The 72,089-nt window shown below is 32.9% G+C and overlaps 1 pseudogene across 1 annotated transcript; it reads right to left on the reverse strand.

Moving 5' to 3' along the window:
• Positions 1 to 15,272: 15,272 nt before the first annotated feature.
• Positions 15,273 to 46,108, reverse strand: LOC306670463 (proteinase-activated receptor 2-like; annotated as a pseudogene). Its single transcript has 2 exons — positions 46,071 to 46,108; positions 15,273 to 16,111 (listed from the first exon to the last, which is right to left on the reverse strand). The product of its transcript is annotated as a proteinase-activated receptor 2-like (transcript).
• Between the last annotated feature and the right edge of the window lie 25,981 nt (positions 46,109 to 72,089).

The following is a 72,089-nucleotide window of genomic DNA, read 5'->3' on the forward strand; positions in this document are numbered from 1 at the left end:
CTATACAATCATACAAAGTTACATTTAAAGTCCTTCATCTGGGGCTAAGGTTTTACACATCTATGAACACATAACAGATAAGTAAGAGAATAACAAAAACTTTTAAAAAGGTATAATCATGAATCTTCTACATCTCAGAAGAAAATCTGGAAATAAGTGAGTCAGGGCAACAAAGCATAACAATTTATCAGTTATTTCTGCCAGGTGCTCTCTTTATCTAAACATTAATTAATTTGAAATAACTATTATATTAACAAAAATAGCTTATTTAAAAGATTACACTTTTCAAAGCAAAAATATTTAGTGGAAAAAAGCAACTTTATATTTTTGTACATTGCTTTAATGTCTGATTTGTAAGAAAATGGATTCTCATTATCTGTTTTTATATATTATACCTCCTGGAAGGATTTACCTTACACTTCTGAGATATTAAGGATGAAAAAGGTAGATACAATCACAGTATTAGTATGAATATATTTTACCTTCTGAACTCCTGAACTGTAGCCAAGTTTCATACTTCAAAAAAATTGCTGCCCTAGACAAATTCCCAGAAGAAAGTTCAATGCCAAAATAATGTTTTTGAATGAATTAATGTGCATCTCAATTGTGACTTTCCGTAAAAGTTTGTCCTGATATTGTAGTAAGTGTCATCTTGGGAATAAACAATTAGACAAACTCCTATATTCAGACATTCACATTCATCAGAAGTCTTCAGCTGACAGTCATTGAGAGAACTGAGTAAACTGGGCCAAGATGGTTTTGATCTTAGACTAAGAGAAAGTAACTGTAACAATAAGTGAGAAGAAACTTCCACAGAAATATGCAGGAAAGAACTGTCACCCAGGTAAAAAGCTCTTTGAACTCTTAATAAGCTCTATAGTAATGTTTGAGATAATCTATACATATATATATATATATATATACACAAATTTAACTCATAAATCCTGTATATATTAGGTGGTTTAAATTAGATTTAATTTAACATTATGATTAAATACTATTCAAGATGAGACTTAAAAGGTCCGTTTTCTAATATAGAATCCTCCTGAAATAGTCATTTAAAAATACTGACTTTTTGTTGTGCCATTTTCCTTTCTTAGTGTAATCTCTGCACTAACATAAAATATCAAAATTTTAATGTCTCATATATCCTGGGAAAGGTGCTTTACTGCTTCAACCTTTTCAGTATTCTGTATTTTGATCGCCCTGCCCTTCCACTTCGCTTAAAGTTTACAGCCTCAGTGAACTGTGGGGAAGAAAATTAGATTATCAAGAAAAAAATTAGAAAATGCTAAAGATAAAATGTACCTGCTCTAACTATTATATTGTTTTTCCCTCTTTTAAGGACTTTTAATGATATCAATGAATACACTTTAGCTAAGATTTTGAGCCGTATAAAGAAAATTCTAAAGTGACGTAAGGCGGTGAAATATGTACATGTATCCATCTGTGCAGATGTATATGTGTGAGGAAGGTGTAAAGAAATATCACTTTACAGAACAGTAACTATTTTCTATTTGGCTCTCAGGCTCATGCACTGTTTTCGATGCACATCTTCAGATTTAAAAGCCAGTAAAGTTGCTGTGTTGATGAATCCCTGCATCTAAATCTATCCATTCCTGGTCAGGGGGATGTAGGCTGTCTGCAAAGACAAGAATTAGCTGCATTTGGCTAAGTGAAATGGAGAAAGTGAATACGGGAGGCAACCGCTACACTTTAAAACACAAGGCAATTTCACGGAGTATAACACTGATGTTCATTGCTGAGAAAAGGCTGTTATAATTAGACCAGAAAAATCAGAAAAAGAGGGTTTAGTTTGAAAGCTTTATGCAAGCCTGAAAAGTAGGCAAGATAGGAAATGAGAATGGCAGGAAAAGCTGCCCTAGAAAACTAGCACCTCACTTACATTCAAACTCACGAGTCACAATCCTATCAGACTAAGAGCCTGCAGGTTCTGCTTGCTCCTAAATGCATCCACTTGCAGTCTGTGTTCAGCCTTCGCCTTCTCCCTTTTCCTCTCTGCATGTGCAGATGTATATATCTATCTTCATTAAAACTCAATCAAGGAGAACATTTGTATTTCTAGCTGAGCAGCAGTTTTCATGGCTTGGTAAGCAAACTGCTTTATTGTGTGCATATTATTGTAATGTAACTCAAGGAATGGCATTAGATGAGACATTTCTTTCCATGTTTTGTTTAACTCAAGAGATTTTAAGGTAAAATAAGGCACATAAGTTTAAGGACTTAAAGAGAGAATTATCACACGTATGGAAACTTTGATAATGAAAGCACAAGAAGAGAGTGTTTGCTGGTGCCCATGTAAATTACAAAGCAACTGTTATTTTTTTTTCCAGAAAAAGTAAACATTTCTAAAAAGTAAACATTTTCTAAAAGTTTTCTTTTACAAACCAACACTTTTTGTACTATTTATTTTCTTTGTTGATGCATATAACCTCCCCCAAAACAATAATATAAATGATATATGTGCATTTATTTGCAAAGGCCTGCATGGGGAAGGCAATATTTATTACAGTAAAAAATCATTCAGTGAGAGTTGATGTCAGGGTTCTGACTGAGTTTGCAAAGAAAGGAGGTGTCAGTTTCGTGTATTGTCAGCACAGGCTACGTCCATTGCTATATAATGAGACTCTACCAAACAAGAGTGCGTTATATTGTTGAAAGAAAAATTAAATGTATATAATTGTGTTTTCTATAAAATGTTTTGTTTTCAGTTCTTTCAATATTTTAAAACTTTGATATTGAAAATATCCATGATAACTTTAAAAAACATTACCAACATTTTTCTTTATGAGCTTAACAAACACTTTCCAAAATAATAAATTTTAATCACTTTAATGCTTATTAAACTATGAAGTCTTGTCTTGTATAAATGTTACATCAGTATTCAATTCCATATCTTTATTAAATGCATTCATATCAAATATTTATAATAAACAAAGACTCCATGCATAAATATCATTATAATGATTATTATTAGAACCTTAAAGATACTATCTGGGCCAGATCCTGAAGCAAAGATATCTATCTTCTTCTAAAATAAATTACCTACCTGTGCTTTGTAGAGATAACAAACAACAGATTCTAATCTGTTTAGATCAGAATATACATTATCAAAATGGCTGCATTTAGGTTATTTCATCTCAAGCTTGCCATCACTGGTGTCTCTTCCTATCATATTCACTTTCTTTAGCTTTATGACTGTAGCTTTATGGCTGTGGCTGGAATAACCATCTTCTTAGTTCTTTTAGTTAATATGTGAAGACAAATCTTGAGTAGGATGCATTACAATAATTGCCTAATAATTATTATCATCATCCCTTATTTACTTTTTGTCCTTTTTATTAAAATGATATACACTAGGTAATAAAAAGCATACCTTATATAATGAAATACATCAGAAATGAGTAAAATTATAGTAACAGCAAATAGGCATTAAAAATAAGTTTGCAGAATGCTTTCAACAAGAAAGTAGAATAGAGACGTTCTTTTCCCAGATGGTTGCAACAATTCAACAACAATGCATAAAATCATTCCCTTTGTGAGAAATCTAGAAATCAATTCAAAGACTGCTGCACCAAAGGTGGAGCACAAAGGCAAAGGCACCAAAGCTGATGAGAAAATTCAAAGCACCCATCACCATAACCCCACCTGCTTGCAGAGCATACTGTTATCAGAGGAAAGCCCCAGAAAAAAACTTCTCCCTGAAGAGCTAATGAAAAGACTGGTAGATATGTCAGACATTCTGACTTTCTGTAGGTGCCCCAAGTGATGTTTCTGTCTTATTGAACCTGAGAACTGAGAACAAAAGACTCCATGATGGAAAAGATGAGAACAAAGATGGTGCTTTTTACTTGCACATGAGAATTTGCCAGAACCTCATCTTCTGGCTTAGTACAGGGTTAGCCAGAAGCAAAGCTCATATCCTGGTTTCTCCCTGGAGAAAATTGAAACCATAAGTCTATGTGTTTCAGATTTTCAGGGGTGTCAGAGGGACTGAGTTCTTTCTTGTCTTTCTCAAGACACTGATACCATTAGGCATAGAATACAAGTCTAAGAATAACAGGAGATGGGAAGAACTTGAACTCATATTTATTCACTGGTCAGGACAAATCCCCACAGTAAAATGCCACGTGATTGGGAAGGTATCCTAAGCTCCTAGATAATTCTTGGGGGAGGGAAAGGTTTGAAATATTCATGTAATGTTCCAACTTTGGGGGAGGCCACCCAAGGGACAAGTCTTTGTCTGATGTGTTCTTGGCAATGGCAAGACTTGGCATACTCTGGATGTCTAGGGGCTGCTGAGAGCAGAGGTAAAATTATGGGATAGTACACACTCATCTATCAGAGATTTTCTCTCAGTTCAGCATGACAGAATCAGGAAAATTCCCAGTAACTTACTTATCTTTGGAGAGCACAAGAACACTCACATTTTTATCAAATGTTCAGTCTTTTTACTGTCTACCCCAGGAATTGATTTCATTTTTACCCATCTCAGTATGTGGTTGGATTCCCATTAACCCCTACTCTGGGTCAGGCACACATACATCAGATCTCCTGCATGTTGCTACTCCTTGCATACCAGAGAGACAATAGAGGGAACAAGAGATTACAAACTCTGAGAAAACAAAGCAGCAAATCACTCTAGGAATGTACATATACATATAAATTGAGAAGGTAGAAAGGTCCATAATCTCTGGCTCAGCTAATTGGTGTCTTCAGCAGCAAGGTCAAATTGTGAAGAAAAGAAGAGGAGGTGGTTGTTGTTTTGTTTTTGTTTCTGTTTTTTTTTTTCTTAATGAATAAATACGAATACAGAGAGTAAAGGAAAAGAAAAAAATTGAGAAATATTGTCAATGCATCACATAGGAACAAAGAAGTTATATAAGCTGAAACAGCAACACAACTGCATATAAATAAGCTGGTAAAGGTAAACATACAGATAGGTGCAACATATTGTGATAGTGGTATAAAATACCACTTAATTCTGGTATAAAATTAAAAGGTGAAACTAAAAAATAAAAAATAAAATTATATTCAGGAATAAGATATTAAAAAGATACAAAATGTTACATCAATGATATGAAGTATGTACAAGGGAAGAAAAGTGTAGAATTTTAATATCTTTGATATTATTATCTGATTAGTATAACTATACAATGTTTTATACAAGTCTATCATAATGACAGAAAATACTTAGATATGATACACGAAAAAAGCTGCTATAAATATTGATGTCCCTACATTGCTGTAGTATGCTAATTTTAAGTCCTTTGGGTATAAACAGAGGAGTTGGGTGGCTGGGTCAAAAGGTGGGTCCATTTCAAGTTTTCTGAGGAATCTCCATACTGCTTTCCAGAGTGGCTGCACCAATTTGCAACTCCACCAACAATGTACAAGTGTGCCCTTTTCCCACATTCATGCCAACATCTATTATTGCTTGTCTTCTTGATAATAAGCCATTCTAATTGGAGTTAGTTGTTTTAATTTGCATTTCTCTAATCACTAGAGATGTTGAACACTAGATGCCCTTCGACAGATGAATGGAAAAAAAACTGTGGTATATATACCACAATAGAATATTATTCAGTCATAAAAAAGAATAATATTATGGTATTTGAAGATAAGTGGATGGAATTAGAGAATATCAAGCTAAGTGAAATAAGCCAAGCCCAAAAAACCAAAGGCAGAGTGTGTTCTCTGAAAGGTGGATGATGATACATAATGGGGGTGGCGGGTGTGGGGTGAGAGAAGAATTTTGGAACTTTGGATTACATAGAGGGAAATGAGAGGGAGGAGGGGGAGGGGTACGAAAGATGGTGGAATGAGACACTAGCCTATGTACACACTTGATTACACGAATGGTATGAATCTACATCGTGCAAAACCATAGAAACAAAAAGTTGTACCCCATTTGTGTACAATGAATCAAAATGCAGTCTGTAAAAATAAAAAAACAAATGAAAAATATGAAAAAAGATACACAAAAAGAAATGAGGGGAATAAAGCCTGACACTACAAAAAAAGTCACTTAACACAAAAGAACATACACAAAAAATAAAAGGGATTGAAGAACTTGAGATAAAAAGAAAACAAGGGCTGGGGATGTAGCTCAGTTGGTAGAGTGCTGGCCTTAAAAGCACAAGGCCCTGAGTTCAATCCCCAGCACCGCAAAAAAAAAAAAAAATTCAACAGTAAAATAAGAACTTTCATACCAATAATTACTTCGCATGTATCAAATGAAAGGCACAGAATGATTAAAACCATTAAAAATATAAAATTATATGCTGCCTATCAATACTCATTGTAGATTTAAGGGCACACAGACTGAATGTGAAGGGATAGAAAAGAAATTCTGTACATATGGTAACCAAAATAAAATAGGGGCGGACATACTTAGACAACTAACAGGCTTTAAGTCAATAAATGTTACGAGGGTCAAAAGCTGGTATTACATAATGATAAAACAGTTTATCAGGAAGATATAACATTCATAAATATATATTTACTGCTCATCAGGGCATTAACTGATCTTAAATGAGTAATAGACAATTCACTAAACTGTGAAGAAAAAGTATAAGACAACAGTTGTAAAAACTAAAAAAATCATGAATGAAACCTAGCAAAACTGAATCATGAAGATGAAAAATATGAAGAGAAGGAGAAAGGGTGTCCCTCTCTTAGGACACCTTCCCTCTGGGGCTCTGATTTCTTTATTTCTATTACCCTAATGAATCCTGTTACTTTGTTCTAAGAAAGAGAGAAAGAAGGAAAGAAGGAAAGAAGGAAAGAGAGAGAGAGAGAGAGAGAGAGAGAGAGAGAGAGAGAGAGAGAGAGAGAGAGAGAAAGAGGAAGGAAGGAAGGAAGGAAGGAAGGAAGGAAGGAAGGAAGGAAGGAAGGAAGGAAGGAAGGAAGGGAGAAAAGAAAAGTATGTAGAGAGCTGAAATTATTAAGAAGATTGAGTACTCAAAAACCCCTCAACAAAGAAAATTAGCTTCAACACTGAATGACTTCAATGGTGAGTTCTACCAAATATTTAAACCAGTATTAATGACAAAGCTTCCCAATCACTTCCAAAATACTAACAAGGAAGGAATTCTTCTGAATCAGTTTTCTGAAACCAGCACTACTCTAATACTAAATCCAGGCAAAGACACTACCAGGAAAGAAACTTGTAAGCTGATGAACATAAATGCATAAATACCAAAATACTAGTTAACTAAATTACACAGCACATTGAGAGTAACATTATAATGAAATACCATTTATCCTTAAGATACAAGGATGGTCAAACATACAAATATTAATTAATGAGACACACTGCTCTAACAAAATAAAAGGAGAAAAATAACATGATCGTCTTAAGATGCAGAAAAAGCACTTGAAAAAGTTTGACACTCTTTCATGCTAAAATCTTTCAACGAAATTGATAAATTGTCTCAAAATAATAAGGGCCATATATGAAAAGTCTGTGGCTATTATCATACTCAAAGGAGAAAAACTAAAAATTATTTTTTTCTAAAACCAGAAACAAAACAAAGATGTCTAAACTTGCACTTCTATTCAACAAATTACTGGAAGTCCTAGACAGAACAAGTAAATAAAAAACAAAAAAAAAAAAAGAAAGAAAAAAAGAAATAAAATGCATACCAACTAGGAAGTAAGAAATAAAAGTGTCACTCTTCATAAATAGCATGTTCATACATATATTAACAAAACTAAGGATTTCGCCAAAACACTGATAATACCAATAAACTAATTCAGTAAATGCGCAGGATACCAGATCAACATACAAAATAAATTGTTTTATTTATTTTTTAATAAACAAGTGACAAACCAATTGAAAAAGAAATTATAAAAACCTATTTAAAATAGTGTAAGAAAAGGATAAAATACTTAGAAATGTATTTAAGAAGGAAGTCATCTACAACATACAACTATGAAATACTGAAGGAAGAAATTTTAGGAGTTATAAATTAATGAAAAAATATACTGTGTCCTTGGATTGGAAAAATTAATACTGTTAAAATGTCCATGCTACCTAAACTGATCTACAGATCTGAGGGTAAATTCTATCAAAATTCCAATGGCATTTAGCATTTATACTAATAGAAAAGACAATTCTAAAACCCATAAGGAAACACAGTATTAATAATCTAAATAAATTTGATTTAAAAAAAAAAGGTAAGCAGTCACACTTTTGGATTTCAAAACTTATAACAAAGTTACAACAATTAAAACAGTATGCTACTGTTATAAAGACAGAAATATTGATCAGTGGGAGAGAATGGGGTATTAGAAATAAATCCATATATATAGAGCCAATAGGTCATGCAAATAGTGCTAATAATACACACAACAGGAAAATGAGGGTGTCTTCAACAAATAATATTGAAAAAACTGGTTAGCCATGTGAAAAATAATGAAATTGAAACTTCATCATACACATTACACAAAAACTAAGTTAAATGGACTAAAGACTTAAATTTAAGACCTGAACTGGAAAACTCCTAGAAGGAAAAAAAAAAAAAAGTCTTGAAAATGATTTCTTGCCTATGATCAATGAAGCCACAAACAACAAAATCAAAACTGACAAATGGTACTATATTAAAATAAAATCCACCATCAGCAAAAAATATAACAAACAGAATGTAAGGGGTATCTACAAATGGGAGAAAGTATTTGTCCATCATTTATTTGTAAGGAGTTAATATTCAAGTCATGTAAGAAAGTTCTACAACCAAATATTAAAAACAACACAATAATTATCAAAACCCATCCAGTAATCCAAACCAATCCAAGAACCCAATTAAAGAACAGTCCAACAACTTGAAGTAATATTTGTCAAATAAGACACATGAATGTCCAATAGTCATATGAAAAATTTTTCAACATTACAAGTCACCAAGGAAATCCAGTTATAACCCCAATGTCATCAACTTATACATTTTAGGATGGTCACTATTGAATTAAACAAAAACTTCAGAAAATAAAAAGTGTTGGTGAGGCTATGGAAAAATAGGAAACTTTGTGAACTGTTGTAAGTGTAGTGAAGTTTCCTCAAATCATTAAAAATAGAATGACTGTGTGATCCAGCAATTTCACATATCAATATGTAGCCCAAATAATTAAAATAAGAACCTTTAGATATCTACAAGTCAACATCCATTGTAGCATGATTTATAATAACTAAGTTGTTCAAACAATTGAAATATCCCAAGAGATGACGAATAAATAAAACAGAGTATTTACAACAGAATCCTATGTGGCCTTAAAAACAAAAGAACATCCAATCATATGTGACAACATATATGTACCTGGAAGTGAATCAGTCAGGGAAAGACAAATACTGCATGCTACCATATGTGAGATGTTTTAAATAGTCAAACTCATAGAAGCAGAAAGAAGAATAGTGACTACAGAGAACACAGTGAGGAGGAATAGGAGTTATTCTTCCAGAGCTAAAGAGTTTTAGTTAACAAGGATGGAAACCCTCTGGAGATCTGTTCTATGACATTTTGTTTATAATGAACAATACTTAAAATTCATTGAGGGGACAGTTCATATTATGTGTTCTTACCATAATAAAAAGAGTAATAAATAAAATTAAAGCTGAAAAATTTGCACTAGATTTCTTTAAATATCATGATGAAGAAATAAGAATTATTTAGTCAATGTGTCTATTCTTTTTCTTATTTTATTTTCTAAAATAGTTCATTGTTCTACAAAGCAGTTGAAATTATGGACTCTCTCTTTCTTCTACGTATATCCTTTTTGGTGGTACCAGGTTTTAAAATCATCCATATAGCAAGAGATCATGAGTTGTTTCAAAGAACTCTCCACCTGAAGAACCACAGTGAACTGAGACCAATAACAATTCTTCCTTCTTCTGATACCTTGGCACTTTTAGCCTCAGTACACTAATACTGCAGATAGCTCTTCAGTCTCAGATGGCTACAGTCTTTTCACTGAGCTTGAGTAGATACAATAATAGCTGTAAAATCTCCCAAAAGGTGCAGCACTCTGCTTTGGGTTCATCTTTAATGCAGCTGACACAAAATACTCATCCCTCATTGCTTCTTTGAACAACATCCTAATGTTCACTTCCAAGACTATATCAAAAAGAAAAGTCGGAAGACAAGAGAGTCATATAGAATGTAAATGCCAGGGTCCCAGAGCACAGAAGAGAGGAGGGGAGAAGCAGAGAAAATTGAGATCCGTGGAGGGCAAATGAAAACTTGAGAACCAGCTAGGAATATATACACTCTAGCATGAAAATGTAATTTCCTTGTTAAGTAATAAAACTTTCCTGTATGACATTGCTTTGCTCCCACTTTCCTAGGTAAAGGGCATTAAGAGGAAGAAGCAATCTCATAGATTCTGGAACAGGGAGAGGGGAGAAAACTTGCTTCAGAATCCTTTGAGTGATGTTATTTAACTATCCCTTGACCTTGAATGACAGAAGCGCAATTTTACAGTAGACTTCATTTTCTATTGAATCTGATTGATGGAAAAGCATGCTTCTTTTCCCCCCTCTGACAACCCCACTTTATATTCCAGTGAAGAGTCTTTGCAAACTTGCAGAAAATGAACTTGTCTTTGCTATGGGAAAAAGAGCAATTTGTGAACTGATGATAGCTGCAACAATTTTGAAGTCTCTCAGTAAAAGTCGGTCAACTGTCCATGCACACGGTGGCAGGAACAGGAAACAGAAGTGATTTTCTAACTGTCCCAGGGTCAAGACTTCCCTAAATGGGTTTCTTTGTACCTTAACAGTCCTGTCCATCCAGTGGATGCAATTAAGTGGATAATTCGGCTGGAGAGATTTCATAAATAGCAGTAGGTTTCCTGTCCTCAAAACAGGGAATTGAATTATTTTAACCATTAGTATTTTTCTTAAGAGTACAAATACCAAGTCATATTATAGGCAATACGGGGTTCAAAAAGGTGATTATTTTCATATGGATGTAAAATTGCTGATATATTAGAGAGTTACTATAGATTTGAGACTGATAGTATTTCCATTATCAACACTCTTGCCCCTTTCACAATTAAGAATTTTAGATTCATTAATTAAATGTATTTTAAAAATCTGAATTTAAATCTTAAGTACCAATATTTTGGAAAGGGAAAGTCAATTAACTTATCTTTTTGCAACTCTATATGCCATGCAAGTATACCAAACTGTCAGTATTATGAAGGCAAAAAGCTGTCCTATTAATTAAAGTAGATTGATGTACAAGTATAATATTGCCCTATCCATCACTGGTCTTTAATATAATGGAATAGATAAGAAAACAGGGAAAAATAGAGAAAGAAAGAATTTGCAATATACAAAAGAACAAAGTTTTGTCTTTTTAAAAAAATCCATTTCTTCTGGGGATGGTGGCACTTGCCTGTAATCCCAGTGATTTGGAAGGCTGAAGTGGGAGGATCCCAAGTTTGAGGCTATTCTTAGCAATTTGTCAAAGCTCTAAACAACTCAGCAAGATCTTATATCGAAACAAAAATTAAAAAGTAACTGGGGATGTAGCTCAGTGGTAAAGCACCCTGGACTCGATCCTCAGTACCAAAACCAACAATAACAACAAAAAAATCATTTCTGTATCCCAGAAGTCTAGATCCAGCACATAGAAGGTAAGCAGTAAGTACGTATCAAACTGCAATTCCTAGATGCTTTCTGTTTATGCTTGAATCATTCCATTTCCCAGGTTAGTGGACAGAAAGTTCATGTTTTTGTTGATCTGAAGTTGTGAGATATTTATATGTGTTTTCTATTTCATCTAATTGTTTAAAGCTCTGTTTGTAACTGATCTGGTTATTTGACTCATTCAATTCAAACTCAATCTTCACATTACTTCTATAAAAAAATAAAAGCTCAGGGACACTTTTTGTTTAATGGTTTGTAATGTTTTCTTAGAGTTGCTTTGCTAGCAATAACTATTTGTAGTTACAAAAGTGAGAGTCTAGGAGAAAAAAAAGAAAATCGATTCAGGGCTCCGCTGGGACAACTGTAACTATGTGTTGGATCTCATTAAAAGCCAGAGAACTGTGATTCTGCCATGTCCAACATATGAGTATCACTAAGAAAGACATCCTGGACTTTGAGAAACCAAAGCCCAATTATATGACTCTTGACACATTTTAAATGCTTTGATAACAAAACTGAAATGAAAGATCAGTATTTTTGTGAATTAAATTGTTGTTTCATTAAGAAAAACGGATAAAGAGGAAGGTTGTGCCAAAGTGTAGGTTCTAGTAACGGAAAATGTTCTATTTTTCTCTAAATTTCTACTGCTTTTCTTGAGTTTCTTTCCAATCCAAACATCTACATAGAGGTATCAGTGTAAAAACTGTTCATCATATGGAGATAATAAATATCATTAAATATATACAATATATTATTTATTCTTGATATTGTTTTTAATTTTGAAGCATTAACTCATATGTGCAGAAATACGTTTTTTTCTAACTACACACTTTCCTTACAATTTCTTATTCATATTCAGTTCTCAGAAAACAATCACCATACCCATTCAGATCTATTTAAATAAACAATCACTTTGGTGGGGCAGGTACCAGGGATTGAACCCAGGGGCATTTAACTACTGAACCACATTCCCAATCATTTTTATTTATTTATTTTTTTAATTTGAGACCAGGATTCATGAAGTTGCTTAGGGCCTTGCTGAGTTACTGAGGCTGGCTTTGAACTTACAATTCTCCTGCCTCAGCCTCTTGAACCTCTGGGATTAGAGGTGTGAGCCACCATGCCCAACTAACAATCACTTCTGATTTAATTCACTGATAGATTTGCTCAGCCTCAGTTAGTTTATACTGGGACTTCTTTTATTTAAGGTTCTACTTCGGTTCATGGGTACATGACAAGAGAAGGGTAAGTTAGGTGTATACAACTTTGAGGCTCTTTTTCATATGTATACAACTGAAAATATGTAATTGTATATTAATAAATTTTATAGAGCACCCACCTACCTAAATGGAAGCCATCAATGTTGTTTTTAGGGACTTCAGAGCTGTACTTAGTCATGATAGAGGCCACTGCCTTATGACTACTTGTGTTTGAGGCAGTGCCAGTTCTGTGATAACTTGTGAGCATGTGGCCCTATTTGCCTGGGTCTTACTGCTTTGGGAGGACACAAACTATTTGTGTCAAATACTTTGGAGAAGCAATATTTCTCTGGAAAAGCAATCACACAGAGGGACAAGGTGCAAATGCATAATAGCTGTGCAATTTGATTGACCTGTGTGAAGCCATGTAGAATTTGTAAATGAGCAAAGAGGGGCAACTCTGCAGATGGTAGGAAATAAAACAAGAGTTGTGGATGGAATTACAAGGATGGCATTTTCAGAGTGAAGAAGGTGAGTTAGAATCAAGCTAGCAACAGTGGCTATGAATGCCATGGACTCATTTATTGCCACAGACTTAAAATCCTTAGAAAACAGGTGAGTGAAATGGAGAGTTAATGTGTGTTTTGTTCCAATCTTAACAGTGCCAGATATAGATGTTTAGAATTTTAAATAAATATTTATTTATATTGGAAATGAATATTTCTTTTCTTTTTTCTTTTTTCATATCAGTGATTAACCCCAGCGCTGCTTAACCACTGAGCAATATCTCCAGCCCCTTTAATTTTTTTTTTTTTTTAACTTTAAATTTTTTATTTTGAGACAGGGTCTCACCAAATTGCTCAGGGCCTCACCAACTTGCTGAGGATGGCATTGTACTTGTGATCCTCCTTCTTCAGCCTCCCTAGCCACTAGTATTACAGGTTTATGATACTATGCCCAGTACAAAACATTCTTATTAGTTTTTCTTTTTAGAAAATGTTGTGGTAACTTGTCAACTGGCAGCAAAGCTCAGTTCAGTGGTTCTCAAACTCACTTGTATAAATATCACACACGTTTATAAAATGTCCCTTTTCCTGTAGTCTGAGTTCTTCTTTCTGAAGCTGAGGAACCTATACTTTTATCAAGATTCCCAGTGATTTTAATGAAGTGTACAAGAATGCTGCTCACTGAACATTTGAATTATCTCACTGCTATTGGTTGGAAATCTGACTCTAAACAGGCCATTCACCATTTTTAGTTTCCTCATTTGTAAAATCAGTGGATCAGACTGATGCTCTCTGACGACTTAAGACCTAACAAGGCTAAGATGGACCCCAGATGTAGAAGAAATAGTTTCAGATGGAAACCTACTCTTCATTCCAGGCATTTTTTTGCAGGTAACTGAGTTTCTGTCTTTTTATTACCGTTTGTATCTTGCTCTGTTAGTTTAGTTTTGGGGACATCTGAGTAGTAGAATTCTGAACAAATGTCTTTGCTATTGTGGAAGACTATTCTCATGCAAACAAGGAAGCTTGTAGCAATCCTGGGACAAGCTGCATATACATCCTTTCTGCTAATACCTCCTTGGTTAAGAATTAACAGCCTCTCTCTGTTCCATTCCTTTCCCAGAACTTTTGACGAGTCTCAGGTTCGTATCCCTATTGGATTCCACACTAACCCAGCTATATTATCTGTTTCACCCTGAATATACCTTTTTTTAAAAAGTTTTGATTCATTGTACATAAATGGGGTACAACTTTTATTTCTCTGGTTGTATAAGAAGTAGAGTCGCACCGTTTGTGTAATCATACATGTACATAAGGTGATGATGTTTGTCTCATGCCAGTGTCTTTCCTTCCCCCACACCCTCCCCACCCTTCATTTCCCTTACACATGGGAAGACCCCTGAGGGAAAACAGGACGGTGAAGTTCTGGAGACCCAGGCAAGAGCCCACACTCAAGGCTTCAGCTGAGCAAGAGGAGGGAGCTCTGGAGATGTCAGGTGCAGCATAGAGGCTCCAGGGAGTGACGCCGTGTCTATACTTAAAATTTGCTAACAGAATGTATTTAACTGTGTTCTCACCACAAGGGGAAAAGGGCAAAAAGTAAAATAATATATGAATGACAAAAACGTGTGTTGTCTTCAATGTGGAAACTATTTCATAATGTATGCTTACAGTAAGCAGCAGGTTGCAAACCCTAAAAGTCTATTAATTCCCACTGGGCAATTGCATCTGAATAAATCCGGAAATTTTTTAAGAAAAAAAAATAATAAAGGGGCTACCACAAGTCTTATTAGAAAAAGAAAAAAAGGATAGGAAAGAAATAACAGGCATCTCCCTACAATGGTAAGCCAGCTTCACATTCTCCCGTAAAGCTTCATGTTTTGTGTGAAGCTAGAAAACTCAAGAGGAGGTTTTGACACTGGTTGACTTGAATATAAGAGATGGATTTCCTAGAGAATTTATTTGTGGTGAGGATATTGCATTTGCTTTACATGCAGATTCTACCACAAAATAGGGCATTCTTCCCATGATCCCTGAAATCTTGTGAAACAAAGTAATAGAGAAAAGGGTCAATGCAGTTTTGAAGGGTGGGTAGACAGAGAGCTATAAGGTATAGGGCAAAGACATGTCTCTGGCCTAGTTTTAAATTAGGAATTAATATACCATGAGCAGAAAGTTATTAAGAGTGAAGCAGATCAAGTACATGGCCAGGACAGAGATAATGAGTTTGATGGCCCTCTGCCTTTTCTTTTCTGACTGTTTATCCATGGAATAAGATTGGAACTTTCTGATCATGAGCACATAAGTGGAGGCTGGGAACATAAAGACTCCAAAGACCAGAGAGAGGAATAATTCAACCTGTGCCCCACCAACACCTCCTCAGGCGAAACACCATGGCAGGTCATGATGTTAAGGGCTGGAATGTAGATGGTTTGCTTCATGACATACAAGGGGACTGTGACTGCAGAATCTGCAGCTATATTCCCAGGGAGACACTAATGACAATGTTTGCCTTCTTCTTGGTATGTACCATGGAGTTCACAATGACCTTTGCACACTGAAGCAGGACATGAAAAGAATGGAAGAGTATACATTGCCATAGAAAAAGCCAATGAGCACCTTGCAAAGAGAGTCCCCATAAATCCAGTTGTTGCTCTGTATATGGTAGGCACCAGATATCAGACATGAGGTCTGCTAAGGACTGATTGGCCATATAAATCACAGCAGAGTACTTCTTTCTTCAATAAGACTTCTTCTTTAGAGGTTCTATTGGATCTTAGCATGTGAAAAGCCTTGGATTCATTGCCCAGCACAGCTCCTGTGACGTGATTGCAGGAGTCAGAGGCTACCAGTAGGTTGGTATCTCCTAGTAGCCACACCATGCTTCAACTTCATATCCTTCTATCAGCTCAGATGTCAAGAAGTTGGAAAATCTGCTGTTACTGATTTGAAACTTCGTGGACACTCCACACGCCCTAAAATATCCCCCCTTTCACCTAGTCAGAGCCTGTGCACACACTTCCCCAGGTCCAGATCAGTTTCTAGATGAATATTTCTTGGTATCTGTCCTTTGCATTACATTTATGTACATAATTATAAAAAAGTTTCTTTAATAAATCAACAAGTCATTAGCAAAGATGATTTGAGAGAAGGATCAAAATGGCTAGCTACCCTTTGCAGTTCCTCTTATCCTCATACCTACAACACAAAGAAGAATTTATAAAGCTTGTTGTTTATAATCCTAAGTTTCAGTGACTGTATCATTCTGGCATTTGAAATCAAATATAGCAATTAAACATTTTGATTTATGACATGTACCTCTTGGATAGATGATAATATTCCCTCATATATTGAAAACCTCATTCCAGTATGATGACTAGTAGTATTTTACACTGTATAAATGCAGTCAGAAATTAGTTTGATTTTTTAAACTATCTTTACTAGCTAGAAAACAGACTGAATGTCAGGAAATGACTTAATTACAAGTGGAGAAGATAGCAATGTCAATAAATTCTGAAAATAAGGTTTGTTACAGGTAATCTATAGTGTACTAATCCCAAGAGATAATCAAGAGCCAAATGTAAGTTGCAAATACATTGGGTACTTGGCAAAGCACTTGAAGAAAAAGTCTTTCAAGTGAAAAAAAAAACAAAACAAAACAAAGTAGGCAATTAAATGGGAAGCTAAACAAACACTTGGTCCTAAAATGCACTTGATTGGTTTATATCTGCTCCTGATGACTCTAAAGATGAAAAAATAAAATTTCCACAATCATTTTCCTTCCGAGACTAAAAGTTACACATTTTCCTCAAATCACTGTAAAATCCAGTGATAATCTCTGATAAAATAATTTTTTTTCTGGAAATAAACTAAGCTAATTTTGTGAAAGCTTTTGTATATTTAACTTTTATCATGCCTGTGTTGCCCAAGTTGAACTTGAACATGATCATGACCCTCATGCCTCAGATTCCTAAGTGACTGACATTAGTGGTGTATACCACCACACCAAACTCATTCAGACTCATATATACATCTATATGTACATGCACATATGCTCTCACACCCTTATACATCTGTCTTCACTAGTTCTACTTTCTCTTATACTGTTTTCTTAGACAATTAAATCCACAATGTAAAACTATGCTTTGTCACTTCAAGCATATAGTATCTGCAGCACTCAATTAGAAAATAATGATTTTTGTTCTTTCTTGAGTCACTTAGCCATGACCTAACATAATCACTTCAAGGAGATAGGATATATATAGGTTTAAGCCAGCTTGGGTCTTGTATGCATTTTTATGGCATAAAAGGCAGGATTGTGGAACTGATAGCTTTACTCTAATTACATGGAGTTAAAGAGAGGCAGTTTCTCAAAGGTTGTAGGAAAAACAATACATGGACACTATATCCTTCATGCTTTCATTGCCCAATTTCTTAAGTAGGATAACATTCACAAGTTTGTAAATCTATTTTAATGTACCCAATGTTAATTATATTTGAAGCTTATTCCAAACTTGGTTTGATGAGACCATCGATGCTCTTAAAAAATCAATTGTTATGATTCTCTGAAATATTTAACCCACCAGCACAAAAATAATAATTCTTTATTTCCTATATTCTGTAATCTGAGGTGATTAATATAAAGTTGTAATATTTCAGTCATTCAAACAGTTTCATATTGAAACCTAACACAGGTATAAAATTTGTATGAAACATATCAAGTAATTCCTTCATAACTTTTCAAAACTATTGGTACTTGTCAACTTGTATTTATTTCCCCATTTTTAATAATACATAAGATAATGTGGTACTTAACTAAAGCCTACTGTCATTTTTAGTATGTAATACACACAAAACCCTTCAAAATTTCATGAAAGTGAAGATGGTCACACATCTTTTTAAAGAAACATATGCTGCAATATGTTTTTGCTAATATTTTTGAAAACTAATAGTTCTAATCAGATAATATCGGAGCTAAGAAAAAAACTAGTCAAGTTAAATAGAGTAACTCTGCATTAGTTAAAAGTGAAAGGGCCATTTGCTATGCACCATGTATGAGGAGAAGGGCCGATGATTTAATTATGAATCTGAACTTCTTGAGCTTGACATTTATCTCCTTGGTGCATAATGTTGTAAAGCAGTAACCCACGCAATATAATGCAAAGTTGCTAAAGTACATAAACTCACATGCACATGAGATGCCAACTAAGAACCCAATTCAATTATGGATAAATTACCAAAAGAGTTTTGCCATAGAGAAACCTATTATCTTTACACTAAATATGCAAATAATGTAATTCACTGTTTGAAAGAGAAAAGAATAAAGTCTCCTAGACAAAATGTCTGTCACAAAATGTCATGCATTTCCATATTCTGATCAAACTGCCTTGATTTCATTATCAAAAGTGATAATATTATTCATTTTATAGATATTAATCATCATGACACAGAAAATTAAAGTAAAATAAAAGGCTAAGGTCACACACATGACCTTGGTTGTTTCTACCAACATTTTTCTTAAACTATGTATTTTCTCACAAATGATATTTAAGGTGCAAAATATTTCTGATAAAACAAAAATATGTACTGATAGAATTCAGTGATAAACATTTTAAGTAGAATTTCAGGGTGTGGGAAAACATTACTGTATTCCTTGTGGAGAGACAAAGTCCCTCTACCTAGCAATGATGATCTTCATCCTTATCTCTTAGTTGTCCAAAATTGTGGTGCTCGAGATAGAAAAATCAACCGAATGAAAAGTCTCATGTTAAGATTTTGAGTAGAGAAACAGAAGCAGCCAAGGAGCTTGAGAACTCCCAGGGGTTGCTTTGTAAATTTAGATAATATTTGGCATTCTTATCATATGACAAAAGCAGTTCCTCTGGAATCTTCAACATAAAGTGGTTATTTTTTTTTTTTCTTTTCCTACCTACTGAATTTCTACACATCCATATATATGTGATAGAAAGTATGAGGTCACTAGACCAGAGAACCGACAATTTATTACTCACCAAGATCTCAATGTGGGGTCCTTGAGCCTCAGTCCTCACAGGATTGTGCAATAAAAGCATGATGTCACATTCTACATATATCAGAACTGCGCAAATATAGAGAAGTTCAAATTCTAAGACAGGGCTCATATACATCAATTGTCACATATTCCCCTTCTCTATTCAATAAAATGAGGAAGAAATTGAAGCTTAAGTCTAGAAAGTAAGCAAATGTAAGTCCAGGAGGAAAGAAGATAGAGGAAAGTTTATGGTTTCATCAATATAAAATGTGATGCAATGGATTGAGAGGATAAAATTCTTTAAGTCTTTCTGGAGCAAAATGTCACCTCTAGATTTCAAGGTGTATTAGTTTTCTCTGTGTTATACCAAAGAGCACACAGTAGAGGCTAAAGGCACAAATATCTCACAGTTCTGTGGTTCTGATGTCTGAGGCAGTTCTCACTGGACCAAAGCCTAGGCATTAGCAGGGTTACCTACCTTTTTAGAGGCTCTATGGAAGAATTAATTTTCATGCCTCTTCTGCTTTAGAGGCTGCCCAAACACCTTGGTTCATGGATCATGGGCTTTTATGTCTTTAAAGTTTGCAATGGCTGGGATAGTATTTCTTTTCACTCTGACCATTACTTTTCTATTTTCCTCTTATGCCTTTAAGGACACTCAAGATTTATTGAATTTAACTAAATAAGTAATATAGAATAATCTCTATATTTTGAGATCATTTTTTAACAACCTCAATTACATCTTTAATTCTCTTTTTGCATTTATGATGTCATATTTATATTTTTCATGATTAGGAAAGCCATTATCTGTCTATCACACATGCATGTTTACTCCTCAATCATCTTGGAGCAAATTTGCCAATACTCTTTTCCCAAAAGTGTGGACTGTAAAGGTGAAAATGTCCATGGAGAATTACCTTTTTAAAATATCAGTATATAGATGCTTTATACAAGACATAATTAATTAGTGAATTAGTTTACTGAGGAGTCATTGTCAAGTGACAATGAGACACTTCAATATTAGTGTTCACAGAGATAAGGAGAAGGCACTAATGGAAAAAAGAGAGGAAGAAAGTGGTGTTCTCTCTAAAAAGCAAAGTGAAGATAGCAAAAGACAAGGGAAAGCTCAAGGTTTTCAGATGCTTTCAATGGGTCAAGTGAGGTGTGAATTGAAGAAAAATAGATATGGTAACAAATATCATTTAACATAGGATATTGATATGGGCAACACCTTCAGTACTTCATATTGTTTCTTTCATCCTACTCCTTTCTATATAATGGTATTTCCATTAGACTTGGTATTTTAATAACAAATAGCGAGTAACTTAATATGTTAAGCTATATAACAGTTCATATTTAAACTGTGTTCCATTTTTTCTTGTTCACCAAGCTCATCATCTGTTTACAAATCACAAAAGTATTTGAATGAAACACAAAAGTATCTGAGAATAATAATGTCTTAAAAAAACCAAATCAACTCCTGTGGTTTTCTAGATTCAAAACCATGACTGCTACACAATAGTAGGAATAGTATAACAAACATTTCACAGTCTAATATTCAACCATGTATGTGTTTAAGTTTGCTAGTAGAAATTCAGACAGAACCTTTTATTGGGAAAATACTGTTTACACTTTGTAACTTCAACTGTGTTTATAATTTTTGAAAAATGCTATCACTAATTTAGCAGTTCATTAACCATATAGACCTTTACATTGTACTGTAGTTATTGGTAGTTGTGGTGGAATAATTGCTATGGGTTATTGCACAAGGAGGTAGTTAAATGTCACACAAATTATTCTTGCATGTATTTGCTTACAAAAAATCTTTTCATGCATCATAATATAGTATATAGTATGACCTCTAAAAAGCATCCAGATGACATTTCAAAAAACTGTTCTTGCCACTTAGATTTATATTTTGAAAAGCAAAAATAAGATACTTCAGTGAATATTGATAAATATTTCCTTTTTAAACATATAGCTGTATTTTAAAACAATTTCAAAAAATATCTCATAAGTTTAACAAGGAACATTTGTATAGTTTTTTTTTTTTATTTTTAGAAACCAAATAATAGGAAAGGTACAGATCTCTCTGACTTATTTATAATGATATTCTTCTCCACAAATTTTGATTTAAGGGGTGAGTGAAGAGGGAGTCATTAGAGAAAAATAATGTGAGGGACATTGGGTATTGAGAGTATAAATGGAAAATGGATATCATTTGTTTTTAATGAAAATAGAATAGCATTTTAAGGATGGAGAAATGTAGATTTTTTTTAATTTAAAATAAATATCAATTTTCCAAGAGGAGGAAAAGGTAAGCCACAGATTGGGAGAAAATATTTCGAAAAATATATCAGATAATGTAATATTGTCCAAATTACATAGAGCACTCTTAAAAATCAAAATAAGAAAATGAATAACCATATTGAACAAGCACACTTTAAAAATGGGCACAAGTTTGAATAGGCTAAATACAATCTATAGAAGGTGACCTCCATAATATGCTATTACAGAATCAAAACAAAACATCAACAAATAGCCATTACTCATCTATTAAAATGACCAAACTATAAAACACAGAAAATACTAAGTCTTAATAAGGCTATAGAATAAAGGTAACTCTCATACAAATAGCACAGCTACCAGGGCAAACAGCTTACAGTTTCTGATGAAATGATACATAATCTTACCATATGTTCTAACAATCATGTGCCTTGATATCTACCCAAAAAGACTGAAAACGTGTCCACATTATATAACATATATATCTGCACATGGATGCTTTTGAAGCTATATTTATGATTGCCAAAATATCCTCTTGTAGATGAATAAATAAACTGTGGTATATCCAGACACCAAAGGAAATGAGCTATCGAGCCGTGAAAAGACATGGAGAAAACAAATTTATATAACTAATGAAAGAAGTTATCCTGAAAAAAAAAAAAAAAACTACAAAGTGTATGACTCCTTCTACATGACTTTCTGGAGAAATCAACCAACCTATGGAGACGATGACAAGATCAGTGGTTGATAGGGCGTAGGGTGGCAGAAAGAATGAGTACAAATGACTTTTTGTAAAGTGACATCTCTGTATGATACAATAGTAGTAGTCAGACATATAGCATTAAAGAAGTGTCAAAATCAATAGAAGGTGGAACCCTAATAATAAAAACTAGTGTAAAGTTTGGACTATGAATAAAAATGTGTCATTAACGATTCCTCAGTTTTAACAAATGCAGCAATATGGGGATGATGTTGAAGTAGGGGAGATTGTGTGTACTGAGGGACAGGGAATATTTGAAAACTCTCTATTTTCTGTTCTATTTTGCTATGAACTTAAGACTGCTCCAAAAAAATAAATTTTCAAATTAAAATTCATACCAATTGCTTTTAATGAATGACACATATACAGATATACATAATATTACAAGTATTAATACGTAGATTCAAAAAATAGAGGCCCATAGCATGTCATTCTTTTTTTATATGCCTTGTTTATTTATTTTTATGTGGTGCTGAGGATCAAACCCATGCCTCAACCCGTGCTAGACAAGCTCTCTACCACTGAGCCACAACTCCTGCCCTAGCATGTCATTCTTTACTAGAAAATTTATCATTTAATATGAGTTGTCTCCTTCTTTCCTTATATTCAAGCAACAATTCAATGTGAAGACTCAATCAAATAGATAAATGAATTAACACAAATAAGCAAAAGGAATATATAAAAATATAATATTAATAATCACCTCTGATTATAAACTGAGATTCTGAAAAGTTGAACATAAGAGTTCTTGAAACCTAGAATGAGTAAAAGTTTTTAATATATGTATATTAAAAATCAGTTATTCTTTTTTATATATATGTAACTCATCAAATTTTACATATACTTTGTAAAAATAAATGTTTTGTGACTGTTTTAGCCCAATTTTTGAATCATTGTTTAACATATTTATATCTTGTTTAATATGTTATAGAAATACACTACCTTATAGAACAAATTAAAGTAAATTTAATATGCTTATATTGGAAAGAAAATTATAGACAATGATTTTATATGCTCTTCTATATTGTCTTATACATCATACATTTGAACATTTTATGCTTTTTAACATTAAGCATTACTTATATTTTTGGTAGAAGTAAAAATCAGAACTTTTTCTGAAACCACAATAGTTTTTGTAAAAATATTTTAATTAGTGCATTATGGTTATCCATAATAGTGGAGTTAATTTTGACATAATCATGCATGCATGAAATATAATTCGCATTCTTTCTATGCCCTGTACTTCCTCTTACCCTCACCTAGAATTTCCCTTTGTTTTTCCTACAAATTTTCCTTGTTCCCTTTTTCTAGTGGTTTTCATTCTATTTATGTATTTATTTTAAATTAGTGTTTTATAGATATAAATATAGGTATAATTCACTGTAATATATTCATATGTGTATGCTGCATAATTAGAAAATTTCATTATGCAGATAGATAAATAAATAAATAAACAAATAAATAAATAAATAAATAAATAAATAAATAGAGCTGGAATGTGACTCAGTGGATAATCACCCTGGATTCAATCCCTAATACACACATACACACAAAAAAAAACCTTAATGCCAAAAACCAAATAACCCAATTAATGCATAGACAAACAAACTTAAGAGACACTTCTCAAAACAAGAAATGAAAGTGGTGAACAAGTACATAAAAATACTTAACATCATTAGCAATTAGCATATTTACAGTGCCTGAATGCTAAACTGCTTTAATAATTTTTGCACCAGATTAATTAATCCATCACCTCTAAATACAGTCTCATACAATATCTCAGTAAAGTAAAATATAGAGAAATTCTTTGCCAGAATGTAACATGAATGACCTTTTGTCCAATTTCCAATAGAGTCCTTGTTTCCATCTAAAACTTCATGAACACATTCTTTACTGATAGCAATCCTACTGAAATTCTGTGACTTCTAAGATTACACCATAACTGCCTAAGCTCTGCTTACAACATTCTAGGGCTTCCTTAAACTGGTACCATTTTTTCGGCCTATCCAGTTTTTTGTTACTTATCACGTAACAATACCTGATAAAATGAACTTAGAGGAGGAATCATTTATTTTGGCTCACAGTCTCATAAGTTTCAGATCATGATTCACTGACTCCAAGGCAGAAACATTATGGCAAATGGGCTCAGAGAAGAAAACCATTCATAACATGGTAGCCAGCGAACAACGAAAAGGAGAGAGGAAGGGACAAGGGACAAATTATCATCAATAAGGGCATGTCTCTGAGGACTCACTTTCTTCTACTACTTGGTCCCACCTACTACAGTTTCTACCACCTTCCAATAATACAATGAAATTATGAATCCATTAATGGATTAATACACTGACAAGGTTAAAGCCATGCTACCTACAGTCATCTTCACAGAGGTCCCAATTCTGAACACTATCACATTGGAGAGTGAACCTCCAATGCCAGTCTTTGGGGAAAACTACACACCAAACCATAAAAAAGGACATCATTGATATGAATATTCTGGCTGAGAGAGACATACCTCTTATAGAGCAGGAATGTGCATATCAATTCTCACCTAAGCATATTTTTATTCTTAATTGCAACAGATTTCAAAGAGAATATAGTACAACAACATGTTGAGAATACTGTCTTTTGGTGACCTGGGATTCATGTCAAGGAACACAAGGCCATCCTGCATTATAACATTCAGTCCTAATCTTTTATTAAATATCATAGGTTTGGTGACATGGTAATGCATGCATAATTTTGTTGTTTCCCCTCCTGAGTTCTTCATGAACAGAAATCAAGGTGCTGATTGGGTCTCAAATCTCATTTGAGGCTTGAGGATTTCTTCTGTATTCACAGGTTGTTGACAGAATTCATTTGCTTCCTGTTGTATAATTGATGACCCTATTTCTTTGCTGTTTGTTCGCTGGGAAAATCCTCTCAGGTGCTAAAAATTTTTCTCAATTTCTTGCCAGGTTCTGCATCAAAAGAAAATCAAAACGGAGTTGTTTGCTTGCTTTCTTTAGTTATAAAGTGTTCACTGCTGCTGTTTTCCCTTGGGAGAGAGCCTCATCAGTATGATATCAGTGAACTAATTTTGAACCTTAGATACATTTATAAAACCCCACTTAGCATTTCATGTCAGATATTTGGTCATATTTGTAGGAATCACTCACTCTCAAGGAGGAGTCTATATAGGGCATAAATACTAATGTGCAAGAATCTCAGGGCCATCTGTTAAAACTTCCAGTTAGAATTTGAAAACAAATATCATTACCTATGATGGATTTAAATACATCAAATATACATAGAGAGAAATATTTGATGGATTTAAATACATCAAATATACATAGAGAGAAATATTTGAGATTCTAACTATACTTTAGGAAACTAATTTATCATTTTTGAAGATTTCTACAAATCAATTATTATAGATACCGATAAATACAGAGAAAGAAGCAATCAATAATTTATTTTTTTTTCTTATACAGGTTGATCTCAAAGTAACCAAATAGCCAACAAGGGAAATTGTGTCTGAAGAATTCCAAGAAATAAACTCAAAATAATGATAAAATTAAAGAGCTTTCTTTTTGCAAATGTTAATGAAAGAATGGATCCAGGCAACTAACATCAATCACTTTTGAACTGATAGATGAATGATTATGAGGAAAGTACCAATAAATAAAGATGATAACACCTAAGTGCACTGATCCTTATAAACGTCACTAAAATCAGTATGACTGGATAGTAGGTATCCTCTGGATGATACAACAAGAAATTTAAAAGATGTTTTATACATTTATGTTTCCAGTGAATTGGACCTGACTCACACTATACTGTGTCATTTAGGACCAAATATTATTTTACAAAATCCTGAGATAGAAACATAGGGAGTATCACAGTGTTGACAATTGCCATGTCAAGAATGTGAGGCCATCACCAGGTCAAATGAGGAAATTATTCTACAACAACAACAAAACAACAAAAATACATGGCACGAAAATAAATGTGAAATTCTATGAATTAGAAGTGATTTAAAAGGTATAGTGACTAAACGTGGTGCATACATCAGTCTATGTCCTGACATATAAGCCAAGGATAAGAATACATTTCTGAAGTAATCAGAAAAATTTAGACAAAGGCAAAGTATTAGGCATTAGGAATTATTTTTAGTTTTCTTTCACATGTTTATGTTGATAGTTTTATCTTTGATAATTTGGTCATGTGATAAGATTATCTTTAATCATTACTTATTAATTATTTTACAAGTGAAATAACAATGTGAAACTCACTTTAAAATGGGGATATATAGTTGAAACTTGATTGACAAACACTAAAGTCAGATGATGATTTATTGAAATTCTACCCTCACTAGAATTTGTGTTGGAAAAGTAAATCTAAAAACTGAATTTGTCTCATTGTTCATATTTTTATGAATTCTGCTCTCAACTTACATGAAATAATTAGTAAGAATTTATTAAAACCAATACTAGTAGCAAATCAGGTTTTACAAATTTTACTTGTACTACTTTTGTGACAAATTTTATTTGTACTACTTTTGGAGTTTCCAGTTATAAAATTGATGATAAACTCAGAAGATTCTTGTAAGGAAAAAGTGATTAAAAATGAACATAGACATGTAAACACATATAAAGAGGCTAGTTTTGTATATATAGATTCAAAATGTTCATAGTGATATGTAGTATGATGCTCTCTTATTTTTTATAGATTTAAAGTCACATGGTAAGAAAATTAATATTTTCTCCCTAAATATTCCTGATTGTTGAATAATGTTCAATTATACTGTGTCTATCATAATTTGGGCACTGTGATCGAATATATTCAGGTTGGTTAACCCAAAAGGAAGACTTTTTATTCTGTTTTAGTATAGACTTTTAGAACAAATGTCTACTAAGCAACTTTAAAGAAAATTAATATGAAAGTTCAAAATGAAGCACCAGTTTTGTGCCAACAAACTGATCACAGAACTCAAGGGTATCTGGATACGTAGAAGATGTGAAGGAAATTCTTGCCAAGGAGCCCAAGCACCTGCCAAAGCATCCAGGCACTAGGTATGAGGAATGTGGGGGTCAGAACAGGGTTTGAAAAATTGGTCCATGAATTACCCAACATAAATTCCCAAGTCTCCTATAGTTTTTATGAACAGAAAGTCATAATTCAGTCAGATATTTGAAATTTAAATATATCATTTCTTTTACTTAACTAGGCAAATTGACACCAAATACACACATACACACATATTTTGAATGTGTATATGATAAACAACTCTCCATACCTTAGCTGTGCAGTGTGAGCATAAAATATCACTGGTAAAGTTTGATTTCTGAAGGCTGCCGGAGGGCATAAGAAACAACCTATCCAGAAGAGCAGTCTAAGGTCATTCTAGATGGCTCTCCTGGCAGTACCAACACAGGCATTCTGAGAAGAAATGGAGACAAATCGACATGATATATATATCTGGTAACTGTATAATTGCAGAATTTAAAATTAAGTATAGAAATGAAGGTTGAATCCATGAGGGGAGTAGAGAAATATAGGCTATACTACTTTTAAATTATTCAACTTGAGCATTGAAGAGGACATTGAGGTTCACCAATATCAAATGTTGTAGTTGTTACTTCATCTCTGGGATCTGTTGGGCCTATTCAAATATTCAAAGAATTTGAGTATCTCAAATTCTTAAGTGACCATCTGCAAACTAATTTCCCTTGTATGATTTATGTTTAGTTATACATTTTCTCTTATACCACGTAATTCTGTCCCATCTACTTGATCTTTACTTTCTGATTACTTATCTGGTGCTTTTTTGTTGTTGTTGTTTCCTTTTTTTTTTCCTTATCCTCTCCTCAAAATTGATGAGAAATGATTTCCTTCTATCTTGGAAATATTCAATATTCAAAAGTCCACATTATGCATACTTCTAAAGTATTAGTGCAAGTTCCAACATCATACCAAATTTTAACCCACCAACAAACTGAAAATTCACTCTTCCAATAACATTGGGAGGTTTTATTAAAATTGATGTATTCATTGTTGTTAATATGCCTAGATAAAAATATTGTTAATTTTCATACTCTAACAAACTAAAAAGCCAAAAAGGCAGCAACAGATTTCTAGAACTCTGCCCAGGGGTACTCATACTTGGAAATTTTTTTAGATTGTTTGGTGTTGTTTTTTCTTTTTTGTTTGTTTCTTAAAATTTATAAGGATTAAAAAAATTCATCTGGGTCTGAAATTTCTTGTTTTCCTAGGTTTTAAATTTTAGTATAGGTATCACTCAAAAACATCGAAACCTTTCTCTATATTAAGACTTATCTTTATAAAAACCTCACATTTTCATTGTTTTTTTTTTTTAAAAAGAATGTTGCAATGGCTGTCAACCCCCTATTTTCAGAAAAGTTTCATGATAAAGTCCAAGAAGAAAATATCTTCTAAATGCGATGTCACATAAAAGTTTTCAAAGTACTTTTAATATTTTACCAATATGCTCACTCAGTTCCTAATTATTTTTGGATCCTGCTGAGTAATTTTCTCAGCTTCTTAGCATGGTGATTTGCATTCCTTCTCACATCTGGGTTCTTTTTCTGCCTTTTATTTTGCATTGTTCAGATTGACATAGGATCTTCAATTTTCTCTTAAGAAGACAAGATAAAAACTTTCTTAAAAATGGAAATTTCCTGCAAACTTGTAACTTGTCTCTAGATGTCTTATTTTAACATGCTCAAAACATCAGCAATAAATATTGCTTGCTTTTTTTTTTTTTTTTGTCAGAGAAAGCTGGATCTTGGATTTGCTTTTCCATTGTAGACCTCTCCACTGGCAGAGCCTGTGGACACAGTCCTATTTTTCCTCTCTGCCCTGCAGTAGTGAAGCTGTGCTGTGTCCAGCCAAATGTATGGATTGACCCTTGACTACCACTCACACTCTGCAGTGACAAAATCTTATACCTCCATGCCAAGTTTGGAGGCAAAGACCCACTTTGCAGTAAGAGCTGGCCAGCTTCCCAAAGTCTAAAGGAAAATACTTATTTCTCTTGTGACCTTCCAGAAATGTGGTAGTGTGGTAGTGTCTATTCCACTACTCAGGTGGTTCTGAAGAGGCCGTGGGAAAGACTTTTCATATTTTTAATATAAAATTATGACAGAATAGAATAAAAATATAAATATAGTTTAAGTCGAGTTTTATTTAGTCCACTACTAATGAAAGTATGCCAGGACATATATTCGAAACTTAAACACAGTGATTCCTTGCTAAATTAGAATACTTTAATAGTAACCAGATTTATATAATATATGGGATATCCTGTGTATAAAGTAAAAAATATATATCAAAAGTAAAAGATATTCCTGCTTGAATGAGAAAAGACAATAAATAGAATCACATTATCAAGATGACAAATTTTGGAAGTATTGGACAAAATTATATTGTAGTTATAATAAGCAAAAATAAACATGAACATCATTGAAACAAATGACAAAAAAATAGAATCTCAGAACAGAATTATGATATTGGGAAAAATGAAGTAGAACTTAATTCCAATACACAATAACTCAAAAATCTCAGTAGGTGACTCATTAGTAGAAAGAATTTGATAGAGGAAAGAATGTGTGAACTTGAATATAGATTAATGTAAGTTAGCCAGTGTGAAGAAGAGAAAGTAATTTTTACAAAATGGATAAAATGTACCTCAAGTCACTTAAGGCAGTAGTAAATGATCAAAGACCCAAGAATGAAGTAAAGAGATTGTGGGATTAAAAAATATGTGAAGAAACAATGGCTGAAACAGTCCCAAATTTGGCAAAAGACATAAGTGTACAAACTTAGGAATATAATAAAATCACAAACAGAGTAAACACAAAGACATCTATGTCCAGGGTCATCATAATCAAATGTGTATGAAAGCTTAACAGAAGGAAAGGAACTTGAAACAATCAGAGAAGTGATGCACCATCTATAGGGGAATGAATAATTCAAATGTCAGTGGATTCTCAAACAGATGTCAGAAGGAAGAAGCACAATATTTTTCAAGTGCTAAAAAAAGTAACTGACAACCTAGATGTGTATGCCAAGTAAAAATGTTCAGAAATGAGAGTAGCATAAAATATTCTTAGATGAAGTAATAGTAAAATATTTGAATAGCTGCAAAACTTGCTTAAAAAGAAGGGATAGACAGTGTAAATGATAAAAGAATGAATTTGGTACATCTGGAAAGATGAAGAGAAAGAAATGGACAGATAAATGAATATATTGTAATTCTTCTCTTGAGGTTTTAAACTGTATTTTATGATTGAAAGCAAACTTGACATACACGAGGAGAAGGGTGGAACTTCAGGGAATTAACTGAGTGGAAAAAAAGTCAATTGCAAAAGGTTAGATAATATATTATTCATTTTATATCATGTTCTCTGAGAATCAAAATTATAAAGAATTGCTCAATGGTTGCAGGCATTAGGTTTGGAGAAACCAATACTCTTAAGTTGAAACACAAAGGAATTTCTCTTTGGTGTTGAAACAATTTTTTGTAAGGTTTGTGCTGATGATTACATGTAATTGCACATGTGATAAATTTTCATAAAACTATACACAAAAAAATTTAAAAAGAGGAGTGCATGTAAAAACTTGTGAAATCCAAGAATCTAGTCTTCATTATCTGACCTGAGATGCCAGCCAATGTCAATTTCCTGCCTTGATGATGCACTACCATTATGTAAGACACGATTTCTGAGGAAAAGCATGAAGAATACGTGGGAAATCTATGTACGATAGTTGCAAAAATCATGAGAAAAATTGTTGCAAATTAAAATATTAGGGTCATGATATATTATTTTCTCTTATTTTCTATTAGATTTTGTGCATCACTGGTATTATTTCTTATTGAAAGGTTTAGTAAATTTCATCAATGAAGTTATATGAATATATAGGAGTTTGTGCAAAAATCATTTTAATGGATTCAGTCTTTTAATTAGAAATATGACACTGAATATTTTCTAGTTTTTAAACAGTTTTAGTATTTCGTACATTTCATACTGGTTGTTTAATTTTGGGTATAATGATTGCCAAAGTAAGTACTTTTATTTTACTCTGAATTTTGTATGCCTTGTGTATATATTCATAGACCCTTTTTTGTTACTGAATTTTGTATTACAAAGTACCTTTTCTTGCATTAATCAGAGTCCTATTTCATTGGTCATAATCATATAAGCACAGGTAGATTTTACTGATTTTCTATATTGCCATCTTGTCTGTAGGTTTTTGAGTTTCATTTTTTTCTTCTACTTCATGTTTGATTTACTCTTTTTTCCCCATATTCTTAAGTAGAAGGTAAGATTATTGTTTTTAAATATTAACCTTGTTTAAATACATACTTATAGTGCTACAGATTTTTTTCTAAATAGAACTTTGTTTGTATGCCTTAAATAAAATATGTGAATGATACAAGGAAGTTTTCAACATAAATATAAATAAAACATACTGACTATAATGAAAAACAATTATAGTAACCTTGAAACTGAGATAAAAAGATATTTAACAAAATTATTTGAGAAACAGGTATACCAACTACAATTACACTTATGGATATATATAATATATGGAATTAAATATACATGAATATTTGTATTCCACCAAAAATTTTCTAATAGTAAAATAGGTTGTAAGCACTTATACCATAATATACCATAAAATATATTGACAAAAATGTTGGATATAAACAAAAAATGAATTAGAAAAGAAAGTCTAGATGGATGATTACAAATGCACAGAAACTTTTTATATAACAAAGTTTGCATTACAAGTCAGCTCAGAAAAGGATAGAATAAATAATGCTTTGATAGCTGTCAAATTTGTGCAACAAAAGTTTTGCATAAATCGCATTAGATATTGATTGTACATAGGTTAAAGATGAAAGTGAAAAGCAAAAGTTTTTGGAGAAAAATGTTTTTAATATGAAGATATTGTTGCATTTTTAATGCAACATGATTATATAGTAAAGGTTATGTTTGATTTGTCTAAACTATAACAGTTAATACAGAACATAATCATGAATTGAATTAGAAGATGGACTGAAAACGGCCAAAGGTATTTCAACACAAAACTTCCCAAAACTCTTGATATAATAAATAGTAAAATATTTCAAAATATAAAGAGAACTCAAGAAGAAAAATATTGTTCACTGCATATTAAACCAGAAAGTCACAAGACTAAATCCTGAATTGATAATAACATAAATTTGTACATCACTACAAATAGGAAAATGAAAAATACAACAAAAAATAATATTTTGTACAGATTCGACATTACCTTCCTGTACCACACATATTGTAAGTGTGAATCCTTATGAACTCAGAGTGAAAATTATCATAGCAGTTTGGCAAAACAACTTGGCATATTTTATATTTCCATTCCCATTTGGTATTACAGACTCAAAGTTGGGCAAGCATTAAGAATATCAAGCTAGCAAGATATGTAAACGTTTCTTGTGAAATAGATAAATAGATTATGATATACTCAAAATTCAACAAATGAATGAATAAAGAAAATCTGGTATATATATAGATGATGGAATATTACTCAGGTTTAAAGAAGAATGAAATTATGGCATTTGCTGGTAGATGGATAGAGTCTGAAGAATATCATACTAATGAAAACAAAGCAAACCCAAGAAACCAAAGGCTGAATGATTTCTATGATATGAGCATGCTAATTCACAATGTGGGTGGGCTAGGGAAGAATAGAGTTACTTTGTATTAGGTAGAGGGGAGTGAAGGGAGGGGAGGAGTATGGGGGTAGGAAGGATAATAGAGTGAAACAGACATTATTACTTCATGTCCATTATGACTTCATGACCTATGTGATCCTATAATATGTATAATCAGAAAAATAAGAAATTATATTCCATTCATGTATGATTTATCAAAATGTATAAATGTATTCTACTCTTATGTACAACTAATTAGAACAAATGAAAAAAAAAAAAAATTGGTGAATGATCCAGAATTGAGATACAGAAGAAAACTAGCTCTAAGATGATCAAAATAAGTAAATCTTCAAACTAAATCTTTTTTAAAAATTATTTCTAAGTTACTTTATTTTTTCATCCTTAAGAGTTAAAACTTGTAACTACTAAGTCCTTTCCAAATGAAAGGCATTTTGATGTTTTAAAACTCCTTACAAAGATGGATCAAAGACACTCTAGAAATGCTCTACTTGAGAACGTGATGGCAACAATGTTCTTTTGTCTTATTTTGTTGCTGGAGCTGAGGATGGAACCCAGGGCCTCAATCACACTTTGCAAGCCCTCGACCACTGAGCTTCTCGCCAGCCCAACAACGGTTATGCTTTTGTTGTTCTTGCTATTGCTTTCTTGTGGGGTTTTTGTTTCATTTTGTTGCTTCATTTTTGCAGTAGTACTAGGTGTGAAACATAGGTGTGCTCAACCACTAAGCTATTTTCCTGGCCCTTTCATTTATTTATTTACTTATTTTTTAATATTGGTTCTTTTTAGTTACACACAACAGTAGAATCCATTTTGATATAATTATACCAACATGCATGGAATGTATCTTATTCTAATTAGGACCCCATTTTGTTATTCACATGATTGGATCGTGTTATTCTGGGTATATTCCTGAATATTTCATAGGTTCCTTAAACACATAAGCATATTTTAAAGAGACAGAAATTACTTTTCTAGACAAAGCATTATGCTTTTGAAAATTTCTTTTACTTAGTTGTTTAACCCAATTAAATAGACAATCCTGAAAACATGAGTATTGTATGAAAAACTCAGCAAACCTTAAAAAACATGAGAGAGATGACAGATATGGGATTCTAGCTAACGGTAATAATTATACAAAACTGTTAATCATACTATTTTATTCATTGAATAAATAATTAGTACTTTTAACAAATTCACTTTATTTTATCTTATTTTATTTGCCTCAATGATTTTGATAATTAAATCCATACTTAATACCTGTGATTTTTGTTGTTTACTTAATATTGTTAAAAGCATGAAACATATAAATAAATATGATAAATGATGATTAAAATTTTTCCCACCCCTGCCTCACACTCATATTTTTACATTTTCATTTCATTTGTCTAATTGCTATTGATAGGTTTTTGTGTGCAAATTAAGACTTAGTTTTTTCTATATTTTAAATAATGTTTCTTATTAATATTATATTATTTATTCAAATAATGCCAAGAAATAGTTTTTAAATACCCACCTTTTTCGCCTTTCCTATCCACACTTTTGAACACTTTTGACTTTTTTCATTTTTTAATATATCAAATGAGAACTGTACCTTGACAGATACCATTTTACCTCATTCATTTATTTATCTGGATAAACTTTTAGTTATTTTACTTCTTACATAAAAGATGAAGAAATTGCTTTTTAAAATAATTTTAAATTCAGTAAAGCAAAGACTGAATGATTTCTATGATATGAGTATGCTAATTCACAATGGGGGTGGGCTAGGGGGGAACAGTTACTTTATATTAGTAATTTTTTTTTCTTTTCCCATACAAAGGATTTAACCTAAGGGCATTTCATCAAAGCCACAGCCACAGCCTTTTTTATCTTTTTTTTTTTTTTTTTCTTTCTTTTCTTTTTGACACAGGTTCTCACAGTTGCTTAGAGTCGTGCTAAATTGCTGAGACTGGTCTTGAACTTGCAATCTTCCTGTCTCAGTCTCCTGAATACCTGGGAGCAGAGGAGTGTGCCACCATGTGTCTCCCAAATTAGGTTTTTAATATATGCACATTTACATCTAATGACAACTTTAACACTTGTAAACCACATCCTAAAAACTTAGTATCATGTTTTCATAATATTAGGACATACAAGTTAACACCCTATCATATACATTAAGGAAATGTTCTGCACATAGTTTTTTTAACTTCTCATTAGCACCATCAATTATCGCATGGATAAATAAATTTTACATTGATTTACCACCTTTATATTGTTGGAAGTTCAGTTGTCTTACATGACCCATGTGTAGGTTGATTGTAGAAAATTAAAAAGAATAATTATAACAGCTTAAATATGTAAATATTTCTAAATATTTACAAAATTATAATGCACTATTCATCATTAAAACAAGTTATTTTTTGTTTGTTTTTTAGAGAAGATTTCACACATGGTGTTTAAGAGAACAGGTACCAAATCTCCTCCCCATGAATCCTCATTTGTCTAAAATCAAGTTAGTTCTATGAATTTATTTTATAGTCTTTCCTCTCATCCTCACATACCTGACATTTTAAATTCTTCTCTTTATAATTATTACAGAGCAAAGGTGATTTATTTATTGTTTTACTACACAGTTTCTTACTCATGCTATTTGCTAACTACTCCAACTAGATTATCGTGTTGACTTTTCTTATAGTTGATACCATGGATTTGTTTTTCTTCTGCTTCACATTTTCTAATTCCCCTCATGCTTTCTTCTAAGATTGCTCTTTGGTTTGCTAGGGCGCATATAAGCACTATTTTACAGAAAGTGTATGTGATAAACACATTTAAAAATGCTTACTTTAGTCTTTAAATTGTAAAAATATTTCCATCAGAACTTTAGCAGTATTTTGCAATAACTTCTGCAATCCACTTTTGCTGAGAAAAGGTCTACTGATGATCACATTTCATTAGGTTTTTTTAGTAGCTTATATATATTCTTTTATTTCCTCACTTTTGAATTATATCTCAATCTTTTGCCATTTCTCCTCTTTTGCTCCTTATTTTCTTACTATATCTTATAACATGTAGGTCTATTTTTATTTATACTTAAGAGCATCTGTTTATTCATGGAAGTACTGACTTCCACTTCCACTCCTTTGCTAATTTCCTTCACTTACTGAGTTCATTTTCAGCTTCTGCATGTGTCTAGGGCATGTTTCATGATGATTCACTTAAGGGTATGAATTGGGTCACACACTAACAGTTGTTCAAAAAATATAAGGAGAGTAAAACTTGGGTATCAACTTTCCAGCAAAAATATGCCAACATAAGCTATATTTATTCGAATTACCTATAGAGTAACTTTCCGAAACAGATTAGGTCAAAACAAATTCCCTTCATTTATACAACCCTACTCTCTAGTTGCAGATCTTTATATGTTCTGAAATGAGACCTTTTCAAAATTTAGTTGTTACTCATGAGATCCCATCTTATGCTATTCCCCCTGAATGCATCAAACTTTGGGAAACTGAGTTACCTTTGTCCACTCATTTTGAATGGATTCCACTTTGTATATAATTATCATGTAACTAATTTTTGAAACAATTAATGAAGATTAATTCTTTTAATCAGTTCTTCATCTTAAACTGGAAATCTATCTTCTTTACCCTAAAATATGTAGTTTGGAAAGTCAATGGCATGCCACAATAGTTCAATCAATATGGAGAAAGTTTCAATTTCTAGGTATGTTGCCAATGCTATTAATATTTTCACTGTTTTTTTTTTATCCAAATCACACATACTTACTCTCTTATGTGATAACAGAATTGAAATCATATTTAAGATCTTACTGGAGATTATAGTTTTCTTGGCTCTTGTGTCTTTCTGTGATAGCATTTCAAGCAAGATAACAGATTTAGTAAAAGAATAGCAAAGTTGAATAGGAAAAAAAAAAAAAGAAGAGCAGCAGCATCTTCAAGGGAGATGAGTGGTTTTATGAAAGGAGAGCAATGACCCACTTTTTTGTGTCCCAACACTTTTTTGTGTTACTGGGGCAAGAGGGAGATTGCTAGAAAGTCCCACCCAAGTATCACTTCTTGATTCTGGTTTGACAAGCTACATTAGTTAACTGCCTAAGGGCAACTTTTGGTATTCTTGCTCTTTCTTGGCTGACAGGTCTTGACTGACAGGTACTAAATGCAACTGGTTTTATAGGAGTGTTTATTAGCAGACTTCAGTCTTAATCATTGGGCTTTCCTAGTTCTGGAAATTTCTGCTCTGTGAGGTTTGTGTAGGTCTTGTTTAATATGTCGTAACAATTAGGCTCTCTAAGCAAACATACCTTAGCATTTTGGTTCTTACCCTCTGCATTTACCTCTTTCTGCTATTGTAAAAGGAATGGTTTATAGGGTTGAGATCAGAGAGAATCCTAAAATAGCTATCTTGTCAGAACTTGAGGTGCCACTGAGGCAGGGCTGTTCATTGCCTTATTTGCTCTGTATCAAGTATTTTCTAAAACTACTGACCAAGCATGTCTTACTGCTAACTAAAATTATGCCCATCTTATTTGTGTATGTATTATCAGTGATGTTGGGGGATGAGAAAAATATTTTTGTTATTATGTTGACCTATTACATACTAATTACTTTTGATGTTCCAATTTACTGCATATAGTGATAACCACTGTATATAGTGTTTGTCTGTTTGTTTGTTTTTGTTACTGTTTTTTGAGACAATGTCTTGCTATATTATTTCAGGCTCCTGAGCTGAAGCCATCTTTTTACCTTAGACTCTTCATTCCTGAAAGTACAGGACTGGGTCAATATGCCTTTCAGATAAGTCATTTTTTTATCCATCAGGAAAGCTACAAGTAGCTTAAAGTTTTTAAAAACCAACATACAAGTGTACCATGTTATTTGGGGAATTAGGAAAGGCAGTAGATGGAATCAGACATCACTTTTCTATGTTCAAATATGAATACACAACCAGTAAACTCCACATAATATACCACCGCAAGAATGGAATCCTCTTTAGAATAAGTTATACTCCATGTATACATAATTTGTCAAAGTATACTCTTCTGTCATATACATCTGAGAGAACAAATAAAATTAAAAAAATAACAATAGTAAATTTAAAAAATTATAATGGGATAAAGTCATAAAGCTAAATGAAATTGAGATATGATCTTTAATTTAACTAACTTAAATTTAAATAATTTTATGTAGATACATAAATACATACATAAATACATTTTATGTAAAATTTATCAAATTTTGACATTATAATTATTGATACCACTTTAAACTTTGGAAGAAACACATGCAAATATAGTAATATAGCTAATGAGGTCCAATTAAAATTTCATATTGCAAAAGCAGTGATAAGTGATTTGCACTTCAAAAAACCTTGGCAAAAACCAATACCATTAAGTGGAACCAATAAGAATGTTGCAATAAAAGAAAATAACTAAATAAATAATCTGTATAAATTATGCTTAGTTATATAATTCTTTGAATGAAAACATTTTTGCACATTCTATCATATATTGAATTCTGGATTTCCTCAACAAATACAAATTTCACTATTATTTCTTACATGTCAAATACTGGTAGGATTATGGGCATGGTTGAGCAGTAAAATTTCAATGTGTTATACAATGGTTGATATCTCTATGATATAAATTAAAAAGTCTTTAAAATTTAATTCAATCTTCCTTTTCAAAAAATAGAGCATAGAACGTATTTCTAGTGTCAGTTTGCAAATACAAAATGGAAGCATTTTAGCATATTAAACAATTTTATGAAACAAATTTCTAATTGTCTAATAAGTTACTTCTTTCATATATCAATATTGAAATAGTCATGAATTCATTTGCATTTTAAAAGACATGGGTTTTTCTTGTTAAAGCAGTTTTACAAGTGGGATTTTTAGAGGTAACATATTGTTTTTTTTTCTACAGAGTTTTGTTAGAAAGCTTGCCTTTAAAATTTTAAACCTGTGCATAATTTGGGGCTTTAATGTTTGCTAAAATGTGGTTTTAATTTTACTTAAAATCAGTTTATTGATGTTGTTTTCTGTCTTCTAGGTTTCATTCAGTAATTTTTTATAGTTAATAGAATAACAATATGGACTTTTGTTCTTCGACATTTACTTATTTCAAACGATTTACCCCTGATGTTCTAGTTTTCCACTAACACTCCCCAACCCTGCACGCCTTTGCCAAAATTTTGCAGAACTTGCTATTTTAAAGACACTATTTCATACGATATTATTTTAAAGATAAGTTGATATTTGTCTTTCTGTATCTGGCTTGTTTCACTCAACATACATAAAGTTCTCCAATACTATATATTCTCATTATTTTTGGAAACCAATAAATCAACTTTGTAGAATACAGAATGGAACAGTGTTCACTAAAGGTATGGAAGGGCAGGGTGGGCCGAAACACATCAAGAGATTGGTAAGTGTACTGTGGGAGAGAAGGAGCAGGGTCAAGGGTAAAAGAAAGGTAGATGGATAAACACGATCATTGCATAATTCATGCATGTATTGAGATATGAGAGTGAATCCCATTAACTGTACAATTAAAATGTGCTAATAGCTTTAACTAAAATTTAATGAATTAACAAGGCAAGAATGGAAATTTTTTTTTCTATCTGCCTTATTTCTATTCTGCAAATAAGATCCTGTATTAGAGTTTGAATATATAAACTGGATTTTTACTCATATTCTGTCTGTTCTAATTCAACTGAACATTCTCAGGCTATATTGTATTCAAAAATGCAATAGACATAGACTCATCACAGGACATATCTATTTGCAAAGAAGGAATTTCTCTTGTTACACCAAGAGTTTCACGATGTCAATAACTCTTACAAACTGAAAGCACAATGTATTGGGGATGTGTTTCTATACATTTACCCTAACACCAGTAACATTTTTCCTGATTGTCCTACATTTCTGCCTTTTAAAATATTTGAGTAGCATGTGTTAATTGTACATGTTAACAGGGCCAGTGTGATATTTTGAAACATGCATATGTCATTCACTAATCTAATTAGGATCGGTATCATTTTCTTCTCCTACGTTTTTATACTTTTTTCAAAACTTATAATAGCATTGCATAAATATAGATTTTGGCCAGCTGCAAGAAGTATTCTTACCTCTATCTTTTCTTCTACTGGGATCAAATATATCATTGCATTGATTTTTCAATTTCTGTTTTGAATAATGCTCTGGTCTGCTAACTGGGACAATCTTAATTAAATATATATGTACCATACCATCAAGAATTCCACAGTCAACCATCCTTGAAGTGATATCAATTTGTTGATATGGAAGGCTCCAGAATTAGTTAATGCACAAATCTTCATACCTGAGGTAAGACAGAACATCATGGCAGAAGGGTACGGTGCAGGAAAGCTGTTCATTCATGGCAGCCGGGAAGGAGAGAGAGGGATAGAGATAGAGACAGAGATAGAAACAGAGATAGAGATAGAGAGAAAAGGGGGGGGGGGGATGAATATGAATGAACTCACAAGGCACCAGGGACAAAATATAAACTCCAAAGGTATTCCCACAAGGACTTACTCCCTTCCTTCACAGCCCACCTGCCTGTAGATACTACCTAGCATCGGGGTACTTTCTTTCACATTATGCATCCATAAATTGGATTTCCTCACTGATTATAACTCTCATCATGTAATCATTTCATATCTGAAAAATTTCTACATTGTCTTCTGAGCTTTTGGGAGACACTTCACTTTCAAACAATAACAGGACGTTTACACAGAAATGGCATTGATGGACTATGTGTTAGCTCTATTTCTATCTAAGGAAGCTCAATACCAGTGTTGATAGCGATCGTAGCATTTCACATCCTGCCAACATTGCAGAAGGATTACAATTTTTCCAATGCCTCACCAAAACTTATTTTTTATAGCCATTCTAACAGTGTTAATCACATGTTGTGATTCATATTTTTATTTTCATAATGATTACTGATGCTATTTTTCTTATATATCTTCTTTAGAGGTTATCCATTTGAGTTTTCAGTACAGTTTTAATTGTACTAGCCATGATTTTTTATAGTGAGTTGAAGTAATCCCTTAAATATTTGGGATTTTTATTTCTAACAAGATATGTGGTTTAAAAATATATTCTCTAATTCTATGAGTTGCCTCATCTATGCATTGATTTTTTTTTCTTTGCTGGATATATACATATTAGTCTCATATAGATCACTTGTATGTTTTTCTACCTGTCATGAACAATGTAATACTCTGAAAAATAAAACTTAAACTTTTTGTGAACTCCAATGTATCCACCATTTTCAATGTCATATTTTGCAAAATTCTATCAGTTAAATTTATCTTGTGCCTCCATGCTAAGACATTTCTGTGACTAATAGACACTAGTAATTATTATGAGAGAAAAACTGGCATGAATAAATGTCATCCTGGACACCCTGGCATGTATGGCTGCCCTCTCATTAAATGATCCTTCACCAAATATAATAGCTGTAGTAGTCTCTCAAATCTATACAATTTCATCTTCTCATTAACCATACAGCATTCGAATAATATTTCTGATGAATAAGCAATGTGAATGAGAGAGGAAAATCATTGACAGAATTTTATAGGTATATAAAAACATACATGAATTATGTAAACTTTTAGAAATGCAAAGTTAATTAGACATTCCCAGAATGAAGATTTCTCTTTTTTTATTTTATTATTATTTTGTTGTTGTTGTTGTTAACCTGGAGTTTTTTATATCTTCAGGAAGGAACAACAGAGATTCTACATTGTCTAGTTGTCACTTCTAATATATTTAGAGGGGACATTAGAAAATTATGAAAGTGAGCTTTAGTTTTTATATATTTAATTACAATAACTTACAACTAGTTGTTAAAGGTTTCCTTTCCAAGTATTTTTGGTCAATAAAGACGAATTAACTTTTTATGAACCTATTGGATCAGACCAATGGTGTATCTGTGCTCTCTAGCAGAAGTTGTTGTAGCTCTTAAATTCCTCCTAAGTGGCACATTATGCTCCTGAAGGATCAAATTGACCCCCAAGTGGCAAAAGCCTGTATGAACTTAGCTGTTCTGTTGTCATCATATTGGAGAATTTCTGTTTTTATGCAGAGTAATAAGCAAAGGGCAAAGAAACACTCAGAAAGACAGTTAAACCTTGCATCTGTGGGATGAATCCCGCTTCACCATGGTGCAATATCTTTATAATATGTTTTTGTATGCAATTAAGCAGAATTTTTATTAAGAATTTTTGCATCAGTGTTCATCAGGGATATTGATCTGAAGTTTTCTTTCCTTGATGTCTCTTTGTCTGGTTTTGGTATCAGGGTAATAAGAGTTTCATAGAATGAGTTTAGAAGGGTTCCCTCCTTTTCTATTTCATGGAATATTAGGAAGAGTATTGGTATTTATTTTTCTTTGAAGGTCTTGTAGAACTCAGTTGAGAATTTGTCTGGTTCTGGATTTTTCTTGGTTGTTAGGTTTTGATGGTGTCTTCTATTTCATTGCTTGAGATTGACCTGTTTAAATGGTGATGTCCTGCTGATTCAGTTTGAATAGTTCATATATCTCCAAATTGACAGATATGTCGATGTCTTTGAGATTTTCTATTTTGTTGAAGTACAAACTTTCAAAATAGTTTTAAATTATCTTCTGTATTTCAATAGTGTCTGTTGTGATATATCCTTTTTCATCATTATTTTAGTAATTTAAGTTTTCACTCTCCTCTTCATTAGTGTGGCTACGGGTTTACCAGTTTTATTTATTTTTTTCAAAGAATCAACTGGTTGGTTCAACATATGGAAATCAATAAATAATGCATCACATCAATAGACTTAAAGATAAGAATCATATAATCATCTCAATAGATGCAGAACAGACATTTTACAAAATATAGCACTCTTCATGTTCAAAACACTAGAAAAAATGGGGATAATGGGAACGTACCACAACGTTGTAAAAGTTATCTATGCTAAACCCAAGGCCAATATCATTCAAAATGAAAAAAAAATGAAAGCATTCCCTCTAAAATTTGGAACAAGACAGGGATGCCCTCTTTCACTACTTCTATTCAACATAGTCCTTGAAACTCTAGCCAGACCAATTAGATAGATGAAAGAAATTAAAGGGATATGGATAGGAAAATAATTCAAATTATCACTATTTGCTGATGACATGATTCTATATTTAGAGGATCCAAAAAATTCCACCAGAAAACATCTAGAACTAATAAATGTTTAACAAAGTTTCAGGATATAAAATCAACACCCATAAATCAAATGCATTCCTATACATCAGTGATGAATCCTCTGAAAGAGAAATTAGGATAACTACCCCATTCACAAGAGTCTCAAAAAAATAAAATATTTGGAAATCAATATGACAAAGGAGGTGAAAGACCTCTATGATGAAAACGACATAACACTAAAGAAAGAAATTAAAGAAGACCTTAGAAAATGGAAAGATCTCCCAAGTTTCTGGATAGGCAGAACTAATATTGTCCAAATTGTCATACTACCAAAAGTGTAATACAAATTCAATGCAATTCCAATTAAAATCCCAACATCTTTTCTCATGGAAATAGAGAAAGCAATTATGACATTCATTTGGAAAAATAAGAGACCCAGAATAGCCAAAGAAATCCTTAGCAAGAAAAGTGAAGCAGGAGGTATCAGAATACCAGACCTTAAACTATACTACAGAGAAATAGTAACAAAAACAGCATGGTATTGGCATCAAAATAGACAGGTAGCACAATGGTACAGAATAGAGGACACAGAGACAAACCCACATAAGTACAGTTATCTCATAACTAGACAAAGGTGTCAAAAACATACATTGGAGAAAAGATAGCCTCTTCAATAAATGGTGCTGGATAAATTTGAAATCCAGACACAGTAAAATGAAATTAAATGCCTATCTCTCACCCTGCACAAAAATCAACTCAAAATGGATCAAGGACCTAGGAATTAGACCAGAGACCCTGTGCCTAATGGAATAAAAAGCAGCCAAAATCTTCATCGTGCAAACTTAGACCTGACTTCCTTAACAAGACTCCTAAAGAACAAGAAATAAGATCAGGAATCAACAAATAGGATAGATTCAAACTAAAAAGTTTGTTCTCAGTAAAGGAAACTGTCAATAACATGAAGAGAGAGCCTACAGAGTGGGAGAAAATCTTTACCACATGCACATCAGAGAGAGCACTAATCTCAAGGATATATAAAGAACTCAAAAAACTTATAATCAAAAAACAAATAATCCAGTTAATAAATGGACTAAGGAACTGAGCAGATACTTCACAGATGAAGGTATACAACTGATCAACAAATATATGAAAAATGTTCAACATCTCTAGTAATTAAAGAAATGCAAACCAAAACTACTCTATCATCTCACTCCAATCAGAATGCCAATGATCAAGAACACAAGTAACAATAAGTGTTAACAAGGATGTGGAGAAGAAGGAACACTCATACACTGCTGGTGGGATGGCAAATTAGTGCAACCACTATGGAAAACAGTATGGAGATTCCTTAGAAAACTTGGAATGGAACCACCATTTGACCCAGTTATTTCACTTCTCAGTCTATACCCAAAGATTAAAATCTGCATACTACAGTTATGTAGCCACATCGATGTTTATAGCAGCTCAATTTCACAATAGCTAAGCCTGGAACCAACCTAGATGCCCTTCAATAGATAAATGGATCAAGAAAATGTGGTATAGATTCCCAATGGAGTATTACTCAGCCTTAAAGAAGAATGAAATTATGGCATTTGCAGGTAAATGAATAGAGTTGGAGAGTATCATGTTAAGCAAAATAAGCCAATCCCAGAAAACTAAAGGCTAAATGTTTTCTCTAATATATGGATGATGATCCATAATTGGGGTGGGGGGGAAGGAATGAATGGAGGAACTCTGGATTGAGTAGAGGGGAATTGGAGGAGGCAAGGGGACAGGGTAGTGGGAAAGATAATGGAATGTGATTGACATCATTACCCTATGTACTTGTATGATTGCATGAATAGTAAGACTGTACATCATGTACAACCAGAGAAGTGAAATAGTTGTGCTCCATTTATGTACAATGAATCAAAATGCATTCTGCTGTCATTTACAACTAATTCGAACACATAAAAATTAAATTAAAAAGTAAAAAACAAAGTTAAAGTGAAATGGCTAGAGTGGAAGCATCCCCAGTCCTACTTTTCAAACTGGGGAATTTCTATCTCTAACATATTTATGAAAACACTCACTGTGTCAGTTTCATGGTAGGGATGAACGGGCTATCAGTTTTAGATAGTTTCTTTTTTTTTTTTAATTTTATTTTATTGTAAACAAATGAGATACATGTTGTTTCTCTGTACATGGCGTAAAAGCATACCATTTGTGTAATCATAAATTTACATAGAGTAATGTTGTTTGATTCATTCTGTTATTTTTTCCCTTCCCCCCACCCCTCTTTTCCCTCTATACAGTCCTTCCTTCCTCCATACATGCCCCCCTCCCTTTCTTTATGAGACAGGAGCTGAATTTCTATGCTGAGTCTCTGACGATCCCAGAGACTCATATCTTTTTTTAGTATGGCTAAGTCTGCCTAGGAGCCAGATGATCATCAATACAACGGCATGACTCCTGAAGGTAGAGTGTACCTTCTTGAACATGCTCAACAGCCTAGCGATCTGTATTTCCACGTTTAGATGAAGAGGGAACTAAAGTCCACAGGTGAGAAGAGGCTGTGATGTCTGTTGACTTTGTTACTGCTTTCAACTTTGTTGAGAATGCCAAAGCTATCAAACTCTAGCATAATTGTTGTCTGAATGGGTTTTGATAAAGGCCTTGAAAGCAAGATGAAATATTTGGATGATCTGGCATGGAAAATGCAAACTCTGGGTAATGGAATTGTGAAGGTACTTACGTCGTTAGAAGCCATTTGCGAGGAATCAAAGTCCTCATGGCTAAAATGGGGAAAGCCCCTTCTGGTTATAATATTACATCACAGCTGGTGAGGACTTTGTCATTTGTGGTACTAAATGGAACAGGAAAAAAATTGGAAGAATGTAAGGGTGGTAGCAATCTAGAAATTTTGAATGGTAAATTTTTCCTTTCTTGTTTCCTGGTCTTGATGTATAATGCTAAATTCATAATAATGGTGTCCACTAATCCATTCACAAAGTGTTAATATCTTCCTCCCATCAGGATTCAGTGGCCATGAGATGGAGCACCAGAAATTATTAAATGGTATCATGCATCTCAGCATCTTGAGTTTGGACTCACCTACATATTTCAAATTTTTGACTTTACCTAGAATATTTTTTTGCAAAATTAATCTATTGTATATTCTAGTTATATAGCTATAAGACATTTTTGGAATTAGCTTATTTCAATTAACTTTGTGAAAATTTAATGACATATCATGGAAGAAAGAGAATTCTAGTTGTGGGGTGGGAGAGAAATAAAATCATGAGACTATGAAATAAATAATAACATAGTTTCTTTAATAATATTTGAAATTGCTTTAAAAGAATTTATTTTTGTTCCAATGGTGGTTTATCTACAAATGGGATGAAATGATTAGCATGCAAAGGATTCAGAACTAATTACAGGAGATCAGATTAGAGAATTTTTTTCTCAATTATCTGCACAACCTGGATAATGGTAAGTAAAATTTTGTCTCTGTAAATACTATCAATGAACTATCAGTTTCCTCTTTTACTAATCAATTTTATTATTTCTGTCATATTGCTTCTTAGATCACAATATTCAGTCATAATACTGTCATTACCACTGGTAACTTCCTTTTATTCATTAATAAATGAAACCTGTTGTTTTAAATTAGAACACCAGTGGGACATTATTTGCATAGGCAGAGTGAAAGAGTGATTAGATTAATCAAAAGTCTTTGATTAGGAGACTACTTCCCTTGTGTAAGTCTCTGATAATTACTCAAAATCTATTATAAGACTTGATATTTTAATTGAAAATATTACTGCACGTTTTCTCACCTACTTTGCTTCCTATGAATACATGACTATGCTTACAGCTTATAGTACATAAGATGTTCTACATTATTCATGCCTACAAAAAAATGACCTTTGCTTACCTGCTGTATGTCAAAGTTGTGCATTTTTATAATCATGGAAATGCTAGAATTAAATAAACAGAAAAACTAAAGAAAAACAAACAATATTTTTTCTTTGAAAAGAAAATAAAAACACCCTGATACCCTGGAAGTCTTCTATATACATTAATCGCAGAACAAAGAATCTTTTTATAGTGGGACATAATTATCACTTTTTCAGATTTTAGAAAAAAGGATTTCAAAGGGCACTAATTAATATAATCAATTTAGTAAGTAATTCAATTAATTAGATTAGCTGAGTACTGTATATTTTACAATTCTGGTCACATGTAGAAATAGTACACAAATATATATTTTTATTTAAAAATAATAATATTTTGAATATGTTAATATTTATATGCTTCCATTACTCCTGATGCTTCTGGCTTTGACGGGAGAGTAAGAACTGTGAAGTAGAACCTTGTTGCTCATCATCACACAATAGATCCTGAACCCATGCTTTGTAGTGGTAACGTATCCCTTTTCAATATCTATAAACGATGGAATATTTAACTATTATGGTCTTGTTCCTACAGAATACAACCCATTCATTGTATTGTTTTCTTGCCCCCCTACTCTATACCTTTTGCAAGATCATAATTCCAACATTGAAACCAGATTATCTTGCAAAATCAATGGCCCATTTGCACTGCAAGATTAGAACATGTTATTCCCAATAGCAGTAACAAGCACACAAAACACCGTACACTAGTTTCCACTAAATTCTGTCTTCACTTTCATGGGGAAAGAATAAAATGTCATTTCTATTTCATCATCTGACTCAATTCTCTCATAAAGTACTTTTGATTATTGTTCCACCCCATAAGTGCATGAAAATCTCTTCTGTGTAGCCTATACATCACCAAATGCAAGGATTCATCTTATACACACTACAACTGTCATTTAAGTTCTTGATTTTAAAACTTGCTACTTTAGGTCTTGGGATTACTTCTTATTGAAATAGCTCATTTCAACATTAAAATATTTAACCTCCTAGAAGTATTGTAACATAACATATTATTTACTTAAAGAATACACCTATACATTTCAGCATGAGTAGTCATAGGATCTCATTGAAATGAATAATTACATTATGAGCAACAGACATATTCCTCTTCCCTACCTAAACACTTGACAATGGCTGCACTTCCTGTTGTGTCCACTTACCCCGTTAAGTGAAGAACAGAACAAATTGAGACTAAATACTCTACTGTGCTAGAGAAGTATTCATCTTATTCTGGAAGCTGATACACAGATAATGTATTAAAATAGATTTGTAAATTTGCAACAAAACCTACCATGTTCTCAGAATTCTATAAAAAAATTCCAAAAATAAACTCGAATAAATTTTAGCTCTATGATACATATAGTACTTCACATGTGTCTGTAGTTTCACTTTATGTATTTCATTTCTCTGTGGAAAACCACTTTTGAAAATATTATATGTAAAATTGTATCAATAAACAATTCATAATTTTCAAATTGCATCCTCTTCTGAATAGAATGATGAAATCTATTCACCATCATACTAGGGTCTTCCTGGGATCAGTCATCCCAATGTCCAAAGTATCAGTGCTGTATATGCTACCTGACCATTTATCACTCAGTGGTATCTTGGTTATCTGACTATTGGCATATTGTGCTACTTATCTTTAAGTAGCTCTTAGATTATGGTTCCAAAGAGGAAGAGTAATGATAGTGACAATTTGAATATGCAAAAAGGTATAAAATGCTTTATTTGGATCAAAAGCTGAAACTTTCCAAGTTATCAAGAAAATAATCATGAACTGAAGTTTTTAAGAAAATATCTTCTATGGAATTTGGTACTTTGTATGAATTAAAAAAAACATTAGATTTCTGCAACATATTCCATGTGGATAAAGAGGGACAACTATAAAATAAATAAATACTCAAAATATATGTAGTATGTACTTATTAAGATTAATTTTATCAAAAAACTTGGTCCCATCAGAAATGCATTAAAATATATAAATTGATTGTAATTATAAAACAGTATAATAATTTTGATTAATAATAGTGGAAGAAACTATTTAAATTAGCCTGAAGATGACAATGATTTGGAGATAAATATTAGCTTTTCAATAAATCCATTTCTTATGAGAATAATCTTAAAAATACATTGATTTGTTTTATGGGAATAACCCAGAAATCTTCCAAAATTATTAAAATTTTCAGGTAACCCATATTTAAAGATTATTTTCTAATAGCTGTTTCTCAAACACATGTTTCTTAAAGCTGGAAATGAAAAAAATATTTTTCTTAAATCATGAATTTTAATGTTTATACCTAATAATGTTTACATGAATAAAATACAGCTTTATTTAAATAAAAACACACCTTTATTTCAAATAAAAACTTAAATTTTTATTTCTCTCATAATTAATTTATTCTCCAAATACTTTGTGGCATTAACCCAAGAAGAAAAGTGATGGAATTGTTTTGTAATAAATATTTCCACTTTTGGGGAATTTTAGAATGTGATCAGGTATAAGAAATGAGCATCAGTATGACTTTTTGTGCTTATACATGCATATTTTTTTTTCTTTTTTAGGAAAATCGAATGGGAGTGTTCAACACAGAGAACCATTCCTAATGTACAGCTGTGTGACTAGTCCTTATGCAATAATGAAGAAAAATACTTGGTTGATAATCACTTTATATTTTCAGGTGGAAAATCTGAGAAAATTTCTGAAAAGTCTATCAGAGTTTAAAAAATTATAACTTGCTCCTAAAGTTGTATTATCTTCTTTCATTACTTTCTTGCTTAGTTCCTGATCCACGCAGTATTATTTCCAGGAGTTATGTTATAAATGAATTACATGCAAACAAATTTTGCTTCTACCACTCTAGTGTATAGAAAGTCATAAGAGGACATCACTCTAATCTTAAAATAATACACCAGAGAATCAAGAGAACACTACCTTTCCTTAAGTTATTCAGAGAGCTGTGAGTTCAAGGTTAACACTGAGCCAAACAACAAGTCTCTTCCAGAAGAAACAAGAATAAAAAAGAGGAAAATGTGGGAGCAGAAAATAAGCCATATTTAACAAATTCATTAGATGTTGTGTAGAGTGACAGTTTTGCATTCCTGGGAACCCCATGCAGGAGGGAGTTCACACTCACTTTTGAGTTCATAGAGATAAAGTAAGGTCAGGGCAAAGTTGAGAAATTACTCTAAATTGGACAATGGCATTGTTTTAGTCATTTATTTTGCTGCTGCGACTAAATGATCTGACCAGCACAATTATACAGGAGAAAAGGTTTATTTGAAGGCTCATGGTTTCAGAGGTCTTAGTCCATAGAAAGCCAGTTCCATTCCTCTGGGCTCAAGATGAGGCAGAACATCATGACCAGAAGAGTGTGACAGAGGGAAGAAGCTTGCATCATCAGGAAGCGGAGAGAGAGTCTCTCCTCTCCAATTACAAAATGTATACCCCAAAGTCACGCCCCAATTACAATCTCCTCCAGCCACATCCTACCACTTGTTATCACTCAGTTAATCCACATCAGGGGATTAAATCACTAATTGGGTTAAGATTCTTACAACCCAATCATTTCTCCTCTGAACCTTCTTGCATTGTCTCACACATGAGCTTCTGGGGGACACCTCATATCCAAATCATAACAGGTATCAAGGCCTGATATTTTTTAAGCCCTTTTCTCAGAAAATAAACAAATCCTCTAGTGAATTAAGGGAAGAAAACTTACCTGCACCTTGTGTTGTAGAATCAATTCATAACTTCTAGGTAGAGCAACAGCAACCTACATCTATAGGAAGGGATAAGGAATTGCCCTTGCTGCCATGATTTGTATGATATAGCAAGCAGCACCTCTGGGAAACAGGCAGGAAATCTCCATCCTGCTCCTGCTCCTGGGCAATGATGCAAGCCTTCTGAGTGAAGGAGCAAAAACAGCAGGGGAGCAGGGCATAGTGGTGCATGCCTGTAATCTGAGGCTGAGGCAAGAGGATCAAGAGTCCGAAGCCAGCCTCAGCAAAAGCAAAGTGTTAAGCAACTCAGTCAGACCTTGTCTTTAAATAAAATACAAAATAGAGCTAGGGATGTGACTCTGTGGTTGAGTGCCCTGAGTTCAATTCCTGGTGCCCCCCAAAAAACAAACAAAAAATCTGGGGGGCATCCTCAAGGAGGGCATTGGGCTCTTGGGCTAAGAATCCTACACTGATTCAAGACAGGATAGGTATCACTATGGTGAGTTGTGAAAGGCCTCCCTGCCTTTCATGCCATAAGACTGACTCAGTACAAAGGAGGTACATGGGGCAATAACTGAATGCAAACCAAACTTAAATTCTGACATGATTGACTAAACACCTCACAATCATTGCTCGAGGAAAAACGGCCTATGTCTTTAAAAAAACTTATCTGTGCATTCTAATTATATATAATAGTGGGATTCAATGTGATGTATTCATGAATGCACATAGCACAAATTAGTCTGTTTCATTCTCTGTATCTTTCCTTTATCTTCTCACCTTCCTCCTTAATTCCCTTTTTTCACTCTACTAGTCTCATTCTATTTTCATGAGGTCTCTTTTCTTTAGTTTCTCTCTACCTTCTGCATATGAGAGAAAAAAATATGACCCTTGACATTCTGAGTAGAACTTATCTTATCAAGCATGATGTCCTGTACTTGCATCTGTTGTGTGTGGTAGAAACATGAGATTAAGGGGATAGTCTACATAGTAGACCTACTGTCCTGACTGGCATGTGCTTGCCTTTCTCCTTCCCTCCCTGTCTCTTTTCTTTTCTTTCTCTCCCTTCTGCCCTCTTCCTTCCTTCCTTCCTTCCTTCCTTCCTTCCTTCCTTCCTTCCTTCCTTCCTTCCTTCCTTCCTTCCTTCCTTCCTTCCTTCCTTCCTTCCTTCCTTCCTTTCCTATGTCAAAGTAGGCTGTACTTTGTCTTTATCTCACTGTCTTCATGAACAAACATGTTGTATTTTGAAAAGCAACTTACCCGGAGTCCTGACTTGACTTAAGTCAGTATGGTATGCCATGTTCCCAGCAAACATCCTGTTTTCTGCTGAAGAAATGAAGGTCCAAAGATTCATCTCTGCCAATAATAAGAGCATGAGTTGCACTGAAGGAATGACTTTTATGATACATAATATCAGTTTCGACTGATATAACCAGGACTCAAAAGGAAAAAGATTTCATAAGTTTTGACATTTTCTTTGTCCCTGGAGCCTTCCTCATCAGATCAAAAGGGAGCTAGACTTCCTGGGGCCCACATCTGCATCTTCCCATTTCAAAGCAGGGGTAGGTTTCCAAATTCATCTAGTTTTAATCTCTTAAAAAACCTTTCAGTCTGTCTTCTTGGAGATGGTTTGGGCCACTCCAAGGCAGATACCGTATACTTATCTCTCTTATTTGATTTTCTGAAATAAACTTCCGCTCCTTACTCAGTGAAACCCACTCAAAATTCTTCATTTGACTTTGCAAAGAATCATCAGCCTTTAGGACCCTGCGCCTGTTTTGACCTTTGTGGTCGGAACACACAACTGCTTCTGGCTCCAATGGCTGAGTTGGGATCTGCAGCAGCTTTTTGGAGCATTTCCAAAATGATGGGTGAGTTAGTCCCTTGCTATAATATATCCATAATGCCCTAATTTTGTTCTTTTTTATGGCTAAGCAAAACTCTATTGTGTATGTGTACCACATTTTCTTTATGCATTAATCTGTGATAACACACCTAGGTTGGGTCTATGATTTGGCTATTGTGAATTGTGCTGCTATAAACATGGGTATGCATATATCACTATAGTATGCCAACTTATTTTTTGGGATAAATACTTAAGAGAGGTACACTTGGATTATATGTCTGCTCCGTTCCTATTCTTTGGAGAGATCTCCATCATGATCTCCATAGTGGTTATATTAACTTATAGTTCACTAACAGTATATGTTCCTTTTTCCCATACCCTCAACAGTAAACAGTATCTATTTTTTTGTATTCTACGTATTTGCCATTGTGAGGTAAAATCTCGGTGTGCTTTTGATTTAGAAGAGACCAATTTCAATTAATAAATAACCTACTATTCATTTGTGTAAAATCTTAATCATAAAATCTAAAAAAAAAATTTAAAAATTAAGAGCTTGAAAAAATTCATCAGGATTAAAAATGAAGTAGTCAACAAACTCATACCTATATGAAGTACAGTTGCTAAAACAATTTAAAAAAGACATAGGTGTGCAATGTTATTGATGACATAAATAAGTTTTTCTAATTTGTTTGAATAATTATTGCAATTTCTATTTTTAGCACTCTAAGTACAAAGGCAGCATGTGAATGTATAAGGCAGTTGATAATAAGCAAGTGGATTTCAGAGACATGAGAAAATGAATGAAAGGATTCATACCTATCTTATAGAGAACTCTTAGAGTATGTGATTATTAAGAGATAAATTCAAGAACAAAACTTTTAAATATTAACTAAAATATACATAGTTTAAGTTGTGAGTTTTAGTCAGCTTTTTTACTGCTGTGACCCAAAGCCCTTACAAGAAAAATTACAGGAGGAAAAGTTTGTTTTGGTCTCACAGTTTTAATCCATAGATGGTCACCTCCATTGCTCTGGGGTGGAGGGGAGGCAGGCCATCACAGGGCAAGAGTGAGGTGGAAGAAAGGCTTAGGACATGGCACCAGGAAGCAGAGAGAGAGAGAACAAGAGAAAGAAAGAGAGCGGGAGTTCCCTTCACCAGTGACAAAATATAAACCCCAAAGTTGTAGCCCCAATGACCCACCTCTTCCAGCCGCACCCTACTTGCCTATAGTTACCAACCAGTAAATCCCTACCTGGGGAAAATGATTAGTTTAAGGCTCTCATAACCCAAACATTTCACCTCTAGACTTTTTGCATTGTCTCACACTGAGCTTTTGGGGAACACATCATATCTAAAACATAACATGGTACCAATATCTACAGAGAAACCTAAAATTTAAGTGTTGCCAATATAAAATAAAAATTAATTTTGTCACAAGTAGCAAATAAGAGGTGAATAGAAAAATATTGACATGTATCATAAAAGAATGAATGAAAAGGTGCAATTAGAAGTCAACCATTGGATCATTGTGCTAGTAAACTAGTGGTAGACTAGGCCAAAATTAAAGTATATGTTATTAAAAAAATTTAAAATAATGTGATTTTTGAGGGAGATTATATTTCCTACTATCACAATAGATTACAAATAAACTTAAAAATTATTGAGAATATTTGTATTAAATGTTATTTATACAAAAATAACTGAATGTTAGGTAAATTTGACTGCATTCTTGTATAGTCTGTTAAGAGAAGTACTGTTACAGTTAACTAATAATATTATAAAATTTATATTTTGGCTTACAAGTTAAAATAGATTTTAATTTGAATTTTTAATTCCTTTTTGCATTAATATTTGTGGGAAAAGTCTCATCTTTAACACTTTTATTTCCATTTTTTATTGGGTTTCTATTTGGTCCAGGGTCACCAGTGACTGGTTGTAGCAGTCTTGGGCCACAAATTTACCCCAGTAATAGTGCTGCCACTGTGTTGCACATGAATATGTCGACTGGGCTCAGAATTTGACACAGCATTTTGATATTGTTAGTCACAGGCATGGCACAGGAGCCTAGGACTGATCCCTCTCTGGTGTTTTTGCCCGAAGTCAGGAAGAAACTCACAGTGCCAAACACAAACTGGTGACTGTGGACAAGAGCTATGGGCCTAATGTAACTGCAGAGAGAGGCCAACCCTTTCTAGCTACTCTACCTGTTCATGCAAAACAAACAACAAACAAACAAAAAATAAAAACCTAAAATTATAAAAACTTCAGATTTCAGGTAAACATGAGTCTTGATCATCCTCTAGTGCTAGAACTGTGAAAACCCACCGACAGACTCATGACGAACCTGGATTTAAAGTATCATCTAGTGTAGAAATAAGAGAAGTGAATATAGGCATAGAGAAATAATCATGTTACTGAGAATATCTGGAAAGACTGGCATAATCATATCAAGTCCTCAAAAACTGAATAAATATCTAAACCATGTTGCACACCAAATGACAAGAACTATAATGAGATTGGCAAGTGGCATCCAGTGCATACTGGCTGCTACCTGAGAGTGAATCATATCAGATGCACAACTGCCCAATGAGGTAAAGGAGAATAGAAAAATACGGGAAATACTGGAGTACAAAAGTCACCAGGTGAAACCCAGAAATGCTGTTTTGCTTGTTTGTTTTTAGAATAATAATAGAGTTAGGAAACATATTTAAAAATGAAAAGAAAGTGACTACATCAACACCAGACACATGACTGCTTGGCAGGAGAGGGGAAGCTCCCTGGAAGGGAGCTGAAATAAGGAATCATAAAGATTTCAAGAAATAAAGACTCCACATCCAGAAAATGCTACATTTAAGAACAAATGGGGGACTAGATAATACATAGCAAGATGGTGTAGAAGAAGAGATTACATGCATTCTCATTCACTTCCATGTGGATTCAGTGAGAGCTGGAAAGGGAGCCATCTTAAAAGGGTCTTCATGATCTAACTTTCAGCACAAGACTTCAAAAATGCTGAATTCTTTTTTATTTCTTATTTTTGAATCTCTTTTACACTATGGTCACTTCTCAATTTCATTTGGTCAGCAGGTGCCCAGCCCCCAAGTCAGCCAGGGTTCAAGAATGAACTGTGGCATGACCCCATTGTGAGCTATGGACTGTAGTAGCATGACTGTAGGTCCTTACAAATTGACAGTCCAAGCTTAGTGAAAAGGAACAAGAGCAGCTGTTTTGGATAAGGGATAAGTTTGGGTATGGGAGTGCCAAGACTGGATCAGACAGAAAGCATAGGGTCTGTGGCACTCCACACTAGCCCTGTCACAGTCTCCACGGCTCTGACCACAGTCAAAGGCATTTGGAGGAGTTTCAACACCACCACTGGGATGCTTGCTACACCTCCTCCCCAGTATATGTACTGCTCATTGGATCACCTCATATCTAAACCATAACATTGTACCAATATCAATAGAGAAGCCTAAAATTTAAGTGTTGCTAACATAAAATAAAATTTAATTTGGTCAGACGCTCCAAGTATAAGACTGGACTAGAGGCTCCTACTGTTCACCATACCCCATCTCCAAGAAAGATAACAGAGCTATTGTGGGTAAATTTATCTCTTAAACAGACTGTTTTATCTCAGCACTTGCAGAGTGGTAAGGAGGGATGGAATTCAGCATACAAACTTCACTCAAGTTTTGGTGCAAGGAATAGGACTGAGAAGGAGCAAACTGAACTATAACTATGTTCCACAAACCTCCCCAGAGTTGGTTTATCCTAAAACTGAAACCCTAACAGGCACCTTTGTTTTAATAATTTTAGTAGGGAGAAAGTTCAAACTTGGTTGCTGCTTTTGTTGTGGTTTTGCAAGTTTTTGTTTTATTTCCCCACATCATTTCTTTTTTTATATTTCTACCTAATAATTTTATGTATATTCTCAATTATTAGATCTTTTTCTTGATATCTTTTCTTCTTTTTCATGTCTATTTCCTCTTTTTTTATTTCCTTCTTTCTTTTACTGTATCTTTCCCCTTACCCTTTTATTTTTCATATATATATATGTGTGTGTGTGTGTATCTGAATATATATATAAATTTATTTACCATTAATTATACTACCATTAATGTCTAATTTTTCAGTTTATTCTACATTATTTACCCTCTTTTCTCTTTGGATAGTAGAATTGTAGATTTTATCATATGTTGGTATATGGTTTGCTTTTATAATATCACTCTTGCTGGTGGTTATTCTCTCCTCTCAAAGTGGTATTGGCAGTTGAAACTAGTACTTAGATCACACTGAGTGAGCACATTGATGCTGAGATAAACATTCATCCCAGGATACATTGTAATGTGATAACTGCTCACTGAAATAACTCTCACAAAATAGTGGAAGAGAAATTTATCCCAACATATGTGCATATCTCACCATAGAATCATAGGAAACACAAAAGTTTGCAACTTCCTCAAAACTGAATTCATGAATATTGAATGAATAAAATGCCTAAAACTTTAAAAATAATAGCAAAAATTATTAATGAAGTCAAAGAAGATACAAATGAACAACCTAATGAAATAGAGACAGAATAAAATTTTAATGAGAAATTTACTGAAGAGATAGAAATTCTGAAAAACCAACCAAACAGAACTCTTGGAAAAGAAAAGTACAATAATTCAAATTTAAAAACCTCATTGTAAATCTAACCAATGGACTAGATTAGAAAACAAAGTTTTAGAACTTATAAGGAAGGCAGATGAACTCTAATATTTGGACAGCAATAAAAGAAAAAACATACATATATATGTATATATGTATGTATTAGTTTATTATATATATACATATATATACATATATATAATAAACTAATCAGAATATTCAAGAACTCTGGGACTTCATTAAGAAACCTAACTGAAGACTAATAGGTCTTGAAGAAGGAGTAATTATATAGACTAATATCATAAGTAATTTAATCCATGAAATAAAAACAGAAAATTCCTCAACCTTTAAAAATGAGATAGATATTCAGATAACGTGGACATTTACAACCCCAAATAGACAAAATCAGAAAAGAACTTCTCCATTAAATCTTATAGTTAACATGTTAAAAAATTAGAACGTGCAAAAAACTTTAAAAACTGCAAGAGAGAAATGCCAAGTGATATAAAATCAGAACAATAGATTTCTTAGCAGGAACTCTAAAGGCCATAAGGACTTCGAATGATGTATTTATTTCAAGTACTGAAAAAAATATCAGACGAAATAGTCTGCTATACCCATCAAAGAAATTTTTCAGAATCAAAGAAGAAATAAAAACATTTAAATATGAACATAAGCTAAAGAACTCTATTACTACTAAGCCAACATTGCAGAAGATACTTAAAGGAATCCTATACACAGTAGGAGATTTTTTTAAAAAAGCAGAGGAAAGAATAAACAGCATTAGAAAAATATTTAAGCAAATAAAAACTAAGAACAAATCAAACATTAGAAAGAAAACAAAATGACAGGAAGGAATATGTACTGGTCTATACTAACACCGAATATAAATGGTCCCAATTCTTCAGGTAAAAGATACAGACTGGAAGATTGGATTAAAATAAGACCCAAAACTATGTTTTCTGCAAGAAATCTACCTCATTGGCAAAGACATCCATAGACTGAAAGTGAAAGGATGGAAAATTATATCCCATGCCGTTCAAATGGAATCCCCAAACAAGCAAAATTAGCTTTTCTTAGATGGAACAAAGAAGACATCAAGAAAAAATTAATCTGAAAAAGACAAGGAAGTCCACTGCATCATGGAAAAGGGAATCAATAATATATAATAATTGTAAATATATTTATGTCCTGAACATTGATGCATAAAATTTCATAAATATTACTCAACCTAAAGAAAAAATAAGCCCCAATATTATAAAAGTGAGTGACTTCAATATACCACCCTTGCTTTGGGATACCATTTGGTTGTGAAGGAATATAATTTTCCATCCTTTCACTTTCAGTCTAGGGATATTTTTGCCAATGAGGTATGTTTTACAGACTCTCACTGATATATTATGCAATTATAAAAGTAAAATCTACAAAGATACTATGGAATTAAACAGTAATTTATATCAAATGAACTAAATAGACATCTAGAGAATGTTTCATCATATGACAGCTGAATACATATTTATTTCTGCTGCTCCTAGAATTTTCTCCAAAATAGATAATATAGTAGGTCACAAATGAAGATTAAGCATATAATAAAAAATAATAATTACTTGTATCTTATCAGATGATAATGGAGTGAAATTAGAATTCAACAGCAAGAAACACTACAGAAACTACAATCACATGGAGAGTAAATAATGCACTGTTAATAGATGTGTGGGTCATTAAGGAAATTGGGAAAAAAAATGAAATTGTCTTAGAAATGAGAATAAAAAACAACCTACAAAAATTTTTGGGATACAAAAAGGGAGTTCTAAGGGGGAGGTTTATAACTACGAGTGCATGCTTTAAAAAATATGAAAGATCTCAAAGAAATAATCTAATGCGCTATCACAAGGTATTAGAACCCAAAAACAAACCAAGTGAAAAGCCAGTAAAAGGAATTGAATGTAATGGTGTTTTCCAAATACTGGGGAGAGTAAGATTAGGGAGATATGTGGAGAGGTAGATGATCAATGACTCTCAGTTGCAGCATAGAGGAGTTCTTGTATGTTCTCACACTTAAGGACATTAGAGTGACTATAGATAATGACTGTGTACGGTTTTCTCAAGATAAAAAGAAGTGAGCAAGAAGGAAAAGATAAAAGACCTTTGAATGTTTTCACTATAAAGAAGTCATTAATGTTTGAAATAGATGTGCTTACCCTGATTATACAATGTATACATGTATCAAACCATCACATAATACCTCATGAAAGTGTTCATTTTTGTGTTTTTTTTCTGTATAATTTAAAAATAAATTCAAAAAGCACATAATCTGGGGAGGTGATTGCATTTTTTGATCTGTTGTGTCTTAACAGTTTCATTATTTCTATTATTATAAAATAGATGCAAGTCTAGTATAAAATCCTTAAATTGTGGAGAAGGTTATAAAATAAAAACATACTTTTCCATTCACATATTTTCACCTTGATAACCACAACTCCCCAAAACATCTCGGCAGGATAACCTTTTTGAGCATATATAATGATTTTCCCTATACAAACACATTCACCAATTTAGTAAGACCCACATTCTATACAAATACAAGGATGTACAACCCACATATTACATAAATCCCCTTACATATGCAAGACACTTTCACACAGTTTATTTTATATATGAAGATATCAGACTATGATGCCATTGTGCAAATTGCTTCTTTAACAATAATTTCTACTAAATCTTAGTTTCTGTGTAATCTTTAATAAAAGGAACTACACTTTCTAAATACATAAAATAATGAAAAAAATAAATAAGGTTTTTAAAAAAGTTTAAGATCACTGCTTATATGGTTTTGAAATATATATAATTAATTTAAAACACATCTCCATTGAGAAAGGTAATCTAACACATAAAGTCTCTTTTTTCATGAAATTGTGAACTTTTTCTTTTATTAGTTAAATTCAGCCAGGCTGAGAAAATCCACATGAAACACTAGCAGGATATGCACAAAGTGGAATAAATCATATGGTTAATTCAAAACCTTGACCCTGACTTGTGGAATCAATGAAAGTCTCGCCTTCATAGTACAGTGAATTCACTTGACATCTACTTCCTAATTGTTCGTACACATTGTTTTCCTCATATTTTAAAAAGAATATCAAGAATGACTTCATAAATATTATTTTTAAAAAGTTAAAAACATAGTATCATTTTATGAGTTAAAAATTAGACATCCCAATACACAGTTATTATAATAAAAGATTATTTTTCTATGCTTAGTTTGATGACTTTTACAATTCTCCCAAAGATATTTCTCAATATGCTGTTCCTGACACAATCCTGCAGTGTACTCAGAAAACCTTAGTTGACATTTAAAGAACTAAGTATGTGATTACTTCAAAATAAAGGCAGAACCTCATATTTTAAATTCAGAACAGATTATGCAAAAGAGTTGTTTTTAATAACGGCACATAAATAGTCTTACACAGTGCTTACATAGTTTTAGGCACACTGAGCATGAAGAGACCTACTTTTAGCAAATATCTTTGAAAATGCATTTTTGAAATAACATATGTCCTCCTAAAAATCCTATAGTTTCTTGAATGATATATTATTTGTACATCTATCTTTCAGACCCTCCCACACAATCTAAAGCATATAAGCTCTGCTTTAAAAAAAAAAAAAATGTCAATACCTACTAATTGCTTCCTGAGTAGGTTTTGGTGTTATTTCAATGAAGGGTATAATTTAGCAAACAGATTTAGCAAGCAGCAGATAAAACAATTAGTACAAAGATCTTTTGTGAAAGAAGTGGCTGGCAGTACACCCGCAGTGAAGGCTGAATTTGTAATTTAGAAAACAGATTTAGTAAGTGGCAGATACAACAATTAGTCCTAAAATCTTTTTGTGAAACAGAACACAAAATAGGAAGAGGAAAGACATATTTGCATAAAATTGATACGTCAATTTCACTGAAGAGCAAATGATAGTCTCTCTCTACCTTTTAACCTATTCTTTACCTTATGATGTTCTTTTCCCTCATATATTTTAAGTGGTTAAAACACTAGTACATTTCACAAGTCATGACAAACAATGTTGTTTGATTTAATATGGCCACGAATTTTTTTTTAAATCACCATTTTTTAGTAGACCATGATATTTCCCTACTGGGTCTAGTCTTTGTTAATCATAGCCTGGACATCACAAATGAAATTGACTGTTAACAAAATATTTGAAAACTGAAATCAATAGGGCTTTCAATAAGAGGAACTGTCTTGGATATCATTCATTATTAGGGTTCTACTATAAAAACAAGGAGAGCACTAAATCCATGTAAATAGATCACCAGAAAGTCCCAGTGATAGGTTTAATTAGGTTTAATTGAACTACTTCAAATTTCTTTCTCTTAATTAGGAAAGGATACCAACAGTGAGGATGCTAGACCCTCAGGGCCACGGTCCTTGCAACTCTTAGATCAGTACAGGTAACCTAAGGGATCCCAGTTAAAAAGCAATGAGATTAGGCTAGAGATGTAACTCTGTTTTACAGCACTTGTCTTAGCATGTGTGAGACCTTGGGCTCAATCCCCAGCACCAAAAATACAAACATAAAAAAGGGGCATGGGAGACATTAAAGAAAGAGGTACTACTCAGGAAAAGAAACTACCCAGGTGGAAAGCAATGAGAACTCATCTAGAATCTAGAACATACAAATAATGTAATGGAGCTCTCCTGACACTTGCTATTATAAAGTCCATGTGGATTATTCTTGATTTTTAAAAATTACTGATTTAAGAGACATTATGTCAGACATTGCAATTAAACATTTGCTTAATATCTTTGCATTCATTGCTGATGATCAACTACTGATATTTTGTCCAGAGAGTTTAGACCCTCATAGATGACCCTGCAAATCTTTACTTCAAGTTTTCTCCAGCACACAGACAATAACATTAGCTTGCAAACACAGATTATTTTAAAAATTGATGTTAGCAAGGCCTGGTAGTGCACACCTGTAATCATGGCACCAGAAAGCAGAGAGAAAGGGAGACTTCTCCTCCAAACAAGGAAAAATATATACCTTAAAGACACATCCTAATGACCCACCTCCTCTAGCCACACACTACCTACTTACAGGTACCACCCAGTTCATTTCTGTCAGGGGATGAATGTACTGATTATGTTAAGCTCTCATAACCCAATCTTTTCACCTGTAGACTTTCTTGCATTGTCCTACACATGAACTTTTGGAGGACACCTAGTATCTAAATCATAACAACTATATTAACATGTAATTGATATGAAAAGAGATAAGAAGAGCAATGGAACAGAAGACAGAGAGACAAAGACAGACACAGTCATTTGATCCTGACAACAGTGCCAGAAACTTACACTGGAGAAAAGATATCCTGTTTTACAAATGGGGCTGGGAACACTGGATATCCATATGAAGAATGATGAAACTAGATCCCCATCACTCTGCTGAAAAAAAAAAGAAGAAGAAAAAATTCAAATCAAAATGAATCAAAGATGTAGTAATTACATTAGAAATACCACAATTGCAGGAACAAAATGTGGGATCAACATTCCAAAATATTTGCACAGGCATCAATTTCCTTAAGACTCCTAAAGCTCGAGAAATAAAACTGAGAATCAATAGGTGGTATGGCTTCGAATTAAAAAGATTCTGCACAGCAAGGGAAATAAGGGCAAGAGAAAAGAGCCTACAGAGTGGGAGAAAAGTTTTCCAATATCCTCTACTGAGAGGGCACTAATATCTAGAACATGTAAGAACTCAAAAAAATCCGAACTATAGATATACTATATGCATGGAATCAAAAGGAAAATATTGCTACCTATATTTATTTATAGAAAGGAGATGTATGATCTAATCACTCTGAACTATACTTCCAAAATGATCAGAAATTGAATACATTCTTGATCATAGCAAAATAGTGGGAAACTATTCGTTTATTTGGTTTTTGGCAACTGCTCTACTTTTGCAAGTTCAAAGTATATCTATTCTTTAATCATAGTATAAAGTTATGAACATGGTCATAATTTTTGCCTCACTGGAAAATTCTTATCTATTCTTAGAAATCCTATAATAGTCTCTCTTCATTCTCATATGGTAGCCTGTTTTTGTGTGTGTGTGTGTGTGTGTGTGTGTGTGTGTGGATATTCATATGTGTATTTTTTCTTCTCTGCTGCATTCACACTCAGAAATCAGGATCCATATATCCTTCCACTTATATCTGTGCATAACCTGCAATCAGTGGGTCCAGTGTAAACTCAAATGTCCCTACAAAGCAGTAAACTGAGAGTGTCAAGCCTAAGTTTGAAGATGCTGTTCTGCTGGCTTTTAAGATTAAGACTCAGGGTGAGGAATGCAGGCAGTTTTGAGAAACTAAAAAATTTAATCAGATTCTTCACTTGAGCCTCTAGAAGGAACCCAGAACTCTCAACTGCTTGATGTTAGGATTTCTGACTTTCAGGGGTATAACATACAAAATGTCGTTTTACTATTATTTTTGTAGTAATTTGTTAGAAAACAATTTGTATATCATCCTCTGTGTATCAATCTACTTATAAAGAAAGATACATGTTCTTCATAATACATATTTCCATATCTACTTATATTGTATAATACATGGTTTGAATCAAAAACTGTTTTCATTGACACAGGATATGTATCAGGCATGTTATCAGTATTTACTTGTGGTCAATTGAAGATAACAGAGGAATGTAAGTAATGTTTTACTTTCAGGTAAGCTTGACTTATTTCCTTGAAAGGAGTGATACAGGAAAAGGGAATTAAGAGAATTAAGAGAGTTACAAAGGTGTCATGTCATTATTCATTATAAACAGCATTTTAGAATTTCAGCATTACCTTGAAAGCTATTGAGGGTCACTGACGAATTCTGTGATGAATTAATACAACATGAGAAAAGCAGAAATAAGCATAAAGTTTAAGTAGAAAACAGAGCCTATTACTTCAAATAGTGACACTGCTAATTATCAGTCATTAAAATGTGATATAGAGTTAGACATTTGAAAAATCTAGTTTAAGATAATATCTAAAGAAATATTAAAAATTAAATATTAACTTTCTGCAGGGAGTTTATTCGAGAGGTGAAACTGTTTTCCTTTAAAGGAAATCTTGGAAACTGTAAAAATTGCTGTCAGTCATATATTGTCTATCTGTTTTGCTTGCTGGTCTACTAGATAATGCTTCAAATAGTAGGCTAAGGACTCTTGTCCTAAAGAACAGCAAACACTAAGAGCACATCTATCATGAAAAACAATAGACTCTTTCAGTAGGTTTTCTGCTTAGTAAACAAATTTGACTTTATTATATTCCTTACCTATAATTTATGTACAAAATGTGATTAAATGCTGGTTAATTTTCTGTTACTGTTTCTATCAGAAGTCCATTCCATTCATGAAAAACAAACAACAAACCCCACCAAATTGCAAAAACAATGAAAGTGAAATTTGGCTTTTGCTTTTTACTAAAGAGATTGGATAACTGATGTGACCAGGAAAAGGAAAGAGATATTTCCTGGTGATTATGTACTTAATATATTTCTTAGGGGATTCAGGATATGACGTTATAATGCCAGGTGATGACATAACCCTGTCATTTTTCTTACATAATCAATCAGTGGAAAGATTAGGAAAAATAATGCTCTGAGCAAATTCACTCAATTAAACAGAAAATAGCTGTTTTATTAATTCAATAGATATAAATAAGTGTTGTATTGAATAATTTAAAAAAGATGGTACTATTAATAAAATTTTGAGGTAAGATAAAAAATACCTTAAAAAAGAAGAGAAATGTTTTATACAAAAATATGAAAGCATTTGAAGTAGTACTTTTTTTTCCCCTAGTTATCTTAACTACTATGCTGTACCCTATGGGAATTTATTCAAGAATAGGCTTGGCAACATTATTTAATTTTTGTGAAATATTTCATTTTTCTAACAACTAACTGATTCTACATATTTAATGAAAAATAATTTCAATAGAAAATTAAAATGGATTCAGGCATTTGGGAACTAGTCATTATAGAGGTTATAATTTTGGTGTTTTGGTCAGCTTTTTCACTGCTGTGACTAAAATACCTGACAAGAACAATTGTAGAGGAGGAAAAGTTTATTTAGGAGCTTACAGTTTCATAGGTATCAGTAAATAGACAGCTGGCTCCATTCCTCTGGGCTCAAGATGAGGCGGAACATCATGGTGAAAGAGTATGGCAGACTGAAGCAGCTCACATGATGATCAGGCAGCAGAGAGACACTACGCTCATCTCACCAAATATATATACCCCAAAAGCATTCCCCAAGTGACTCATCTTTTCAAGCCACACTCTATCTTCCTTTTGTTACCACTCAGTTCTAATCCCTATCAGAGAATTAATTCACTGATTGGGTTGAGGTTCTCATAACCCAAACATTTCTGCTCTAAACCTCCTTGCATTGTCTCACAGAGGACACCTCACATTCAAACCATAACATTTGAGCTTCTTAAATTGAATAGTTTTTTTTTTTTTTTTTTTTTTTTACTTTTTCTATTTTTTTCTTTTCACTAATGAAATTGATTTGTCTGTAAATTCCAAGCTTTTACATGTCCTAAGTATTAAAATATGCTTAAAACTTTGCTTGCACTCAGTACTGGTTATCTGACTAATTTAATTGTACGTTATGAGAAAAAATAAATAGGAAACCTTTATCAGAACACCTACATGGAAATGACAAAGAACAAAAATCTGGCAAACATCTATAACAATTTGATGTAATTTATCACTGATAAATTGTATAATAAATTAGCAAGTAATTTTATCAATAGGATACAGCTTTTCTTGAAGATTTTGTTAAGTATACTAAATGTGTATAACACTTGAATTAAATGTTTGAGCAACATGATTTTATTTGTTTAATATATTGAATGTCCAACACTGTTCTGCTGTTTTGAATAATATAGGTTCCCTTGTCTTCCACATCTGCAATTAATATTGCTAACATATAGTTGATTCATATGGTAGAATAGAGAGGTAATAGCATAAGATGTAATACCTAAGGGATTTCTACCAAAGTGACTATAGATAGATATTAATGTAGTCATTTTCAAAGTTTTATTGAATACCAGTAAAAAGGACTTTCAGTCAATGATAAGAAAAAAATCATTATATTCTTTTTCTTACCATAACCTAGATAAGTAGTTTGAATTTTTCTACACTTTTTTTTTTCATTTCTACCATTTTCCTTTTAGTAACTCTTTTTTTAAAAATGTCTGCAATGTTTAGAAAACTTTTATCATGGAGGAAAACAGAGGAAAGAAGAACTATAGTGTGATATCTTCTATTTAATTAAACATCAGTTGTGGTTAGAGGGTATTCAGAGAGGTTTTCAGCTACTGCAAGATTTAAGATTTTAAGGTGAAAAGAAGTAGACTGATGTGCAGATTTCATCAAATGTAATCCTCTAATTTTGCAAATGAAAAGAGAAGACTCAGAAGACTCAGACTCATTGATTTATCAAATGCTGTCAATAAATTTAGGGGAAAATAAGTATTTAAACTGATCGATTGATTAGACAGAATCTTTAATGTATGTGTTTACATGTATGTACCTGCAGTATGACTGCCTGTTTCAAGATATTCTGTAAGAGTTATTTTGAAGTAGTTTGTATAATTTCTTCTTTCTGTAACACATTACTATAAGAAAGAATACAAACCATCAATATTTGTAGTAAATTCCAACTTTTAAATCTTTATATCACTTCACCATTATCATGGAATGGGATACCTCTTTTAATCATATTTTTGCTTGATATTTTAGTGGATAAGACATTCACTCTATTTCTACAGTCAAGGAAACACATTTTCCCCAGTATTTCTCCTCTAGCAAGTGAGGTGCATTCAAATAGAGCTCAGCTCTCATTGCACATTTGCTGTTGTGCAGGAAGAAACCCTGAATGAAAGGCAACAAACACCAAGCTTACATCTTCTCACGACCAGGCACTTAGGTTAAGTGGACCTGCACAGAAGAAGGGAATTCTTCAGCTAATGCCTTATTCTCTCCAAAGTATCACAAGAACATTTTAAGATTGATGGGAGACAGGACCTTCTAAACAAAACTTTACTACATCTGTCATTCACCCATATTTTCAGTAAAATCATCAAAGAGGAGGAGATGATGTGAGACCCCAAACCCATAGCAGTGTGACCCTGGAATCAGTACTGCAACATGGTTATGACAGGCATTATTATAATTTACCTTGAGCTGATGAGAAATGGAAGTGGCATAATTGATCCAAATAGACCCAGTCTCAGAACATAGATTGCTGGGAATAAACAAGAACTAGACAAAAGAGAGCAAGAGAGCACCAAGTGTCCCATTGGCATTCTGCTTTGTACATGTGGCATATTTATGTATCCCTATTGGAGAAGCCTGACTCTCAAGATAGCTCCAGCTTATCACTGGAAAATCCTATATTTTGATGTTTTATGTATAGAGGATAAAATATGCAATTTTTCCAATTTTATAATACACATTCCTTGGATACATTCCTTTGAGGATCTCTTCTATTTACTTCTGAAGCATTCTTAAAATAAGGAGAGAATAACATAAACCAAATCTCACAGTCTTTGGGACATGGTTTTCTGCTCTAGAAAATACATATATATATGTATGTATATATGTATATGTGTATATATACAAACACTATATACTGATATGTATATATAAATATATACATGTATATGTAGTATGATACTTTTGTCCATTGAGTTTTTTTTTTTTTTTTCATTCTCTTTCTTTGCATTCAGGAATTAATGCAATATTTGAATGGACCAAAAACATTAGGAAATCCAGAGAATATAATTAGCAAAATAGTTTGAAAACAAAAGCAAGTTTAGTGTGTGGTGGGAATTTGAATAAGAGATATAGTATTAATATTGTAGGAAAGAAGGAATATCACTTAAAATTCTGTACCAAGTGGTAATTAAAGTTATGATTATCTAAAAGGACACTAAATTTTATAGTTTTAAGGAGTTTGAGGAACTTTAAAATTGAAGACTCAAAAGAGTCCTCAATATAGATATTAAAATACTGAAGTTGATTGTCAGGGCCATTATAAAGAAAAATATTCTATACTTTGATATGTAACTTTTGACAAGATCTTACCAGAGAATAGGCAGCCAGGATAGATAGAAAAGGATGAGAGGTTTATACAAAGTTTGGAGTTCAAATGTTTACAAGTAAAGAGATCATGGATCCATGAGCTGAAAGAAACACTGAAAGGATAAGAACACAGTCAATATTATAATCATTTGCACTGAAAGTCCAAAAGGCTACAGAAGGCCTACAGTGGAACTATCAGGGTAGAATGCCTGAAAGAAAAAATACATGCATACAATTTCTGCTGAAACAAAAGAAGTAGCACCATAATTTATGGAGTAAAGAGCTACAGGATGAGAGCAAATTTTATAAAGTAAATGAAATGAACTCGAAAAAAGATTCGTGTATAAGAAACATAAGCAAGCGAAAAGATGAGTTCATTTACATGGTGATAGACGTGATGAGCAAGGATGATTGAAATTATTGATTAGGAGTAGCATGTACACTGACATTTTATGTCAGATCTACTCAATTGAGAATAGAGTTTATTATCACCTGGGTATCTAAAGGATATGGCCATTTAATGTAAATGATTATCCTGTCCTTTACTGGTGTATCTTGTACTAAAAGTCCTGATAGCACAATTGTAAAGGAGGAAAAGTTTATTTGAGGGGTTCATGGTCTCACAGTTCTCACTCTGTAGAAGGTTGACTCCATTCCTCAGGGCTCCAGGTGAGGCAGAATATCAAGGCAGAAGAGTGTGGTGGAAGGAAGCAGTTCACACTATGATCAGAAAGCAGAGAGAGAAATTTCACTCACCAGATATAGAATATATAACCCAAAGGCATGTCCCAATGACCCACCTCATCCAGCCACACCCTGTCTGCCTTCAGTTACCACTCAATTAATCCCATAATTGGGATTAACTTCTCTATGTCTTCTTGCATTGTTTCACATATGAGCTTTGGGTTACACCTCACATCCAAACCATAACACTGGTGTTTATAAAATATGTGAAAATTCGTTGTATTTTACTTCAAACAATCTGTGGGTGTCACATTGTATCAAGAATTAGTCCTACATTGTTCTCTAAAATCATTCACTCTATCTATGACCTCATGTTTCAAAATGTCTTTTAAAATTATATAAACTTATGATGTACACATTATTTTATTTAGTCTATATCCTTAGTCTATATATCCTGTTTGAACTGGTCTCAAATATCAAAACCAGTATTCAATAATTCTGTTTAAATTTCAAACAAAAAGGATGTCAAAATCCATATGCCAATAGCAGCAGTTCTGATTCTATAATTGACACCACCAGTCAAACTTGGGGCTTAAAACCAGTACCTAGGAGTCAGGTTGGTTACTTTTCTTTCCCTCATGTTATGGTATCAATCCCAGTATTTGACCAATCAGAAAGTTCTGTCTGCTCTAACTTCAAAATAATATGTGAAAGTCAACCATTTTTCCTTTTTCTAAAACTTCCAAGTCTAGGCAATATTGTTTTTTACTTCTATTGTGGCCCTCTGTTTACTCTCCTAAATTCTACTCTTAATGTCTTTCCACCAACCTCTAAGATTTGACAAAGTGAGCCTCCAGAAACTGGAAATTATAGCAGACTATCTTCTTTCTAGGTATTTCTTAAACTTATCCTTGCTTATATATGCCTATATGTTCAGGTTATTTGCCCATTTCTGAAATCATCTCCCTTTTTTACTTATCCTAGTCCTATTTACTGAGCATATTTTAAAGTGTCAAACACCTTTACACCATGCTCATTTTGGATTTAACCTGTAAGCGATATGTAAACAATGCTTTTATTTCAAATAGCCAATATTCCCATGACTGTGTATGCCTGTTGTCATGCTATTTAATGAATTGTGCTTTACTTTTGTTGCTACTACATGTGGAAGATATTCTTGATCACTGTGAAGTTTCTACCTATAAATAATGATTCCTACAGGAAAGAACACAATCTGCTATCTAGCTCTTATAATTCACATATTGTGAGTTTAAGACATACGACATAAAAACAGAGATCCTTAAGATGTTTACATTTGAGTACTGATATACTTATCCTGAGACACTCTCTTACATACATTTTCTGCATGTTATTGACATATGGCTTTGTGAAACTTACATCCAGAAAGGACTTAATGAGAAGTGACCAATCTGATCACCTGCAATCATACAGTGAAAAATAATATTGAAATGAATTGTTTCTGAAATAGTATGGCAGATTTCAAATAAGTGTTGTATATTTATAAGAGGAATTTTGTGTAGGAAAATAAATACAACAGCTGCTTTTTAATCATATGTAGAAATTATGATTCAAATCTGTCACATTTAATAGCACAATACATTTGAAAGAATGCACTACTAAGTATTCATGTTACTAAGCATTTTTGCACAAAAAGCATATCTAAAATAACTCACTGTGTTTTTGAAAAGAGATTGGCATTTTTTTGACCAGGCCTATTTCTTTTTCCAACACATGCACCATCAAACAACCTTGGACTTCATTAGAGGAAAGCTTTCACCTTTCTGCTATAGTTCTTCAAATTAGCCAACCGTGTCTCTATACTTAGCATGGAAGTCTTGCCTCCAGCAAAGTGACACATTTTGGGTAGCAATCTAGGATTAATGCCCTTTTTTTTAATCAAATACTTCAATGAGAGAACACAGTTACCATCACCAGAATAAACGAAAAATCTTACGTGGAGAAAATGCTTAAAATCATCTACAAATTGTGGCAAGGTTGACAACAGCTCTATTCATATATAGATTTGTAGCTATATAATTAATTTATTTTATTCAAAAACTTTAATTTCCCTCAGAATTCTTGGATAAATATTCATCACTATTTACCATCTGGGTCCAATAAATGCTCCTTTTCAAATGCTGTCATTTTAAGGACAATTATCAAAAGAAAAACAAAGGAATTTTATATTCATTTAAACACAATGACCCAAAAATTCTACTACAAAATCTCCTGGATTTACAGACATAGTGCAGTGCGGCAGAGTGTGGATTTTGATATTTCCTGAAAAAAAAAATAATAAAAGACAAGTCCAAAACAAATATTTAATTTACATGAAAACCAAACAAATATATGTAACAACTTGGAAAGTTATTATTTATGAGATAGCACTGAATTTTGGACAGGAACAATTGCAGCCTGGAATGTTGTTGCCTAAGATCACTCCCATTTCTTCTCTACTCTGTGGCATTACAGTCGAATTATGGCAGGGTGGATGTGGAAACCAGCAGCATTATTAATGGAGGGATGTCACTTAGTAAGAACAGAATGCAAAAAACACTACGTATGCAGAGGAAGTATTAGTAAGAGTAACAGTCCCAGTGGTAAGTAATGGAATTAGGGAAATATTTCAGAGAAACTGATATTGTGGTCCTGAATGAAGTAAGCTAATAGCTTGATAGCCAGTTATTTACTGGGATGATCTAGAAGATATGACAATAAGAT

Source organism: Sciurus vulgaris (assembly GCF_902686455.1).
Source record: "Sciurus vulgaris genome assembly, chromosome: 10".
NCBI classification, from domain to species: Eukaryota; Metazoa; Chordata; class Mammalia; order Rodentia; family Sciuridae; genus Sciurus; species Sciurus vulgaris.